Genomic DNA, 72,089 nt, shown 5'->3' with positions numbered 1-72,089 from the left:
TGGCAAGGAGAAGATCAAGTCAATCGGCAAGAAGTGATAATGATGCAGCAACTCTGTCCTCTGTGGCCAAGGAGTTGGACAATTTTTTAACTGACAAATGTGCAAAAGTGGATAGAAAGCCCGCGGATTGCCGACAAAAAGTTTTATGAAACCGTGGAATAAACAGTGAGATATTTTAGTCCTCTGCTACAAATTGAATTTAAATCTAAAATAACTACTCTAGTGACGGAATATGACAGACTGTACACTGACTTGTAGTATTATACAATTCTAATTACTTTGACCATTAGTATTGTTAAATAAAATATGAAAGGAAATCAATAGTTACTTCATTGTTACTGCTAGTCGCTCAAAAGGTGAAACTGGTTTTCTGAAATTTGATTTTTTTTTAAAGGTAGAACGCTTAGCAACTCAAAAACTTGAGAGAGTAATATTCTGAAATATTTAAAGAAGTTGTGCTCATCAAGTAGTAAGTCCGGAAAGTAAAGTAATATTCACCACAGTGTTCCCTTTTTAAATTATTTCATGTATACAAAATCTTCTCTCTTCTTCTTCTTCTTCTTCTTCGCAGTCTATAATTTCTCTGCCTTCGGACAAAGAGCTCGACATTACTACAGGCGCTGTTCCAAGCCAGGTTCACTGACAGATTCCGAAAGAGACGGAAGGTATGTGCGGCAGACGAATTGATGCGAACTGATACGCGGGAAACTGAACTGAACTGAACTGAACTGAGCGGGACGGATGCAATGTGCTCCCTGCTTAAAGCAAAATAAAACTTGTATTTTCATGCCTATTAACATTGAAAATTCCTAAAATATATTTTTAGAACCTATTTTGTTCATATATTAGGGTCTATTTTAGGCACTTGAAATAAAAGGTTTAGCACCTAAAAATGCGAGGTCTAGTGATGATTTCAGGGAGTGGGACGGTGGGAAGGAAAACAACTCCCCTCCGGTTCTACGATATTTCCTGTGGAAGTTATCCGATTTTCTTTGAACTAAACGCTTATTAATCTGAGATATTCATGTTGCTGAGCTCGACTTTGTAAATTATACCGTAATGTATCTTAGAAGTGAAGCATTATTATTATTGATGATTTTTCCTCTTTTGAAATCAGAAATTTATCATTTTGGTTTGTACATTTAATATTGAGTAGCGTTTATATGTTTTGTGATGGAGCGTTTTATTGCGTTTTGAATGATAGTGTAGAATTTGAGTTAATTCTAATGACCCAGGGAATTAAATAATAAACAGCTATTCAGCTTCCCAACACCAGGGAGAACAACAAAAGTATGTAATATTTTAAGAGGAATGTGGGTAAAGAAATCACAGTAGGATGGAAACAGATAAGATGCATGTAGCTAGTCGTAAGAATATAATTATGTATGACTGAGCGAGTTGCCCGTGCGGTTAGAGGCACGCAGCTGTAAGCTTGCATCTGGGAGATGCCACTGTCGGCAGACGTGCTCGATTGGGGTTTAGGTCTGGAGAACAGGCAGGCCACTCCATTCGCCGGATATCTTCTGCTTCACGGTACTCCTCCACGATGGCACCTCGGTGGGGCCGTGCGTTATCATCCATCAGGAGGAAGGTGGGACCCACTGCACCCTTGAAAAGGCGGACATACTGGTGCAAAATGACGTCCCGATATACCTGGGCTGTTACAGTTTCTCTGTCAAAGACAAGCAGGGGTGTACGTGCACCAATCATAATCCCACCCCACACCATTAAACCACTACCTCCATACAGGTCACTTTCAAGGATATTACGGGGTTGGTATCTGGTTCCTGGTTCACGCCAGATGAGAACCCGGCGAGAATCACTGTTCAGACTATACCTGGACTCGTCCGTGAACATGAACATAACCTGGGACCACTGTTCCAATGACCACGTACTGTGTTCTTGACACCAGGCTTTACGGGCTCTCCTGTGAACAGGGGTCAGTGGAATGCACCTTGCAGGTCTCCGGGCGAATAAACCATATCTGTTCAGTCGTCTGTAGACTGTGTGTCTGGAGACAAGTGTTCCAGTGGCTGTGGCAAGGTCCCGAGCATGGCTACCTGCAATACTCCGTGGCCGTCTGCGGGCACTGATGGTGAGATATCGGTCTTCTTGTGGTGTTGTACACTGCGGACGTACTGTAGCGCCTGGACACGTTTCCTGTCTGCTGGAATCGTTGCCATAATCTTGAGATCACACTTTGTGGAACACGGAGGGCCCGTGCTACGACCTGCTGTGTTTGACCAGCCTCCAGTCACCCCATTATTCTACCCCTCATAACGTCATCAATATGTTTTCGTTGAGCCATTTTCACCACACAGTCACCATTAGCAAGTCTTTTTTTTTTTTTTGCTAGGGGCTTTACGTCGCGCCGACACAGATAGGTCTTATGGCGACGATGGGATAGGAAAGGCCTAGGAGTTGGAAGGAAGCGGCCGTGGCCTTAATTAAGGTACAGCCCCAGCATTTGCCTGGTGTGAAAATGGGAAACCACGGAAAACCATTTTCAGGGCTGCCGATAGTGGGATTCGAACCTACTATCTCCCGGATGCAACCTCACAGCCGCGCGCCTCTACGCGCACGGCCAACTCGCCCGGTATTAGCAAGTCTGAAAACATCTGCACACTTACTCGCTGCACCGTACTCTGACATGCACCAACACACCTCTGCGTATTTGGACTGCTACCAGCGCCACCGTGCGACGACAGCAGGTCAAATACACCACATGGTCATACTCCGAGGTGATTTAAAACCGCAAAACGCCCACCATAGCGTTGTTTCACCATGTATCAGCATTTTTTAGTATGAGTGTACATTTTCACCTAACTGAATCCCTCCCTGCCATTTTATATCTTTCAGCAGATGGTCCATGTAAACTACGAACAGCAAAGGTGAAAGACTGCAGCCTTGTCTAACCCCTGTAAGTACCCTGAACCAAGCAGCAGGGAAACCTTTCTGGACAGTAATAAAGAATCCTAGTAAGGGAGGGAAAAAGGAAATGAACAGTGTTTTGAGTAACTCGGGTGAACTCATAATAGATCCCAGGGAATCACTGGAGAGGTGGAGGGAATATTCATCTTCTTAATGGAAAAGGAAATCATCCTGGTGGTGTTGCGAACAGCCAAGCTCATGGGGAGGAGGAAAATGATGTTGGTGAAATTACGCTTGAAGTGGAAAGGATGGTAAATAAACCTCCATTGTCATAAAGCATCAGGAATAGATGAAATTAGACCTGAAATGGTGAAGTATAGTGGGAAGGCAGGGATGAAATGGCTTCATAGAGTAGTAAAATTAGCATGGAGTGTTGTTGGAAAGGTACCTTCAGGTTGCGATCAACAGAATTCTGTAAGAAGGAAGTCAGCTCCCAGACGAAACTATCTTTACATCGGTCTGTCCCTCGATATCTCGCAGAGTATCGCGTATTGTCTCTACTGTATTTGATGTTTGTGAGCAACATGCGTGTATGTGAGGATGGGGCCTTATATATGATAAATTCTAATATTGAAAACGACACACACTCTTAAGTCCCCCAAACCAGAGGAATTAACCAATTAAAGTTAAAATCCCCGACACTGCCTGGAATCGAACCGTGGATCCCTTGGATCTAAGGCCAACACGCTAATCATTTAGCCATGAAACCGAACGTGCGAACAGTAATTGGTTGGAGAACCGCGAATGCTCCATAACTGTTCTAGTTGAGTAGGAAATTCTGTTTAGAGGGATTGTTCTTCGCAAGATAATAGGGCAACTTTAGCAGCAGAAAATGGTGCACTTCATCGCTGAATATTGTTCGAGATTTAAAAAAATATATGTTCATTTCTTTTTGTTTCTTACAAGTTGCGTTACGTCGCACCGATTCAGATAGGTCATATGACGACGATCTGTTCATTTATGTTATACGTCTCTGTGGTAGATATAGAAGTGCCGGTATACTTTTCAAGATTCATTTTGTTTTTAGATCGGCTTTAACACACCTAATTCTTGCACATGAGCATTATCAACAATGCATCAGTGAGAATTTTGTGACTATCGGCTTGTGATGCAAGTTTGCTTTACTTCGCACCGACACAAATAGGACTTAAGGTGACGATGGGATAGGAAAGGGCTAGGTGTGGGAAGGAAGCCATTTTTTACCAGTTGTTTTACGTCGCACCGACACAGATATGTCTTATGGCGACGAGGGGACAGGGAAGGGCTAGGAGTGGGAAGGAAGCGGCCGTGGCCTTAATTAAGGTACAGCCCCAGCATTTGCCTGGTGTGAAAATGGGAAACCATGGAAAACCATTTTCAGGGCTGCCGACAGTGGGGTTCGAACCTACTATCTCCCGAATACTGGATACTGGCCGCACTTAAGCTGGGAAGGAAGCGACCGTGGCATTAATTGAGATACAGACCTAGCATTTGCCTGGTGAGGAAATGGGAAACCATGGAAAACCATCTCCAGGGCTGCCAGCAGTGCGGTTTCAAACCCACTATATCCTGAATGTAAACTGATAGCTACGTGACCTAAGCCGTGCAGCGACGTGTGATACACCAAGTCATCTTAATGTTTATTCCGTAAAAATGAGTGTAGTTGGCTTACCACCGGAATAAAACGTTTAATCAGTGTTTGAAAACGATAATCGACAGAACTAAATGAGGCTTTTCAACTTAATTCTAAATTTCCACATTGAATTTGCACCAAATTATTTTAGGGTTATGTAATATTTTCACTCAAAGCACTGAAAAGGAAAATAAGATACTCCCGCCAAAGAACGGGATCCAGGTGGCCGTGTTCTTAAAGTGATTGGTATATGTTAGAACTTTCAAAAAATAGGCATTTTAAACATTTTTTAAAAATCTCAACCCCTACTACAAGTACGGCAATGTAACTTTCTGAATGAAAAAGACTATGTTTACCATAGAATCACAAAAATAGCAGAACTGGTCGAAGATTATCAAACTCACTAATTACCGAGTGAGTTGGCTTCGCGGTCTGTTCACGTGGCTGCTCACGTAGCTGTGAGCTTGCATTCGGAGATAGTGGTTTGAACTCCACTGTCGGCAGTCCTAAAGATGATTTTCCGAGGTTTTTCATTTTCACACCAAGCACATGTGGGGGATGTACCTTAATAAAGGCCACCCTTTTCCTACCCCATCTTTAACATAAAGCCTGTCTGTGTCGGTGCAACCTAAAATAAATAAATAAATAAATAAATAAATAAATAAATAAATAAATAAATAAATAAATAAATAAATGAATAAATAATAACAGCTCAATAATAATATCAACTCACGGGTTAATTAATCAAAACGGCAGGTGTTTACTTTTCGATAACCGAGCAAGTGGCTGTGCGCTTTGGCGCCCCGTAGTTATCACCTTGCATTCGGGAGATAGTGGGTTCGAACTCCACTGTCGACAGCCCTGAAGATGGTTTTCCGTGGTTTCCCATTTTGCCATCAGGCAAATGCTGGAGCTGTACCTTAAGTAAGGCTACGATCGCGTCGTTCCGGTTCCTAGGCCTATTCCTACCCCATCGTCGCTGTAAGACCTATCTGTGTCGGTTGGATATAAATCAGATTGAGAAAAAATACTTTCATATATTTACCGCTTCCTTCATAGGTGGACCATTTATTAATATTCTTGTATTCTGCGTAGGCTATTTCATTTTGCTGCTTGAAGCCACGGCTAAAAGACTGACCACTTCCAAAATTAATATTTTGAATTTGTGTTAGTCCGCCTCTGTGGTGTAGTGGTTAGTGTCATTAGCTGCCACCCTCCCGAGGCCTGGGTTCGATTCCCGGCTCTGCCATGAAATTTGAAAAGTGGTACGAGGGCTGGAACGGGGTCCACTCAGCCTCGGGAGATCAAATGAGTAGAGGTGGGTTCGATTCCCACCTCAGCCATCCTGGAAGTGGTTTTCCGTGGTTTCCCACTTCTCCTCCAGGCAAATCCCGGGATGGTACCTAACTTAAGGCCACGGCCGCTTCCTTCCCTCTTCCTTGTCTATCCCTTCCAATCTTCCCATCCCCCCAAGGCCCATGTTCAGCATAGCAGGTGAGGCCACCTCGGCGAGGTACTGGTCATTCTCCCCAGTTGTAGCCCCCGACCCAAAGTCTGAAGCTCCAGGACACTGCTCTTGAGGCGGTAGAGGTGGGATCCCTCGCTGAGTCCGAGGGAAAACCAAACCTGAAGGTAAACAGATTAAGAAGAAGAGGAAGAAGATTTTGTGTCAATTTAAGCTACATTTAGGTCAATGTTTTCAATGCCGATAATTTTGTCCAAACAACTGTCAACCATAGGCACATAATACAGTCAATTTTTTGTATACTTTACATCTAAGAAGTTTAGAAGTAAGAAGTGAAACTGACTTGAAAAATGCAGTTTTCGGGATATGGGCATATTTTTCTCAAAGACACTAACACGTACTTTTTAATTTCCCACCATCAAACCTATTTCAAATATTTTACAAAATTGTTTCACCAGTATGTGCTACTGTAGTTGGGCTGTAAACAAATAGGTTGATTTTTTTTTTTTTTTTTTAAGGTAGTAACAAATCCTCTTATAACGGCCCTGAGCATAGCAATACTGACAATCAGGTAGTCTGGACAGGAGGATGGCGTTATGTTAAACATGTCTGTAGACATATGCCTTAAATAAAAATAAAAACTTCTTTAGCTGTCAGCGTAATCTGAAGCTCTTTTCCAGTGTGTTAGAGACAGGCTATATATTTACTGAGCCTTGTCTTCCTGTGAAACATTTATTATCTTCAGGTTGATTGGTACAGTACGGGATTGTTCTGTCGGGAGGGGAGACCCAAGAGTTGGACTCTTTGTACAAAGAAGTCGGCGCATGTGGTACGCGGGTATTTCTGTTCCTGTTTCACGGTGAAGAATGACTTGTCGCGTCGGGACGCGGGTGGCTTCAGCTGCCGGATGTTGAGATGCATGCTCAATTCGCGGGGAGCTTCGCTGCGTTCATTCCGAAGTTCAACATCGCTTTGTTTATATAACTGAGTTGGTGGGGCCTGCTATTTTGTTTGTTAATGTTTTTGCTGTACTAATTGCTTTATGCCAACACAATTGTTTGTATTAACTATTTCCTAACAAAACAATGTTACTTATTACTCTGTATTGATGTACTCCAGTTTTACCTCCCTGATACGAAGTGTTTAACCCTTACAAGCGACGAGATCATCTTTATATAAAAGAGAACCTGGGAATTAATGAAACAACATATGGACGTGTGACAATTTTTACATTATTAGATTCAACGCCAGTTTTGATGTGTTTTTTTTCTTTTCTAATTCGCATTTTAGACCCTTAAAAATGAACTTTTAGGCACATAAAATAGGTTGTACAATTATTAAATAATGTCGTTTAGGCACCTAAAATATAATTTCAGGCAGCTAAAAATAGGATTTTGCGCACTAAAAATGTGTTTATAGCCAAACCAAACCAATCTCCATGGTACTACAGATCTGATGAGCTTTGCAGCCCAAAGGCCTTCAGATTACGACATAACACGTGGTCAGCGTGATAAATCTTTTAGGCCGTTAATTTTTGGCTTTCTAGACCTTGGTCACTATTTAACCGTCAGATAGCTCCTCATTTCTTCTCACATACACTGAATGGACCTCGAACCAGTCCTTAGGTCCAGATAAAATTCCCGATCTTCAGGAATCGAACTCGAAGAAGCAGGCTTGTTAACCCTAGACCGCAGGACTGGCGTTTAACATGTGTTTCTATCAAATCAAATCAAAATCAAAATCTCTTTATTTGCAAATGAGGTGTCTACCTCGGTGGCAAATGGTACACTAAAATACATTATTGTCAAGCACTAAATATTAAATTAACAAGAGAAGAAAATTTTTCTATAATACAATATTATACAATTTACGCTAACAATGTTTTCTATTAAACACACAGCTCATCCTTAATAAATTTATATTGTTTACAAAATTCTACTTATAATATCTCCTGTACTACTTACAAATATAGTCAACTGATATACAGTATGTGGAATTACTTCAAATGATACTATACAACTGGTATAAGATTAATATTTACATTGCATTTATTTACTTATTTACTTTTTTCTTTTACCCGTTCTGGAACCTAAGTAGCATAACGACCTGCTGCGTCTTAACCAGAGCCCCTTTTGCCACCATTTTTCAGAATTCCTGAAGGGTCTTCACAGCTACCGTAGCGGTCCTAGGGCCCTCGAAGTCCCCACTGTACTTCACCCCTACAGGCAGTCCCCTACTTTGGCTGTCCAAACTCCTTAGACTAGGGGATGGAATTAATTTATTCACACACATTTTTTTTAAAATTTGCACTGCACTGGTCGAATGCCCTCTAACACTTCATTTATTTTCTCTGTTGCTGTTTATTCTCTTCTTGAATATCTGTACAGATTTTGGAAAAGGATCAAACACTACCCCTGGTAAACTGTTCCACTCCTTCACACCCTTCCCAATGAATGAAAATTTACCCCAATCGCTTCTGCTAAAATTCCTTCTAATTTTATATTTGTGGTCAGTCCTGCCGATATAATTATTTTCCAACTGAAGCCTCTTACGGATTTCTCCCCATGCTTCTTCTCTTGTATAGGCTCTATATAATCGTATAAGTCTAGTTTTCTCCCTTCTCTTACTTAAAGTTTCCCACCCAAGTTCCTTTAACATTTCTGATACACTACTCTTTCTCCTCCAATCCCTTGTTACAAATCTTGCTGCTTTACTCTGCACACTATCTATTTCTTTTATTAGGTATTCTTGGTGAGGATCCCAAACACTGTTTGTATATTCCAATAATGGACGAACCATACTCGAGTAACTCTACCTCCTAAAGACAGTAAAGCAAACACAAAAAGTAAAAAGTTATTGTGATGATAAACTTTCTTAGTCTTAAATTATACCATATCCTGAACGCTGAAAGGTGTATTAGTCTATAAAGGAGATGCATATCTGTGTGTTAAAATAGTTTACTAAAAACAGCTTTGCCAAATCCGTCCCTCCGTTCTACTGGACCGATTTGCTTCATTTTTGTTTTTTTCTCTCCGGAATTACCTGCCCGTGAATCACGAGACATTGATAGGACTCTATAACTTTGGGTAAGCATAAAATCAAATCATTAAATGATTACTCCAATAATTGCAGGCGAAGGCTTACCCTAATCGGCAATGAATTCTGTACTTAACAGGTTGCTATGCAACTAACACTAATGAAAATCCACAGCCTGTTTCCAGTCATTCGACCGGGTCAAGAATGTAAATTAATTAAGCCCCCATCCAACAGCAAGAACTGGAATTGTGCCGGCTGCTAAAGCCTGCCGCACTCCTCTGGGGCAATGATTAATGTGATATATGTGTGATTTTCATACTTAGTAATGTCATTGCATGCAGCCATGTTTGATTACACCTGTCTAGCCAGAGAGTACACTTCCTCTGATCATGGAAGAATACTGTTCCTTGCTAGATATTCTTTGATTCTCTAACCTTTCCCAGCTTCCAAATATATTCGACAGATGGCAGAGCGTTCGTAATAACTTATATGCTGCTAAGTGAAAACAGTCTATGCGCAAACAGACCCCATCAAAACCTACGCCTTAGACATTATTATCTGGGAACACCTATCGAAGGATAATCTAGCTGCACTAGAAAGAGTGAAGGCCAGGTATCTTAAAAAGTTATCTGCCTTTCTTAGTCTTAAATTAGTCTTAGTCTTAAATTATACCATATCCTGAACGCTGAAAGGTATATTAGTCTATAAAGGAGATGCATATCTATGTGTTAAAATAGTTTACTAAAAACAGCTTTGCCAAATCCGTCCCTCCGTTCTACTGGACCGATTTGCTTCATTTTTGTTTTTTTCTCTCCTTCGAGACTAACCTACGAGTATGTGCTCACAAGACAACCGTTCTATAAGGAAGAACTGCGATTAAAAATACAATTGGCTTCTACGACACAATACCAAGCTTTAAAAACTGCAGGATAAGAAGCGAATAGACTCATCAGGTGAACAGGTCCTGAAGACCATTATTATATTGGTTAATCTCTAGTTTGTTTCTCTAGTTATATTTAATTATTGTGAATTCATCGGTACAATTTCTCTTTGGATGCTGAAATATTAATGTCAATGTTACTCTGAATTAATTATTCTTCCTCTCAATTTACAATATAGTAGGTGAAGGACTGACTGAAAACTGTGTTACAAGTGTCAGAAGGAAGAAATATAATTTTGTCGTATGTGATTTGTGATAAAAAGTGTAATAAAAATGTAGACGAATTATGTACGAAATCAGTTGTAATAAATATGTTCGAAAAACTACCATATTAAGCATACACGAACTTCAAAATAATGAATTTATCACAAATGCTTGTAAATGTGACTTGAACCACTTCTTTTTCATTTTTTACTTTAACTAAACCCTGCAACATTTATAATAGGTGTTGTGATGTACAACCACAATTTTTCTGTTGTGAAACTTCCTATAACCAAACTGTTATGAGGTCTTCGAAACAAATCCATCCTATTATATTCAAAACTTTTAATTTCGTTACTGCACGAAAAAATTAACAGAAAGACACGTTTAGAAAATGTAAATAGGAATTTGTTCGCTCAAGGTGTCTTAGTGGGCAAAATAATGATGATAGTTACTTAACGTCTCTACGATAAAAGAAGAAAGAAAGTAATATCTCTTTCGTTGCAAACCTTTGTATAATTCCAGGTCTTCCGTTGTAATGTTCCCGCTTTTCAATTCCTGATGTTCTTTAAGCAAGGGAGCTTGTGACTTCCACTTCTCATGGAGGATGAAAATGTTTCTCACCAACCTGTCGATCCCCATTCTTTTGATCCTTATGTCCATAAAACGCCAATCTTCTCTTTCGCATTTGCACATTTTTCGCTGAGTTTTTTTAATTTGATGCCAGGTGGAATATCAGTCCATCTACCGAACTTTCTTACCCCCCCCCCCCCTCCTTCAGAATTCTCCTTTAGAACTCCCTTCCTTTTTTTCCCTCTATCTCCGAAATTCTCATCTGGCTCAGGTTTCTACTATGTGTATAAAACCTTAATATATTTTAAATAATAGAGTATCTATTCCTTGTTTATAATTTAAATGTCAAAGCTTCATATTACTAACAAAACGTTACATAGGCCGGGCTGAGTGGCTCAGGCGGTTGAGGCGCGCTGGCTTTCGGACCCCAACTTGGCAGGTTCGATCCCATCTCAGTCGGGTGGTATTTGAGAATGCTCAGATACGTCAGCCTCGTATCGGTAAATTTATTGGTACGTAAAAGAACTCGTGCGGGACAAAATTCCGGCACCTCTGCGTCCCCGAAAATCGAAAAGTAGTTAGTGGAACGTAAAGCCATAAACATAATTACTGTTTATTACTTTACATCTAGTAGGTTTAACATTCTACCTTGACTTCTGTGTCTGTAACCTGATATTATTATTATTATTATTATTATTATTATTATTATTATTATTATTATTATTATTATTATTATTATTATTATTATTATTATTATTACCAAATAGGCAACTAAGGAGCACGATATTCATAATTTTTGTTGCGGGTGGGCCTTGATGGCTGCGCATTCTCTGGCTATGTTGCTCCTTTCTTTCCTTCGTCCAGAGGGCAGCTGTCTTTTTAGTCCAGAGGGCACCTGTCTTTTTAGAGGGTAGTTTGTCCTCGAACCTCTTTTGTTTCAGAAGTGACCGATCTTTGATGTCACTTCCTGTTATTCCCAGTACTTTCAGGTCTTTAACCACTTGTGTTAGCCACGGTTTCGTGATCTTCCTGTTTTCCCAGTCCAGTATGTGAGAAGCGGTTGTTCAGGCTGGTGGGTTTCATCCACGAGACATGTCCATTTCAGACGCCTCTTCCTGGCTACATCCGTGATGTTTTTTGTATAATTATAGATCTCCCGGTTGTGTGGTCTCATGTTGTCGTCCTCTTCTTTGACTGGTCCCAGTATTTCCCTTAATACATCTCTGCTCATGGCCTTCCCTCTTGAGGATCAGAGGCGTTCAGGACCTCAGATTGATTGATTGATTGATTGATTGATTATGTCTGAGTTTGACATTGCGAGAGAGGCACTTCTTGTTGTGTGTGTTCTTAGTCAGTTGGTAAGCCAGCTCTAGCTTGTTAACCCTTGTAAGTGCTACCCCTTCTGAGAGATTGTGTTGCAACCATTCTCCCAGGTATTTGTACCTACTGCCTTTCTCGATTTTGCCTTATTTCAGCTGTAGTTCATCAGGGCCCCTTCCGCTTGTGTCCCAGGTAAATATCATTTTGGAACTTCTGCCCACCTAGTTCCTTTCGCCACTCTCAAATGACCTTCTCCGGTTCGAGTTCCGTTGGTCGAAAATATTTCACCTCCAGAACGTTGGCCGGCAGGGTAGGGGAGGTGGTCGTATACAATTTCTAATCAATAGATTGCGTGCCAAAAGCCTGGATTAAATTCAAAACCACTCCGCAGTGCATATGACGCTGGTGATGATGATTCGTCCGTCGGATGGAGACGTTAAGTCTTGAGCAGACCCCTTGGTGTTATTCGACAGAAGTAGGCTATGTGCCGGAACCGGGTTCGCTCTCTCCCTTCCTACTATGATATATCACGTCATTTATTTTATCTCATTAACTCCTCTGATGACGTTGACGTCAGGAAGGGCATCTGGTTATAAAAACCCGCCACGGCAGATTCATCTCGCCTCATACCCGACCCCGTAGAGAAACGGGACAAGGGTTGGACAGGCAAACTTTATTATTATTATTATTATTATTATTATTATTATTATTATTATTATTATTATTATTATTATTATTATTATACGTGAATGTGAGCATCATTCGAGTTGTTCTATTAGGGGTCGTCCAAGGTCTGCGCGCCCGCTGTGTATCGGCGCTGCCTCATCAGTACTCATACTGTACCATATGGACAGCTTTTGGCTCAGTGGACAGCAGCCAGATGGTGCCTTATCGCGAGTGGCGCACTGCCTAACAGCGTTCACACTGCCTGCGGAAATTAAATTTCCTAATGAAATTGGCTACGTTGTAATAAGCTCATAATATTTGAACATCTATAAGATAGACAAATGTTCTCCTTTCTTTTACAATTACTGTAGAATGTTAATTGAATGTTAAACGAAGTAACTTGCGAACATACCTTGTACCATTGGACCTAATAATAATTTCGTGTGACTATTTCTAGCCGGGTGCAGCCCTTGTAAGACAGACCCTCCGATGAGGGTGGGCGGCATCTGCCGAGTGTAGGTAACTGCGTGTTGTTGTGGTGGAGGATAGTGTTATGTGTGGTCTGTGAGTTGCAGGGATGTTGAGGACAGCACAAACACCCAGTCAGCGAGCCAAGGGAATTAACCATTGAAGGTTCAAATCTCCGACCCGGCCGGGAATCGAACCCGGGACCCTCTGGATCAAAGGCCAGCACGCTAACCATTTAGCCATGTAGCCGGACACCATTGGACCTGATAACCCCTTTTTAAAGTGGTCTAAGGGTTTCATTTTACCAACATTTCTATTCTTCTATTTGTACTTTTCCCCTATTTATTGGAGACTGCTCTTCATGTGGGTTTGGCCCACTGTTACGACCGGTTGCCCTTCCTGACGCCAAATTCATTGATGCTTATTCATGATATGCTTGGTAATGTGATGTGTTGTTGGCAGATGAAGAGAAGTGCAATAAGACGAACACAATACCCAGTACCCGAGCCAGAGGAATTAACCCAACTCAATACTTCGAACTGGCCGAGAATCGACCCCGGGGCCTTCTGAGTCGATGAGCAATACGCTGACCCTTGAACCAAAAGGCCAGACTCGGTTTTACCAAACGATAGAGGAGAACATTTAGATTTGCATGTTGTTGTTGCTTGTTTTTTAAAGGGGCCTAACATCTAAGGTCATCGGCCCACATTTAGTTTTTGGTTTCCACTCAACATTACATTCTCTTGTTTGTATCAGAGTCAGAGGAACACCGAGTACCTACGTGGGACTTCACTGGGGTTTGTTAAGGCTACACACCAGTCTTACTGAAAATTCAACCAGATGTCAACGAGATTCGAACCTCGAACATTAAGTTTTTTAATATATTTTTAATGTCTTACTCATTCTTTCCACCACCTCGAGAATTATTGATTCCAAACTGTCCAAGTAGGTCTCTTTTGAAGGAAAGTTATTTAATACAAAGTATGAAGGGATTTTTTTTTTTTTTTTTTTTTTTTTTTTTTTTTACGTGGAATAAGTCGAGACCGTAGTTTGGCTGCTGACTGTTACAGAAACACGGAAGTCTATAAATTATTTCGATTTCAAAACAATACATGTGACGACAGTGTTCAGCATCTCATTTCAGAGTGGAAGGACCAGTGTATCCGTCATCATAAGTCTGACCTCGGTGTTACATCATTGACGATGCAACAGCGGCGCCATCTTGAGGTACTAACACTAATAATTAGTGTAGCTCTAGACTCCGACTCCGACTCCGGTGTGTTAGCACCTTGTGTGAGGTAACCTTTTAGTCGTCTCAGCGAGTTCTACAAATATACGGTGAAAAGAGAATCAAATAGGGAACATTTGAAAAACTTGTGGTGTGAATAATTGTGAAAAATATTATTTTCAAAAGACATATGGACAATAAATGGCGTCCAAATTATCGAAAACACTTTCGAGAGGGTAGAGGGGCTATTCAGAATCCCAAAATCACGGCTGTCGATCTTCAAAAGGCTTATCAGAAGCGTTCTTTTATTTTTTCAATTTGCTTTACATCGCACCGACACAAATAGGTCTTATGGCGACGATGGGATAGGAAAGGCGTAGGACCTAGGAGTGGGAAGGAAGTGGCCGTAGCCTCAAGTTAGGTACCATCCCAGCATTTGCTTGGAGGAGAAGTAGGAAACCACGGAAAACCACTTCGAAGATGGCTGAGGAGGGAATCGAACCCCCCTCTAGTCAGTTGACCTCCCGAGGCTGAGTGGACCCCATGTCAGCACTCGTGCGAGTTATCAAATTTCTTGGCAGAGCCGGGAATTGAACCCGGGCCTCCGGGGATGGGTCTAATCACACTAACCACTACACTACAGAGGCGGACTAATTATTATTATTATTATTATTATTATTATTATTATTATTATTATTATTATTATTATTGAACATCAGTCATCCCAATTTCAGTCGTTCGAAACGCCAAATATTGCAACTCACATTCCATTTGTTAAAAATCTCGGTTAATTCCATATTTAAAAAAAGGTGTGCAATGAAAGAGTAGTGGACTCATTTATTTATTTATTTATTTATTTATTTATTTATTTATTTATTTATTTATTTATTTATTTATTAATGTCTTTCTCTCTCACCCTGCAGTATGTTGAGAAGGGAACCAATGTTGCGATTTCTTTTTAAAGAATACAGTATCTACCAATAGATCCTGCTTCGAAATTTTCATTAGGAATATTTCGCCACTGCTAAACGGAGGTCTGCGTTCAAAGAACGACAAATCGGCGATTACTTTACGCACTAACGAGCTATGCCAGATCTAATAAGTATTTTATTCTGTATGTATGTAATGGTAACGCTGTTTTAAAGAAAAATTAAAATGAATTCTCTGTGGCTTCTAGGTTCGGTTATGAGAATAATTGAACACTTGGTCATAGTTCCGGTGTTTGACGTTCTACTGTATTATTATTATTATTATTATTATTATTATTATTATTATTATTATTATTGAAAATGAAAACGAAAACCTACAACCTGTTTTCCAGTCTTTGACCGGGTCAGGGATGTAATAAATGAACCATATATAGACTATTATTACAATGGGGTCGCCACTACCAAAGTGATTTATTAATGACTAATAAATGCTATGAAATGATAATGGAGAGTGTTCCTGCCTAAATGAAAGATGACAGGGAAAACAGGAGTACCCGAAAAAAATCTGCTCCGCCTCCGCTTTGTCCAGCACAAATCTTACATGGAGTGACCGGGATTTGAACCGCGGTATCCAGCAGTGAGAGGCCAACGCGCTGCCGTCTGAGCCACGGAGGCTCGCTGTATTATTTATTATTATTATTATTATTATTATTATTATTATTATTATTATTATTATTATTAGCTGAAGTAGCCGTGTTTCGCAACGGGACATAAATAAATTAAGCACGGCTGGCAGGTACGCGTGGAAGGGATAGGCGAGGTGCGGCGCGGAGGCCGTGTTTTATAGCACAAATTTAGGTTTTACTCGCTAAACGTTGGAGGTACACGGAAAGTGATAAGGACCTTTCGTATAAGAAATTAAATTTTAAACCTTGTATATGCCATCAAAAGTTTGCTATTTCTTACGAGTTCTCTTTTTATTTTAAATGGAATTATGAACGTTTGAAACCAAAGGGTGTAGTGAAGTCACTAAAATGGTCGCCATCTTTAAATAGTGCAAAATATCGAAATCAAAAGTAGCCTATATGTTAATCATGTAAATAAGCTATATGCATGCAAACTTTCATGTAAATCGGACCAGTGGTTCTTGCGTGATTAACACACAGGCACACGCCATTTCATATTTATATATATGTATAGATTATTATTATTATTATTATTATTATTATTATTATTATCATCATCATCATAAACATAGACATCAATGTCAAGAACATTTTTTGGAAACTAGATAGATTTTCTTATCTGGAAGAAGTTCGTACAATATGTCGCCGAGCAGTCGGTCAGTGAATCAATGTTCTTTCGCGCTGTAGAGGGACTCATTCGTCTTTCGCCTACTGGAAAAGTAAGTGGGCGTATTCAATCGAAAATTGCTGCTTGCTCATTGTTAATAATCGATAATCTACCTGTCTCTTGTCAGAGTGACTAGGGTATGCCCTTCGCGTTGTCTTTTGTAACATGATATTTGTTTTACTACGTTCAACTTAACAAACTAAGGACCTGTATAGAATGATCTTGTATCCACATTTGCCGGTAGCCTGAAGTTGTTTCGATTTCAACACACACGCTATGATCATTACATAAAGCCCCTTGAATATTTGAAGACCATCTAACTTGAGATATCATACCATCTATTTTATGCCTTCACATGTCACTGTCTTGTGTAGTCATATGGTAAGGCGTTATCGTTCCAAATATCTAGTTATATAGTTTTACTCGTTGACTGATTAGTTCTTTTTTTTTTTTTTTTTTTTTGTACAAATACAGCAAGCATTTGCGGCGCATTGAGCGCGTTAACATGAGGATTGATGTAAACGATCTCTCAATATCCTGATGGATCCCTTCTGGGCTGTGTGGGCGACGGTGTAGAAGGCATCATCGTCTTGATTTCCCTCTACTTCTCTTACCCTCCGCAACAGTCTATTATTCTCCTCGATAACCTATCTTCTTCCATTCGCCTCACGTGACCCCACTACCGAAGCCGATTTATGCGTATAGCTTTATCCGTCGATTTCATTCCTAACTTAGCCTTTTTTTTTGTACAAATACAGCAAGCATTTGCGGCGCATTGAGCGCGTTAACATGGGGATTCTGACTACCCTCCTGTCATTGTTCCCACCTGTTTGTACCTGCAATCATTCTCGCAACTTTCATGCCTGATGCTCTAACTTATGAATAACAGACTGATGTAAAGATAGTTTCGCCTGGGAGCTGACTTCCTTCTTACAGAATACTGTTGATCGCAACTGCGCGCTCAGTGCATTAGCTTTACTGCACCTTGATTCAATCTCACTTACTATACTACCAATCCTGGGAGAGGACACATCCTAAATACTTGAAATTATCTACCTGTTCCAGTGTTGTATCACCAATCTGACATTCAATTCTCTTGGATTTCTTACCTGCTGGCATCAATTTAGTCTTCGAAAGGCTCATTTTCATACCATACTCATAGCACCTATTTTCAGTTTCCAAAATATTAGACTGCAGGCTTTCGCACAGTCCACCATTATGACCAAGTCCTCAGGATAGACCAGACTGCTTACTACATTTCCACCTAACTGAATCCCTTCCTGCCACTTAATACCTTTCAGCAGATGATACATGTGAACTACGAACAACAAAGGTGAAAAATTACAGCCTTGTCTAACCCCTATAAGTACCCTGAACCAAGAAATCATTCTACCATCAATTCTCACTGCAGCCCAATTGTAAACATAAATGCCTTTGGTTGATTTTAATAATATACCCTTAATCCCATAGTCCCCCAGTATGGCGAAAATCTTTTCCCTCGGTACCCTGTCATATGCTTTCTCTAGATGTACGAAACATGAACATAACTGTCTATTCCTCTCGTAGCATTTTTCACTTACCTGGCGCATACTGAAAATCTAATCCTGACAGCCTCTCTGTGGTCTGAAACCACACTGGTTTTCATCCAAATTCCTCTCAACCACTGATCGCACCCTCCCTTCCAAGATGCCAGTGAATACTTTGTCTGGTATTCTAATCAATGAGATACTTCGATAGTTGTTGCAATCCTTCCTACTCCCTTGCTTATAGATAGGCGCAGTCACTGCTTTTGTCCAATCTGAAGGTGCCTTACAAACACTCCATTTTAATCGTATTATTCTATGAAGCCATTTCATCCCTGCCTTCCCACTATACTTCACCGTTTCAGGTCTAATTTCATCTATTCCTGCTGCTTTATGACAATGGAGTTAATTTATCATCCTTTCCACTTCCTCAAGCATAATTTCACCAACATCATGCTCCTCCTCCCCATGAGCTTGGTTGTTCGCGTCGTCACCTGGAAGATTTCCTTTTATGATGAGAAGATTTTCAAAATATTCCTTTCACCTGTCCAGTGGTTTCCTGGGATCTATGAGTTCATCTGAATTACCCAAAACACTATTCATTTCCTTTTTCCCCACCCCTTCCTAAGATTCTTTATTACTGTCCAGAAAGGTTCCCCTGCTGCTTGACCTAGCCTTTCAGAAAACACCGTTATTTAGGATGTGACCTCAAAGCTTGATTTTATAACATCAATAACTATTAACATTCTGTAAGGGCTTTGTGACCTTTTAATTGAGCTGATGACGTACAGTAATGGCCAAATTGCCATACAATTCTTGGTAGGAGCTACATCCAGTATGTAAAAGACGAAGATTTTGCATACCACACAACACTTCTGCCATGCTTAAACAATCCTTTCTATTGCTTTCTTGGCCCTACAAATAAAAATAAACCCGCATTCGTTGTTTGAGTTATTTTAAGACAGAAATAGCCAAACAGCGAATTTGCGAGTCTGTTCTATTTTGGACTCAGAATCTGCTGATGAAGAAGACGAACAGAATATTTTTGACATTTCTAAATATTACTTTGTCCATATAAGTAGACACTTTATCAGAAGTAGCACAGATCTAACGACCACGTATGTGGACAAAATGTACTTGTATACTCGGGTAGAAGAAAGATACCAGCTACTGTAGTTAGAACTAGAACTCTAGAAAGTGATATCACTGTATTTTTCCCCTAGCTTAGGAGTCGGATCAGAAGAGGATTTTAGTTACCTTTGTGGTTAACCTTTGGAAGAGCAAGACTAAGGTCTCAGTACTTTCCAGGGATCGGAATCGACTACCATGGACAACAGTTTATAGAATGGTAGATGGTGAGATTTGAACTTCAACATATCTTAGGTCTATGAACATTAGCCACTCTGATCACACTTAACAGCCTGAAGAATCGCGTTTAGTTCGGGTAATTGCTGGGTAAAATGAATTATATTACATGGCTTAGTCTAAACCAAAAGGCGTCCATCTAATCGAATCAGCCGTTAGACAAGACTATCCAGTATTCGGGAGATAGTGGGTGCGAACCCCACTGTTGGCAGTCCTGAAGATGGTTTTCCGTGGTTTCCCATTTTTACACCAGGTAAATGCTGGGGCTGTACATTAATTAAGGCCACGGACGCTTCCTTCCTACTCCTAGCCCTTTCCTGTCCCATCGTCGTCATAAGTCCTATCTGTGTGGGTGCGACGTAAAGCAATTTGTAAAAAAAAAAAAAAGGAGAGACTGTAAAGCTTTCTGAGTTTAAATTAATCGGTTCGAGCCCGGCTCAGTCTGATGATATGTGAAAGTGCTCAGGTACGTCAGACCTGTGCCAGTAGATTTATTGGTAGGTAAAATAATTAATGTGTGACAAAATTCTGGTACTTCGGTGCTTCTGAAGACGTAAAAGCAGTTACTGGGACGTAAAAATCAAGAATTTTTTTGTTAATTTCAAGTAAACACTGAATGGGTTATGAGATGAGATCTTCTACATGCCGACATCGTGGGACAGCGAGTTACGAATGAACATTTTTCCACCCTGTGCCGGGTACTGAACCTGCGATCTTGGGATCTGGAGTCGGCACTCTATCGCTGAACAACAGAGGGGACTAGAAATGGTTAAATAACCACGTAACCTCGTGACAGAAACTACGCTTTGAAATTAATTGAACGCTTCGATCAATGTCCATGTTTACTTACCATTAAAAGTCAGGATTTTTACGACAGAATAAAGAAAGATGGCAACTTTCAATGTTTGTAAACGGTTTTTGTCCCAGCACTATACCAGCTGAAATAAAAATGAAGGGGACTAGAACTTGATGAATTGCTCTCTAGAGTGAAAATCATTAGTTCGGATCTTGGTCTAGTCTTGAGTTGGTGAATGATTGTGTATATCTGGGTTCCATAATCAGTAACACGGTCAATTGTGATAAAGAAATAAAACGACGGATTGTCCTAGGTCGTGCCGTAATGGTTAAACTTACAAAGATCTGGCAGAACCGGGCATTATTCAAACAGTGAAAATACGATTGGTGGAATCATTGGTGTTTTCTGTTTTCCTGCACGGTTGTGAGACCTGGACTGTGAAGGCAAGTGATATGTGGTGTTGGCGGAGAATGCTCCATATACCATGGACAGAAAGAAGAACTGAACACAAAACGTTTATCTTCCCGCCTTAGTGAAAGTTACCTCCGGTTCCTGGGGCATATTTTGAGGAGTGAAAGAGACAATTTAGAAAAGACCATTCTGCAAGGCAAAATTGAAGGCACCAGACCAAGAGGCAGAACAACAAGTAGATGGTTAGACCAAGCAATGAAGATCACCGGTCTACCTCTTCAAAATTTCTTAAGAAGAGCTAAAGACCGCTCAGAATGGAACAATCTCGTTAAGGATGCAGTTGCCAAGGAAGTGAAGAAATGATGTCACGACGTTCAGCAATGAGTAAATCGTCTGCTGCTGCTGAATTAATACAGCCTACAGAGGCAGTGTATAAAAGAAAATACAAACAATGAATTGAAGACTATAAGATGAAAGAAAGCACATCATTTGGTGAAATTTATTTTATAACCGCGTTCTTCCAGCGTATCTTTTCAGTGACGCCTAGATTTTATGTCAACGGATAGTTGAAATGTTTGGGATGCAACTACCCTTCGGATCGAGTACACAGCGAACTAACGAATTGAAAAATAGACTCTGACATGCTTGATAAACAGAAAGTGTCTTCGTCTGTTCGTAGAAAATTCTGAAATGAAAATTCGTTGTCTTAATAAAGGTTTTCCGAAGACAATGAATTGTGTTATACCCCCCATACTCTCTCCTTTTCCAGAATCATTTCCAATTTGTGTGTGTGTTTCCTTAGAAAGTGCTAATAAAAATTTCACAGCAACAGATGCCAAGGCCTGCTGTTTATGTCTTTTCTGACGGGACATACAGCTCAGAAAACTTCGGATGTTTGTATTCAATTCTAGCACTGGGAATCTTCTAAATGTTAACACTCCCAGCAACTTTCAACCATCACAAGATGCTTCATGTTATGCCACAGACGACATGAAATTAAATTGTGGATTCTGTCATTTGCGACGTGATTGTTGGAAAGTGAGTGCTTATTTCTTTAGGATATCTCTAAATTCAGAGTAAAATTGAAACATTTATTCCCACAAAGTAGGTGGCAATATTTCTTCCTCCGAAGTTTACTAGGAATATATGAGAGGCAAGTAGTATTTACATCATGCCTTTTTAAGGTATGGCACTCTTTCATAATCTGAAAATATTGTGGAAATGAATGCAGGATTTTTCTCTGTCATCCAGTGTTGTCATATTTCGGTAGAATAATTTCTCAGGGCAAAATTTGATTTCTATAAATCTTTCCCCACGATTCTGAAGTTTAAGCGTGTGAACGTGATTTGCGGGATAAGCTGTATACAATATTAGCAGAATCGAAGTAATCTGAATTTTAATATCGAAAACATAAACTCTTCGATTCAGCTTTGACGCAATGAATTGGAACGGACTGACTGTGTGGTAGGATATTAGGGGTATAGTTACCCCCTTGATTTCTACTGTAATTCTGTGTGGGTGGTATTTCCATTCTAATAACGCAACCCATAATTTGGAGTATTTTTTGTTGATAAATGTAACATAATAATAGTTAATTTGCATTATTTAATATGCAATGGTTTTTGGAAGCTTTTTCGTAGCCATCATTGATACATTTTACTTTCTGATATTTTGAAGTCTTCATTATAAAACAGTATGTTTTCATTAGCTATGATTTGCATTTCCTATTTTAAATTCATTTTGAAATATTTTTTATTTTGTATTGCATTATTAATATTCGAGTTTTTCCATACGGGCACCGCACGGTTATCAATTAATTTATATACTCCAGGCAAGCATCTCTTCACTGATGAGATAGATAATACAATATACTCCTTGCGGTGAGAGTTCGCTTTATGAAAAAATAACGTTCCTGTAATAATAACAACAACAACAACAATAATAATAATAATAATAATAATAATAATAATAATAATAATAATAATAATAATAATAATAAACCTGGTAAACATCAGGAACTTACAATGAATTTCTTGACAAATGATACACCAACTTTATCATGAAGGAAGTTGCATTGCTTTTTCCTTGTATCTGGTACCGAAGAGTTACTCAATACCAGTTAACCTATAATATTGCGAATATAATAATCCGCGATGTAGGAGTAGCGTGCAAGCCTCTTACCTGCAGGCCCCGGGTTTGATTCCAGGTCAAGCCAGGCATTTTCACCAGGATCTGAGGGCTGGTTCGAGGTCCACTCAGTCTACGTGATTACAATTGAGGAGCTACCTGACGGTGAGATAATGTCCCCGGTCTGGAAAGCCAAGAATAACGGCCGAGAGGATTCGTCATGCCGACAATAGGACTCATCATAATCTGCAGGCCTTTGGGCTGAGCAGTGGTCGTTTGGTAGATCATGGGGTAGGTCCGTTAAACTGAAAATGATAACACGAAAACGGTACAATTGTAGCGATGGACAGGTATCGTTCGGTTAAAGCTCTGATATATTCTTTTACCAGTTGGTCATTAGAGCGATGAGCTAAGTAGTCTCTCCCATGCTAGAGATCTCAAATTTTCCTTGCTATATGGCCTGTCTGTGTGGAGTGATCTTATTTAACAAACCGATTTGTTTCTCAATAAGTATTATTTTCTAATAGAAAGCGCTTTAGGTGAGCTTATTTTACAATTTTTGAATAGAAACGTTTTTTCCCACTACCATTTTTAAGTTCAGACTGGTGTACTGCGAATGAACTCGTATTAAAGGGATTGATTCTTCCAGAGAAAATGCACACCTTGTTCGAAAAAGATGTAATATTAGAAAATAAGGGATAAAGTAAAACATGTACTGTTTAGTTAAGGGGGTTGAAATGTCACGCTTTCCTCACCGTATCAGTTCGGAAAGCCAAAAACATGGAAATTAATAGTTTTTCCAAAAACTAGATGATGTAAATATAAAAATGTATGAGCTTTTAAAAATGACAACGATATTTTCCTTGCCTTTTTGACTTGACCTGAAAACGTACAGTATGCACGGAAATTTGGCGTTACGTAAATCAGTCTCTATATCACAGGCTGTTTCAGGCAAAATATAATTGATGCATTCGATATTACGATTTTGCTAGGTAGCTCAAAGCGAAAGATGCAACCTCTTCCCGTGGGGGCCCCATGCTTTGAGTGCTCCATTACGCGTACTCAGTAAACTTTGGAGCACCGTAGTAGTGAACGCGTCGAACTGTTTAAAATATTCCGGTTTCGTTTTATTCTTAAATAGACAGGCTAACAAATGTAAGTAAACATTATAGCGAATGCAAGTACATTTTGTGAGTAACTGATTGTGAATGAAAATTAGAACTAACATTATGGAAAATGGATGATTTGACCATGTAAATATCAATTTCGACCGCTCTAAGGGGTACCATCAGAAAGATGTATGTAATCCCGAGAATATGGTACCGCAACGTTTTCCCTGCGGCCCTTAGAAACAAAATTATTTGGGGTCGAAAACGTGAAATTTTTAAATTTGCTTTATATCGACTTCCGAATGAAATTTCGACTGAGTAGAGAAAATTGCACTCGTAATGTAGTTTTAGGACAATTAGGACTAAAGTTACATGATGTATGACTTTTTTGTGGTTTAAAGACGCACTAACACATCGAAGGTTTTCGGCGACGCAGGTATGAGAAAGGGCTAGGATTAGGAAGGTGGCCTTAACTAAGGTACAGCTCCAGCATTTGTCTGGTCTGAAAATGCGAAACCACGGAAAACCATGTTCAGGGCTGCCGACGGTGGGATTCGTACCCACCATTTTCCGAATGCAAGCTCACAGATACGCGACCGTAACCGCGCCGCCATCTCGCTCGATGTGTACGAAAATTTGAAAATGACCAAATATATTGAAGCATAATAATATGCTCGGACTAGGAGACCAACCAGATAGAGATACGTTATATCACTAACATAGTGCCGGGCTGAGTGGCTCCGACGGTTAAGGCGCTGGCCTTCTGAGCCCAGGTTGGCAAGTTCAGTCCGGTGGTATTTGAAGGTACTCGAGTACTTAAGCCCCTTGTCGGTAGATTTACCAATAACATTCTTATTATTAACGTAACTGTGGTGATGAAGTCAGTTAATCGCTCTTTATTTCATTTTATTTATTTATTCATTTATTTATTGACGTGTCAATAACCACTACGACGCCATTCGTCTCTTACAATAATTATCATCATCCACTTGTATAAATAAAATTGTATTGAATTCACTCTCTAACTTGTCTTTCCTTTCACCCGAAGCGAGACTTGGGCCGCATGATGATGTCATGAAGACCCAGCGGGATAGTCCCTTGTCTGTCGCCACCTGTATTTTTTGAGCAAGAATCTCATCGACGATCTTGGGGCTTCATAGCCAGCTCTCCGTTGTTTTTAATGAGGGCGATGTTGCCGATTCATAATGAGCGGAGACATATTATAAGTTTCTACGTTGTTATTTTCTCCTCTGGATTACTTTTGCCGTTTAAACATCGAAATGGAATTTTTAATGTGTGAGGAGGAATATTAATGAAATTGATGGGGCACCTGTATACACCAGCCCAGAGCCTGAAAGCCTTGTCTGCTTGGATTTTACTGATGTTTAGAGGTATTGAAATTTTTGACAACGGGTTCTGAAACTCAGTCGCTCGACCGTGGTCAAAAATCAATGGCTTGGTTCTAAAAGGGCCAATGTCAGAAAAACTGTTTGTGAGCTATGAGCATTTGAAGTTTTGCTTATAGTTTTCCAACTATTTTTTTCAACAACTAACTTTAAATAACTTTACACTTTCTTTGTGGATGTCACCTGATTAAACGCTATTTTTTTCTATCGCATTCTTTGAAAATTGCCAGGTCTATAATCTTTATTGGTAATCTAACATTATTGGCAAGGGCTCATTTAATTAAACGTTAACTGTTTGTTTAGTACTTATCAGAGACATTGGCCCTTTTAACATGTTGCAAGCCAGGATAAAACACGTTTGTATCAGTTAATATCTCAATTTCAATAAAAAATGACATTGGCCCTTTTAGAACCAAGCCACAGAAATAAGACATCAGAAGCTGTCTACCGCTAGTCATATAGGTGCAGTACGTTACATACAGATGGGATAGCTTGCTTGTTGTTTAAAGGGGCCTAACATCTAGGTCATTGGCCCTGTAGGATAGCTAAGAAATAGATCATATGTAAACAATTACCAGTAGTTGCCTGGAATTAAATCGGTGGCTGAATCGTAATGAGAACGGATAAATCCCTCTTTTCATAAAAAAATTTCAGTGAATAAATAAGGTTTGGCGGCACTGACAGCTTCTCGCCTGAGAAATTTCACCATATTTACTCTAATCTGGGAAACAGAGAAATCAAGGAGAAGACAGTCAATGTATAAGCAGGTAACAACTTGTTCACTTGCAAGATCACACGAAATGAACTCCTGGAATCGAGGCGTTGTGGGTAGCTTTTTTTAACATTGGCTTAAACTTATAGAACTGTTCAGGAAAAATTCTTAAACGCACCTAGTTTTGTGATACTGGATGTGAGATGGGTCACGCAGCACTTCTGATTTACTCCGAAGAGTTCAAAGAGCTTCCTAAATACAACACACCCTTTTAAGTTCGAAACAAGCTAGGCAAAAACTTAAATGAAGATCGAAATCCGTCAGTGTGTAATCAAACGAGACAACCTGTGAGAAGAGTATTTCGAAGTCGCTTAAAAGTTACTCCAAGAACGATTCCACGACAGGAGAAAGATACTTTGTTGACGGATTTAATTACAGTGAGGATAATAAAGCACATTATTGAGTAATAGCTATAAAGAATGTTAAAGAAGCTGGAATTGTGGCGAAGGAATAGCCCAACATTTCCAATCCATTCCGTAGTTGACCATTTAATCGAATTTCCGGTTTTGATGTATTTGGATTTATTACTAATATAAAAAGTTACTTCAGTTTCCTATACATTTCTGGGCTCCAATTAAGGCTCCAATGGGTTAAAGACAACTGCACTGTGCTGGTCGAGAACGGTTTGCTAGAGCGATAAGATGGGTGGTGTTGACTATGGATTAATTTCAACTGGAGAGCCCCGTGGAGTAGGGATAGCGTGCCTGCCTCTCACACAGAGACCCTACGTTTGATTCCCAAGGGTTTTAGTTCTAGCCTGAGGGCTGGAACGCGGTGTCATGTCATATCTCATCATACTATACCATACTGTCAGGAGGCCATACTTAAAAAAAAAAAAAAAAAAAAATGACACGACCAAGTAGCAAATATCATCCACCAGAAACTTGCTCTCCAGAATAAACTTCTTCCATCATCCTCTAGCTGTTGGTAATGCAGACCAGGAGTAACTGAAACCTCAAGATACAGATTTGTTTGAGACAGAGATATGTCACGATCAGGAATTACAGATCACAAGTTATCTTCGATGATGAGGTTAGGAATTCTTCTTCTTCTTCTTCTTCTTCTTCTTCTTCTTCTACTTCTTCTTCTTTTTTATGGCCCAGTGGCGCTTCAGCCCTGATGGGCGTTTACTTACAAAACGACCGCTGATGAGCCCGAAAACCTGCAGATTGTTATGTGGGGCATAGTCCCACGATGAATTCTCATCCGCAGTTGTTCACACATAGCCTGTGTGGACTTCGAACCAGTCATGAGATATAGAAAAAGATACCTGATCCGGCACCTCCTGTTAAGGGGCAGGGTCACTAACCGTAGACCGCGAGGCCGGACAGGCCATTGGCCAACAATAGCAACAAACGTACAGTATACATAACTGACTATAGAATCGTTCCTGGGTACATCACTGTGTAACCTACCTTCCAATAGTTTTATCATGTACCCTACTACGGTCATTTCCAGTTCATTAGTCACTCTCAGTCTGTATCCATCCACTTACAGTGTAAATAGCGCTTCCCAGAGTCCGTTACCCTCATTTAGCGCCACATTATGAGGAAGGTCTCCATTTCATCAGACGTCTTTTCAGCATGAGAATCCAGCGACAATACTGTAAAAATGAATCAAGTTCTAGAGTAAATATATACATGCATGTATGTACATCATCTGTGTAATGTCCGGCTCCATGGCTAAATGGTTAACGTGCTGGTCTTTGGTTTAGGGGTTCCCGGGTTCGATTCCCGGCCGGGTTGGGGATGTTAACCTTCATTGGTTAATTCTGATGGCTCGGGGGGGGGGTGTATGTGTGCCGTCTTCATCATTAAATTTCATCATAGAAGACCCGCACCAGGTCTCTTCGAGGTCACACGCCATTATTATTATTATTATTATTATTATTATTATCTGTGTAATTATCTGTGAACTACGCTGGGGAACAATTTTTAATTTATTTTCTGTTGAACTTAATTTTTATGCTGATTTTTACTAAAACAGACCTCCTGATTTTGAATCTGCAATCCGTTTTCTTGTATCACGTCAGGTACTTTTTCTACTGCTCATCTCCTTGCGATAGGCTCGCTGATTTTGAAACGGCGTTTGTTTTTTTATCACATCAAGAATATGGAGATATAAAGAGATATTGAAATACCACACACACAATCGTACCATATGTGTTGACCTTAAAATGTTAGGTGCACTTCTTGGGCAGCAGCATGGATACCCCAAAATCCCTGTTATCTCTGCATATAGGACAGCAGAGCACGTAAAAAGCATTGGGACGAAAGTAATTGGCCTTTCCAATCTGCCCTGAAACCAGGTGATCCAAACATTATACATGAGCCACTTGTTGATAGACAAAAACACTTTGGACTTGAAATTGAGGCTTATAAAGCAGTACGTGAAAGCTTTGAAAACTGAAGGAGACTGTTTCAAGTATCTCCTTGCTGCATTTCCTGGCCTACCATATGAACAAGTAGAGACCGGTGTGTTTGATGGTCCACAGATTCGACAGCGTGTCAGAGATCGGCATTTCTCTGGGACAATGACAGAACTGAAAGGAAATGCTTGGTTATTATTCAAGGCCATTGTCACGAACTTTTTTGGAAATACACGAGCGGAGAATTACACTGAAATCATCCAGAAACTCTTGGACTCATATAAAATTCCTGGATGCAACACCTGTGATGAACAAGGTGAACGATTCCACCAAGATTTGAAGGTCATGTAAACACACTATCAGGGTAGATGGGATTAACAAATGCTGGCTGACTACTGGTGGAGTATTCGGAGGGATTGTCCACAAATTTCACGCTTCAGGAAAAGCTATAAGCGCAATTTTTTGCCAGAAGTGGAATGAATTGGATAAGATTTTATATATAGAAGTGATATATCCTTCGTGTGAACAAAATTGCTCTTCGAATTGAACTTTATTCCTTTACTTTCCGTTCTATGTATACAATTTGAATGATTTTCGATGGTACACTGTATCGTAAAAGCCTGACGTGATAGAAAGGAACGGAGGTCATATAATTGGATTCCCCATCCACAAATTAGTAAAAAGTGAGTCTCAGATCTAAGTCAACAAAAAATCTGTTCCCCAATGTTATTAATGTAGAATAGGTGACTCCAAGTGACGGCCGAGTCTGTTCAGATACTGCTCCTGTTTAATCCGTGAAAACATATTCTTATTATTATTATTATTATTATTATCCTCCTCCTCATCATCATCGTTAATGGGTTCGGCTCCTTGGGCGATCGATCATTGTCGAGGTCTTCTGTTCAGATGGTCTCGGGTTCGTTTCCCGGCAAGGTCGGGGTTTTTAATCGCGTATAGTTAATTTCCCTGACCCGGTGGCTGGGTATTTGTGTTTGTCCAATACTCTCCTCTTGGTACACATACAACACGTACACTACGAACCACCACAGGAACATACATACTTCCATTTACATAGTGTTGGCGTCAGTAAGGGCATTCGGTCGTAAAACAGGACCAATTTCACATGTGCTACATAGTCCGCACTCACTACCCTACCAAGGCATAAGAAAAGTGATGGATTATTATTATTATTATTATTATTATTATTATTATTATTATTATTATTATTATTATTAATGTTATTGGCTTTACTTTTATTACAATTTGCTTTACGTCGCACCGACGCAGATAGGTCTTATGGCGACGATGGTATAGGAAAGGCCTAGGAGTGGGAAGAAAGTGACCGTGGCCTTAATTAAAGTACAGCTCCAGTATTTGCATGGTGTGAAATGGGAAACAACTTCAGGGCTGCCGATAGTCGGGTTCGAATCCCGAACCCACTATCTTCCGGATGCAAGCTCACAGCTGGGCGTCTCTAAGTACACGGCCAACTCGCCCGTTTTATTGTGGCTTTACTCCTAAGTAATTTTTACGTTTTCGGAGATATTGAGGTGCCGGAATTTTGATCTGCAGGAGTTCTTTTATGTGCAAGTGAATCTACTGACATGAGGCTGGCATAGAGTATTTAAGCACCTTCAAATACAGACGAGAAGGTTCAGAAGGCCAGCAATTCTCTCGTCTGAGGCATTCAGCCCAACTATTATTATTATTATTATTATTATTATTATTATTATTATTATTATTATTATTATTATTATTATTATTATTATTATTATTATTATATTCAGGCTCTTAATAATAAACAACTGGACTGTCTTGAACTGCGACTTATTATTAGCAGTATTGTCACTACGTTCGGAAAATTCCGTGATGGTTTACTTGTGTAGTCTGCGATTTCTAAGGGCTATCAGCGTATTGGAGAACCATAAAGTATGATGACAATTTTTAATAGCCCATTGGGGTATGTATATATTTGGTGTGTTGTTAATTTTTGCTTTGTTTTGATCGTGCGGCTTTGTTTTTTGGGGGGGCGTGTTCAGTGCCCATGTCACTGTCGCGTGTGCTCATGCAGTGTGGTTGAAACATTCCTCGACCCCGGAGTGTACTGGCAGTGGTGGGGGGGAGGGGCCTTTAGTGGTCAGCTTCCCACAAGCCTACATACATACACAGCCCGCCAGGAAGGGGGAGGGGGGCGAGTGGGGTGCTTTCAAAAAGACTAGACCAAACCTCTCGGTTGTTTGTCAGTGACAGGTTTTAAACCACCCACCTCAAAAGAGTTTTGCACAAAACACACACACACACAAACCTACAACCACACAGTGTATGGCCTGGACAGTCCGGTGACGCTACAAAGTGACAGCAATCCACCTTGGAAAAGCAGGACATAGCATCAGCGCACAAGCTCTCAGCTGCCGGCCACTCTGCTAGATCGATTCAGACAACAATTTAGCTGGTTAAATGTTAATACGAGGAGTAATTAAGCCCAGTTAAAATGTTTATTGCACATTGTTAAACCGGCTCTATAACCATGGATGTCAAGAGAAGACCAATGCCCAGATCTCTTCAATTCTTTGTTTTCTGACAGAGGAACTGTTTGGATTAGACCATACAGATTTCAATCCTGGGTGAATGAACAATAAACATAACCTAAATTTATCGGTAATAATGATCATTTCGAATCCCCTTGGTAGAAGGGTGGGGGAGGTGGTGGTATACAATTTGTAATCACTAGACTGCTTGCCAAAAATCTGGATTCAATTCCAAACCTCCCCGCAGTGTTCATATGGAGTAGGGTATATGCCACTTTTGATGCTGATTCGTTACCTTCTATGCAACTACTACAACTTACAGCTGTTCTGTTCTGTTCTGTTTGTCATATTTATGCCTTAGTCTACCCCTCTCGTTCTTACCCCTACAATTCCCTCAATACTCAACTGAACAAGTCTCGAGCGCTTCTAGATGTGCACTAACAATCTGTCTCTTCTTCTGGTCAAATTTCACCATATCGTTGTTCTCTCACCAACTTGATTCAGTATCAGTTCATTTGCGATTCGATCTACTAATTTTTTTCAACACTCTTCTGTAAACACCTCATTTTCAAAGTTTCTACACGTATAGTCTGCTGTCGTAAGTTGCTATGGATATTGTATAAGGCGCGATTAAAACGTTTCCGTTTGAGGGCGTTGCTGCAGCTGACATGCAACGAGGCCCGACTCCGTATATAAGTACGGACATGTAGGCAAAGGGATTGGTGTAACAGTCGTGTCGTGCCGAGGTGCATACGTTTAATGCGGCCACGTGAACTATGGCGACGTCATTACCAAATGCGTCCAAACAGGACCAACGTGCTGTTATTCCGTTCGTGACTGCCGAAGGACAAACCTTGGTGGACATCCATCGGAGAGTGAGGACTGTGTATGGAGAGCATATCTGTCGAAAACCACCGTTGTGGATGGTGCATCAAGTTCCGTGAGGGTCGCGTTTTGACACAAGACGCCGGTCGATCTGGGAGGCCACGCAGAACGCACGTCAACTCAAGTGGGAGACACTCGAGCACCCGCCCTATGGTCCTAATCTCTTCCCATGCGATTATCACGCCTTCGGCCCCCTCAAAAAGGCCTCGAAGGGTCGACGCTTCCTGTTGGAAGAGGATGTGCAGCAGGAGGTTACGGACTTCTTCACGCAGCAGGACGCGGTGTTTTACCACACGGGGATCTTCGGTGGGATGAGTGCTTCATTGCTCACGGCAATTTTGTCTGATTGGCATCCCGATTCCGTCGAACGGAAACTTTTTGACCGCCCCTTATAACATTAGGACCGAGCTCGATAGCTGCAGTAGCTTAAGTGCGGCCAGTATCCAGTATTCGGGAGATAGTAGGTTCGAACCCCACTGTCGGCAGCCCTGTAAATGGTTTTCCGTGGTTTCCCATTTTCACACCAGGCAAATGCTTGGGCTGTACCTTAATTAAGGCCACGGCCGCTTCCTTCCCTTTCCTAGCCCTTCCCCGTCCCATTGTGGCCATGTGTCGGTGCGACGTAAAGCAACTAGAAAAAAAAATAACATTAGGAAGCTAAGAAAATTGGTCTACCGTACAAAGAATTGTATATTCGAGAACAGGGATGCACAAATATGACTGAGAACAAGTGCGCATGTTGAGACTCTTGACTGCCGTTCCAAGATCACTTTCCCTTCACTAGTCTGGTCCATTGCTGTCCATTATTCCTTCATTCACATTCATGTCATTCTGCTGCTTGTTCAATGCCGTAATCCTGGCATACCGAAGTGTGTTTCACCAAATTAACTCACGAAGCGTTGACTGAAAGAAAATATTTCTGATACAAGCTTTAAGGTTACAGTTAGTGTGATGTGCTCAAACTCCCTCAAGCTACGTTAGCGAAAAGAACAACGAAGGAGGAAATTGAAATTAAATACAATTTTTCCTAGTCCGCTATTTTTTCCAGTTAGCGTATCAGTATTGAAAATATGATCTTGAGTTCTGCAATTACTTTGGTTTTATTTGTTTAGTGGTAACTGTACTATATTAAGAGGTAGCAATCACGGCTCGTCCAGCATGCAATATTTTTCAAACTTACATTTTTAATTTTTAAGTTGAACATTGAAATGTACCTAAAATTTAGCCTGTCATATCATGTAAAAAAAAGAAGGTGTGGATATCATAGCTTGTACATTGTTTTTATACATTATCATCATACCCGTAAGTTACAACCTCACGCATTACTACAGCTCATACATAGCACTAGTGTCCTCGGCAATTTTCAGAATTCTGGAAGCAGTTGGGACAACGTGGTGCTTAATTTCTAGCTAAGTAGGCCTGTTTTAATAATTGCTTTAAAGATAACTGGCTCCCAACAAACCAGTAAGATTACCCATTACATACAAACAAACTTTACCTCTTTATATGTTATTACGTATAGATTACTTCGTAGAAATGTATGGTGTATTTCGTTTAATTCTAGATTTAAGATAGGAAACCAAGGACTTGAAATAAGGTACTAACATTATTTGGCTAGAATGTATGTGGGAGGGATGGCGAAGAAATATGGAGGCCACCATAGCCTGAGAGACCGAACTGCTCAGTTCTTCCTTGTATGTATGTTTGTTTAGTCCTCAGCCCGAAGGCTGGTTGGATCCTCAACAGTTCCGCCATCAGCTGTCATAGATGGCCTAGGCATCACTGAAGAGTTTCGCGTTCAGTTTTAGCAACCGACCCTCAGCCAGGCATGGTCCGGGAACGGAATCCATGGACCGCAATGTGCGTTCGAAATGTCGATGTTCATGTATCCTGCAGTTCACATGTCGACGCGCAATTTGCTGCGTTCTTCATCGACCCACGTCTTTCTTATGCTTGTATTATTATTTAACTGGAGATTTTAATGTTGGCACCAAATATTAATCGGTTCCAGCAAATACATAAATGGAATGTGTTACAGTTCTGTAGGGGAATGTTTTGTTTGCAATAGCTACCTTGCTTAAGGGGTTCAAAAACGGTAGAATTGAGGGATTTTATTAGAAGTACAATAATAATAATAATAATAATAATAATAATAATAATAATGTTATTTGTTTTACGTCCCACTAAAGTACAATAATGATGATGATAATAATAACTAGTGGGCCCATGCTGTTCCGCAGCATTTGTTATAAATAAGTCATGTAACTCGTCCTGCTATGCTTGCCGTAGGCATATTTTTTTAGCCTGCCCCTTTCAATCGTTTTATGAACATTTAATTACTGGTACATAATAACCGATTCATTCATTATGTAGTTTATAACACTTCTTTCCATACAGTATTCACTGTGCTTTGACCATTCGGGCGTACTTGGAACTTAACATTTCCAAACGATCTTGCCCGAGGTAGTGCAACATACAATTGGCCGTGACCGAATACTGGTTCGGGTAAGTAAACACTCACTTTTCCAAGAGTTTGTCCCTGCGCTTTATTAATGGTCATACAGAAGGCGAGTCAACTTGATATCTTCCCGTCTGTGCGCACGCCGACTGTTTACTGTTAGCAGCATGTAAGTTAATAGGAACGTTCTGCCATCTGTTGAGTATATTCAGAAGCTGCGGAAGGTCGGTGAATAAAAGAGTATCTAGCAGAGGATAGGAAGTGTATACTCTCTGGCTTGACAAGTAGTAATCAAACATGGCTGCATGCAATCACATTACTAAGGATGAAAAATCACATAAAATCATAACATTAATGGAAGTGTTAGTCGCTTAGCAACCCGCTAAGTACAGAATGTATTGCAGGCTAGGGTAAGCCTTCGCTTGCAATTATTGCAGTGGTCGTTTGGAGATTTGATTTTAGAATTTCTCAAAGTTAACTGAACTTAGAGACCTGTACATGTCTGATGATTCACCGGTAGGTAATTCCAGAGAGAATAAAAAGAAAATAGAATGAAGCAATTCGGTCCAATAGAACGGAGAGCTGTTTTAGTGAACTTTTTAATATATAGATAATAATAATAATAATAATAATAATAATAATAATAATAATAATAATCGTACGCCTCAACCATACTGTGTAAGTGTTTTGATCTGTTTCCATCTAGGATGACTCTATATCAATTTCGACTTTCCGTTTTACTCTACCAGATAACAGAGAATTGTATCTCCGTTGGGTGATCTGCTAGAGGATGGCTACCTAGTTGTACTTCCTCTTAAAACAATAATCACCACCACCACAACTTGGATGATCTGCGGCAGCGTTTTAATTCATTTTGTCGAGTGAACACCAAATGTATCACCAGAGATTTTTTACATGGCAACATTTTACTATAATGGACCTTTCCCGCCCTTCAAAAATTCTGCTACTAATCACGGGTTTGAAATCCCGATCTTGGGATTCGGAGTCTGGCACTTGGTTCACAGAGGGAGCTAATATGCCTCAGATAATCAGATATGTTATTGAGGCTACAGGTGGGTGTATAAAGTGCAGACAAGGGCTGTTAGGGATGCACCAGACATACTTCAGTGAGACATGGGTGAATGGTTAATTAACATACCCTAGATTTAATGGTAATACTGAATACTGTAATCATAAAAGCAATACTGACAGTCCTATTTTAAAGTTACATGGAACGACTTGATTAAGAGTATAGAACTGGAATCGGAAATACGTTTTTTTTGTTGTTGCGGATATTATACTAGAGTATATACGGCAGGGATGGTGAGCCTATGACACGCCGCACAGTATACTGACATATTTGAACTTTTTTAACAAGTAATACATAGGTCGAAAATCTTGCAAAATAGCATATTTCAGCATTACGCTTTAATAATGAAGTAAGTCACAATTCATTCTTTTGCCATACTTTTTTGGAAATTTTATTAAGTTAAAGCAAAAATATATCTAATTAATAAAATTTATCTGTTTAAAAATGTAATTTTCAGTGATGTTTGCAAAATAAAACAAAGAAACATTCGGTCGGAAGGATTTATATGTAATACAGTACGAACTTAAACGGGGGTCAAATGAGGGGTTACATGATGATTTTGAAGGTAGGTAACCGATGACAAACTACACAGTAAAAAGTAATAAACAAGATCTTAACTGACACGCTAGGTTTGCAATCCCTGATATAAGGGACGAAGTAAGTTACGAGGTTTCGAAGGACTGCAGAGAGACCTCACAATGTTAAGATGAACAGCAACCGGGGTGAAAAAATAGGGTTGTGACTTTCGCAAAGAGGAAAATCCTCTCAGTTTTAAAAAAAAAATTGTATTGATGGGGTTAAAGTAACTCATGGGGATCACTATAACTATCTAGGTGATAATATAAGGAAAGATCGTCAATGAGGTAATTACTGTACATTAACGTTTTAAATAAGGGTTACAGGTCTCTTCACATTTATATTAGAGTGTTTAGGGAGTGTAGTAAGAATGTAAAGGAGAGGGAATATACTGTAAGTCACTCATAACAAAACAATTATAGTATGGTTCCAGTGTATTGGTCCCTCGCCAGGATTTCTTGATTCGAGGACTGTAAAAAAATCAAGAGAAGAGCAGCACGATTTTTGAGTGTCTTCCGACAAGAGAGCAGTGTTACGAAAATGTTTCAAACTTTGGGCTGGGAAGACATGTGAGAAAGGAGATGAGCTGCTCGACTGAGCAGTATGTTTCTAGCTGTCAGTGGGGGATGGCATGGAATGTCATTAGTAGACGAATAAGAATGAGAGGTGTTTTTTAAAAGGATGAAAGATAAAGTTAGAATTAATGAGGACTAATTGGGGCAAATATTCTAATATAGGAAGAGTAGTTAGGGATTGGAACAAGTTACTACGGAAATGTTCGCTAAATTTCCAACCCTCCTGGGTGACAGCACTGAATGCAGATCACTGGTGATTTACTTATTTTATATTTATTGGAAATTAAATGTTAATAACAAGAACAGAACCTCATTCCTTACAAAGCTACTTCACAAATACGTAGACTACAATAGCCTACATTATGAATATATCACAATATTAGGGTTTTAGTACTTCTGTATCGTTTACAATGGAAAATAAAATATTACATGGTCTGAAATTTTGTTTATCTATATATTAAAAGCGTGCATACTATTAATGTAATTTTTCATTAGCACAAGCGATGAAGCAGTTGTATTCCTGTTCAGAAGCATTCATTTTATCATACTGTGGAAAATTATGTAACTGCGGTAGGTGTACAGCGATGTTGTGACATCTTACCTGATCATCCTAGCAAGTATCATTACAATCGATGCTTTCGATGCACCATGTTTCACTTAAAACTGCAACAACAAATGGCTGATTTTAAATATTGTATGTAAATATTATTTTTAAGGCATTATAACTATTACGATTAAATTTATGATGAAAAACAAAAAACTCTGGCGGAACAGCCACGTAGTGCCATGGCCTACCACGCGACTGCTGCCCACCCTGAAGGCCTGCAGATTATGAGGTGTCATGTGGTCAGCACGAAGAATCCTGTCGGTCGTTATTCTTGACTTTCGAGACCGGGGCCGCCATCTCACCGTCAGATAGCTCCTCAATTGTAATCACGTAGGCTGAGTGGACCTCGAACCGGCCCTCAGATCCAGGGAAAAATCCCTGACCTGGCCGGGAATCGAATCCAGGGCCTCTGGAAATTTATGATGCCTTAATCGATTATCCTAACAAGTTTAATTGAAATCGATTTGGTCCAACCAAACAGTTCCTTGTGAGTGAAGTTTCGTTCTTGTAAAAATGTTTAAATTAATAATGGTTTTTTTCTTATTACTGTAGTTGTAAAATAGAAGTGAGTTGTTATCTGAGAAAACTATAAGCAGTGCTTAAAATCTATATGTTCTTAATTCCTTGGCTGCTCGCTGTTAGGACATTATTTTCATATTTATCTCGGATCAGCATGTCAAACTTAAATCGCAGATCTTCATGCACTGTTTTTCCCGTCAAATCAAGCCTTTGAGCACCCAAAAGAGGAGCGCAAAGACCACTCTGCCCTAATTACCAAGTTCATCTGTCACAGGATACAGTTGCATCCCAGCAGAGAGCAAAGTGGCCGTGGCGACGTCGCCAACAATTCGTTCGTGCTTGATAAAAATAAAAAAAGTCAAGCCATCAACATTCATATAATTTAATAGAATATTCAGTATTTTTAAATGTATCATTGATGAGGATGCGTTTTGTTTCCACATTAAACACTCAAAAGTGCCCAATGTTGTTGTTGTAGTGCCCTGTTTTTACATGCCTCATAATTCTAATTGATTTTAAATTTGCCTGCTGCTTCCTAACTGTAACATCAAGCGTAAAATATGAACGTACCCCTCCCTCCCGATCCTCCCTGGGTACCTCACTGCCGCAAACCTCTCACCACTCATCATTTTTAAAAAATATTAAAAAACTGAGTAACAACACTCAAATTACAGCCCATTCGCTTGTGTCTCACGTCTGTTTTTAAATATTATTATTTATTAATGCGCGTTTCATTCGAACATTAAAACAAAACGAGTACGACAGAGACGGAGAGAATGTTTCATCCCTCATTTGTTTTCTGTATACATGTAGCAGATATTTTTTATTTCAATACGTTTTGTTTCGTTTTTACCAGAGTGGAATATTACTAGATGGATTATAAATATGATAAGTGAGGAGATTGTTTAAACAGCACCGCAGCTGTTTGTTTATTAGTCCATTTCGATCAAAACAATCAATCTTTTGTCTTGTAATCACCGGGAAAATATGTTTTGCGGTAATACTATCCAAGTAAAATAAAATAAAACATATGTGTATATTTATGAAGACTCAATCGTATGGGAGGACTCTCTGTAATGTAAATGCTAATGAATTCACTAATATTTGTCTTCATTTTAAGGGGAATTATTACTACCTACTGTCAGTCGTACTAAGGTATTACGATACCGTGACGTGGTCGGTACAGGAATGGTCAGATAATCCCGGGGACAAATAAACGAATTTATTTTATACTAATATAGAAATAGTTCTACTATGAGCAAAAAACAAAATTTCACATCGCGCTCTGACTGTTATGAGAGCAGAGTTACACAATTCAACAAATATTCTTTCGTATGTTTAGTGACTGCCTTTAGTGGGGAGCGTGATATGGGCTAGAACGAATGTGTTACTTTTATTTACCTGGCTGAGTCTCATCCTTAGTTTTGAGAGTATAAAAGTGACTTCTTAATTTGCTTGTTTACAATTTTCTTGAAGTCGCACCTACACAGATAGGTATTATGGCGACGATGGGATAGGTAAGGAAGCGGCCGTGTCCTTAATTAAGATACAGCCCCAGCATTTGCCTGGTGTGAAAATAGGAAACCACGGAAAACCATGTTCAAGGATGCAGATAGTTGGGTTTGAACCCATGCGAAGGAAGTGAGTGGGTTTCATTTAGGTTCAGCCCCATTATTTTTCCTGGTGTGAAAATGGGAGACCACGGAAAATCATGTTCAGGGATGCTGACAGTGGGGTTCGAACCCACGCAAAGAAAGCGACAGTGGGTTTCATTTAGGTACAGACCCATCATTTTGCCTGGTGTGAAAATGGGAAACCACAGAAAACCATGTTTAGGGCTGCCGACAGTGGGGTTCGAACCCTCTATCTCCCGAATGCAAGCTGAAAGCTACGTGACCCAAAAGACGCAGCCACTCGGTTGGTTTGAAAGTGACTGAGGTAAGAGCGATGCTAACAATACCATTCCTGTTATGAATGTTTCCGAAAATGTCACTCATAGGGTTAGTTGGTGCGCGCATTTCAGTAGACTTGCCAGACCTGATGTGTGATAGCAACGATTCGCTCGGTAAGGAAAGCATCGGGAAACTTCATCACTCCTCTTTTCCTAGTACGCCTCTTCAGTGAGGCCTAAACAACATAATGGCAGCTGATGGGATAAATAATCATAAATGTTTAATGAAATGAACATTCAAAAGGAGTCGAGTTCTATAGGACTACCGGTCATTACTAGACCTCGGATTTTAGGCAAAAACCTATTTTGTTTCTGAGGAGATAACTTAAAATAAAGTTGTATACATGTTTCGTGTATTTGTAAGGTTAAAAACGGCGGTCCTATAGCGCCTAAAAAATCAGTTTACTTTAAAACTTATATTTGCCTATATTCCTATAATTTTGCCAACGGCCGTAGCCGTGTTGAAACACCGGATCCCGTGAGATCTCCGAAGTTAAGCAACATTGGGCGTGGTCAGGAGTTGGATGGGTTGCCACGCGCTGTTGGTGGGGGGCAAGGGAATGGAGGAGCGGAAAGGAACTGGCCACCCTACCGCACGTAAACTCCGGCTCAGGAATACCTCTGCGGAGGTTCGGACCTGCCTTCGGGCAGAACAACCCTTGCCTACCTTACCTATAATTTTTACCTTTATCTCTAAACCGATGAACAATTAATTCTTTTAATTTATTCCGAGAAACTAAAATATTTGCCGACTAGTTTTCAGTAACTTGTGAAGTATATTCTTGAAATACTTCTTTCTTTCTTTCTTTCTTTCTTTCTTTCTTTCTTAATCCGTTTACCCTCCAGGGTTGGATTTTCCCTCGGACTAAGCAAGGGATCTCACCTATACCGCCTCAAGGGCAGTGTCCTAGAGCATAAGACTTTGGGTCGGGGGATAAAACTGGAAAGGAGGACCAGTACCTCACCCAGGCGGCCTCACCTGCTGTGCAGAACAGTGGCCTTGCGGGGCGAAGGGAGGATTGGAAGGGATAGACAAGGAACAGGGAAGGCCATCCCAGCATTTGACTGGAGGAGAATTTGGAAACCACGGAAAAACACTTCGAGGATGGCTGAGGTGGGAATCGAAACCCCCTCTACTCAGTTGACCTCCCAAGGCTGAGTGGACCCCGTTCCATCGCTCGTACCACATTTCAAATTTCGTGGCAGAGCCGGGAATCGAACACGAGCCTCCGGGGGTGGCAGCTAATCATACAAACTACTACACCACAGAGGCAGACCTTGAAATACTTTTCAAACAAAATCTTAACATTTGGGAAGCCATAAGCAACACTCCCTGGAAGTCCTTAAGAACCTCCCGCAGACCAAACTCTTAATTTCATTCTCCGAGATTATTTCAGTGCGTCCGTTTGTTCAGTGTACGCATTTCTCCGAAAGTGTCAGCTTCCAAGTCGTCTTTAATTAAACAGTGGCTACAGGAGCTTCCCCATTCACATCGGATGGTAAAAATATACTTGACGTTTGCAGCAATGAGGTGAGTGAAATATGTTTTATATTTCCCCTTCTTCTTCTTCTACCATATTATTGTTGGATGTCGGCTGTCATCAGGGTGATCTGGTTCTTGTTCTCAACAACTCGGAAAAAAGTGGGGGTACTGAACCCATACCATTCTTGTAATTCCGCAGCCAAGATATTCTCCTTCCCCTACTTCACCTTCTTTCAATTTTATCTTGTATGATAAGCTGAAGGAGTCTGTATTTATCATTTCGAATGATATGGTCAAAGTACTCAGGTTTATTCTTTCTTTTTTTCATGTTGTGAATGACCTCTAGCTCTTTGTTCAGGCTTTGGAGCAGTGTTGCCAACTTATATTTTCAAAAGCCGCTAAATACTACTAAAAATCCGCTAAAATTCCGCCAAGAAATCCAATCTATAATAATAATAATAATAATAATAATAATAATAATAATAATAATAATAATAATAATAATAATAATAATAATAATAATAATAATAATAATAACAATAATAATAACAATAATAATAATGTCTGTACTCACCTGATCTGTGAGTTCCTCTGGGATTAACCCCCTGCCTGCGAGCCGGCGAGCTAAAATTTGTATGCGTGTTACTGCCGGGTGCAAGCTAGGTGAATCCCCTACCTCAAGAGCCACACACAGAACAGGCCAGTTCATTAAACGGTCTTCCTTCATAGCATAAATACGGTATAAATGCTACTCTTTCACAGTTTCATTATCTGTCGTCATTCGTCAACTAAGAGATAAGTACCCTTTCCCTACGCATTACAAATTTATGATACCACGATCTCGTATAACATCAAATCAAAATTACATGTTTTCCTCATGTGACTGCTAGCTCCTGACAAGAAATACGGAATAGCTCAGAGACAGACTGGAGTACATTTTTTTAAAAAAAGTAAAATGAATAAAACGCTAAATTCCGCTATAATAAATTTAGAATTCTGCCAAGAAATCCGCTTTCCGCTAAATGGTATATTTCTCCGCCGACAGTTTTCTAATTCCGCCAAATTTAGCGGAAAATGCGCAAAGTTGGCAACACTGCTTTGGAGTACTTCAGTGTTACGTATTCTATCAACCCATGATATTCTGAGCAAGCGTCGGTAGCACCACAACTCAAAAGATCGAAGTATTTTGGTGGTGTTCTCTGTTAGGGTCATAGACTGGGCACAATGAAGTAAGACAGAAAATACGTAATACTGAAATAAACGGAGGAGGAGATTGATCTTAAAGTCCGTGTTACAGATAACTTTGCTCATTCTCTCGAATCAATTCCTTGCCTCTTCAATCCGGGACCTAATTTCAACAGCATTGTTCCACCTGTGATCTAGTACGCTGCCGAGATACTTAAAACGTTGGACTTACTCCAGTGATATGCCAGCTATTGTCAAGTTAACAGGTTGAATGACATGTTTGCTTATGACTATTACTTTGGTCTTTTGGTTACTTTTCAAAACTCACGAGTTTCAAAAATCACGGGTTAAAATTAGTTAAAAATAGTATCAAAACTCACGGCTACAAACTGGTAGCTAAAGTAAACATTCCAATGAGTCTCAAAATTCACGACTCCGGACAGCAGGTGCTTGCGATGACCGCAGGAGGGAGAGGTGGGCGGTGACTCCCGCTTCCCTTACGACAGGCAGGGAATACTATGGATGTTATTCTGCCACCCCAACCCACAGGGGAAAAATAATGGCTGGTGAATGAAAGAGACCGAGGTGTATTATTATTATTATTATTATTATTATTATTATTATTAAAATATTTTGCTTTTGTCTTAAAGCTAATATACCGATCTCTATAAGCTGCAGTCGCTTAAGTGCGGCCAGTATTCAGTAATCGGGAGATAGTGGGTTCGAGCCCCACTGTCGGCAGCCCTGAAGATGGTTTTCCGTGGTTTCCTATTTTCACCCCAGACAAATGCCGGGGCTGTACCTTAATTAAGGCCACGGCCGCTTCCATCCACACTTCATAGGCCTTTCCTATTCTATCGTCGCCGTAAGACCTATCTGTGTCGGTGCGACGTAAAACAAATAGCAAAAAAGAAAATAGTGATAGCAAAGCTAATATAATGCATCTTTTTTACCTTTCACATAGATTTATAATAATGACGTGTGGCCTCCGGGGAGGTCTGGTGCAGGTCTTTAGAGTTGACGCCGTATAGGTGACCTGCACGTCTGTGAGAATGAGGCTCTACCTAAGATGGAGTATAATGCTGAAGACGGCACGAACACCCAGTCCCCGAGCCATAGGAATTAACTAATGAAAGTTAAAATCTCCGACCTGAGCGGAAATCGAACTCGGAACCCCCTAGACCCTTTGGACCAAAGGCCAGTATGCTGACAATTTATGCATGTAGCCGGATGACATACAATTAAAGTAGGTATATTGCCCACTGCTAGTTAAAGGAAACTGTCAGTTGGTAGTACTGGGGCTTAGTTCCATTATGCGACCAGAAGGCAGTATTTACTTGAATAAAGAATTGTATTTAGAGATATTAAAGGTTAAGACAGTTAATTCACTCATTTAGTTTCAACACTTCGAGATTCATTTGGAAAAAAGGCGTATTTTTCGTAAGAGTTCATATATTTGCTTATTTCAATAGATTGTCTACCCGACACACTTAAAGTTAATTTTTTTTCTATTTACTTTACGTCGCACCCAAACAGATAGGCGACAATGGGACAGGAATGGCCTTGGAATGGGAAGGAGGCGGCCGAGCCGTAAATTAAGGTACAGCCCCAGCATGTACCTGTTGTGAGAATGGGAAAACACGGAAAACCCTCTTCAGGGCTGCCGACAGTGGGGTTCGAACACCTATCTCCCGGATGCGAATTCACAGTTGCGCCCCCCTAACCGCACGGCCAACTCGCCCGGTTAAAAAAAAATCATGACGCATCCGATTATTCTGCGCGATATAACTAAATGATATTTGAAACTCATTCGATTATTTAAATTGATTATTCATTCGATTATTTACATAATCGGATGGAAGTTATTCGATTATTAAAAGTATTCCATTATCCCATCACTAAAAGGGCGAACATTTATCCATTCAAAGAAGAACTGGCCCTGCTCGGGAGTTTTGAGACTGGCCCGGGCAGAGAAACCTGTTCTTACTAATCCTCTTCCCGGAATTCCTGAGTTTTGAGACTCATGAGTTTTGAGACGACACGAGTCTTTTTCGTGTTTAAACGCAGACCTACTGCAGCACTGTGTTCAAGCACACAGTTTAGTAATATCTGCATGTCTTCAGCACTTGTTGCAAGCAGAACAGTAGCATCCGCATATCGCAGATGATTTATTATGATTCCATTAACAACGATGCCCTCCCGTTTTCCTTCCAGTGCTTCAGAACGCGGAGTAAATATTGAAGAGGAGTGGAGATAGAACACAGCCTTGCCTCACCCCTTGCTGTATTTCAAATAGTTATTATCAATTTAGCAAAATAAAAATGGTATCTCAATGTTTTTACAAGTTGCTTTACGTCCCACCGACACAGATAGGTCTTATAGCGACGATGGGCTAGGAGAGGGAAGGAAGTGGTGTAAAGTGCCTGGTGTGAAAATGGGAAACCACGAAAAACCATCTTCTAGGCTGCCGACAGTGGGGGGTCGAATCCACTATCTCCCGATTCCTGGACACTGCCCGCACTTAAGCGACTGCAGCTATCGAGCTCGGTGGTATTTCGGTTGATAAGTGTTTATTAAAATACGTAAAATTTAATATTTCTAGAAGCCATTTTTTCATATTTGGAGGCTTTTAGGCACCTAAAATAACAGTTTTAGCACCTAAAAATCCAAGGTCTAGTAATTACATTATGTTTGAATAAATATGAAGACATACAGTCCTGTTTAAAAATTACTTTACAGAAATGAAAGTTATATATTATTTTATTTCAAATTAGATATTTTCCGTTTTGCAGATGCATCGTTCTATTTCTTTACTCACAGCACGTCCTTAGGCGTTGCCGCTCGATGCTATTCGATGTACTGTATTTCAGCACGACTTCGAGCGCATCCTTAGTCTCAGTGTGCCATCTCTTCGTATCTCCTTCATTAATATAACCTGGAGAACTGCGATAATGATTAGATCACCATTTGGCTCTTCATAGGTGATGTCAGTGATGTTCCCTTCAGCTAGCCACTCCTCTACATCGGCCGGTTGAATGTTCCGCTGAATAATCAACACATCTTGGAGATGACCGCTACATCAGTATCGGGAGCTACAGACTTCAAATACTTAGGAGATTGCTAAGTGAAGAAAATATTTATTGCGTTATTGACAAGTGAGAGAACTTCTGCATATGATGTGTACACGTTAATACGCTAATGATTCTTAAGTTACGTAGTTCGCTCCTGGCTGAATGGTTAACGTACCGGCTTTCAGTTCACGGTACCCCGGTTTCGATCCCTGCTTGGCCGGGGATTTTAACTGTGTATTGTTAATTGCTCAGGCTCGGGGACTGAGCTTTTACGTTCCTCTTAATATACTTTTCTTCATTAATATAGAACACAATACACTACCAACCATCACAGAAGCACGCAATATCAGAAAGCACCAATATTGTCCGGTTGTAAATCTGGGATATATCCATACCAAGTGCCGATACCAATGAACCAATAAACCGAGAAAAAGGGCTGGAATAATAATAATAATAATAATAATAATAATAATAATAATAATAATCACAAGAAGAAGAAAGCAGATTGTTACATAAAGCAAGCTTGTAGTTTAATAGGACTCTTGGTATCGTGTTCATAACATCGGGACCTCCTGTTTTACATGGAATCCACGCCACAAGGACGTGAATTTTAATTTCACATGTCCCACATTCGAAACGCGGCCGCATGAAGTGATAATACCACCTGGCGTTGATTGCCTATACAACGAGGTAATCATCCTCTTTTAAAACTAACCACGAAAAAATGTGATTTAGAGATCGGCTATTAGAATAATGGAGTTATTAGTAAAAGGAAGGGAAGGAAATGAAAGAAGTAAAAATACAGGACTACCTAGTCTTCAAAGTCCAAATGTCGTCAAGGTCAAAATAAAATAAAAATAGAAAAAATGGGAAATCAATGACAGTTGGTCAAGGCATATCTGATAAAATAGAGGAGAGTGAAGAAAGTGCCACAAGTACGTGGAAGGAATGCGAAGTTCAGTTAGGATCACCGCAGTCACCACTCCACGCTTCCAATTTGCGAAATCTTGAGTGGTGGAATATTAGTCTAGAGTCTAGGTTTTACGTCATTCGGTAATCACACCTCCCTTTTAATAATGAAAATCCACAGCCTTTTTCCAGTCATTTGTCCGGTTCAGGAATGGAATGAATGAAGCACCAATCTAGCGGCGAGGATAGGAATTGTTCCTGCTACCGAAGCCTGTCGCACTCCTCTGGGGCAATTGTTAATGACCGACGGATGAAACGACGTTGGAGAGTGTTACTGGAATGAAAGATGACAAGGAAAACCGGACTACCCGGAGAAAAACCTGTTCCGCCTCCGCTTTGTCCAGCAAAAATCTGACATGAATTGACCGGGATTTGAACCACGGAACCCAGCGGTGAGAGGCCGACGCGCAATCTGTCTGTCTGTCTGTTAGGTGATCATCACGGAGGCTGTTTGAATCCTCAGATAGCACCACCAATGTTTATAGGCATACAGTTATATGAAATCCGCAGAAACCGATAGCGGACCAAAGTGAGTCGTACTAGGCAAAATGAAGAGCGAGGTAGTTTGCCGTTGCTTTTCTTACTCAGCCATAAATTGCTACTGAAGTACGATTGACCCTATGAGTAACAAATTTCGCATCACTCGTATGCACCAGCCGTGCTCTGAATGCCATTACTCAGCACCACTCATACCTCATCAGTTTCCATAACACCAATGTCATCACCGGTTATGATAGTCATAAAAATTGGCCGATAAAGAAATATTTAATTTTATGCATTCTAGAAATGCAAGTATTGTACATTCATAAACTGTGAATAGCAGGTGGCCAAAGAGACGATAATTCGGATCCTACTACTACACAGTATGTTCATCCTATTTCAAACAAGAGAATTCCGAAAGACAGTCGTCTTCTGCGACGGCCAATTTTTTTTGCGGTTACATAAGAATGTGTCCTTAACACTTCTTCCTCTTCCTGGCATTTTTCGCATCACTTGAGGTCGGCACTAGTGTGGATTAAGCCCAGTTTTTACGGCCGGATGTCCTTTCTGACGTCAACCCAATGTAGAGGGATTTATTCACTTTGTGCGATGTGTTGTGTATAAATGAACATGCGCATTAAGACGAACGCCCAGCTCTTGATATAGAGGATCTAACCAGACTCGGCCAAAATACCAAGCCCGGCCGGCAATTGAACCTATGGCCCTCTGAACTGTGGTTTATTACGTTAACCATTCAGCCAAGAAACCGTACTGTCGGGTCCCTAACACCCTTTGATAACGTAAACTAGATCCAGCCGACATGTTCAATAGTGATCATTAGCCTGAACTATTTATTTATTTATTTATTTATTTGAAAACTGTCTCCCACTGAAGATAGTCCCATCGGACTCACAAACTTCTTTTTTCAGTGTACACATTTCCATTTATGTAGGTGATGTACTAATATTTGGCACGATTTCTTCAGCACCACTGTGACAATTTCGTCTCTTAAAGATTGTGGTAATCCGAATTTCTTCCCAAACGATTCAAAGAATTTAAGAATAACAGCTTGAGACCCTATTAGAAGTTCTATTACTAGATGTTTCAGGTGATATTTTTTCTTGAAATGTCCAATTGTTGGCTCGTATAAGTTCTTTTCAACATATATTTCTTCTGGCTGATTTCTTCCCGTTTCAAATCAAGTCTATAATGAATCCATTTCTGGTGACCTTTGAATATGACAACATGTCTTTCCGTCGAGTGGAGCCGTTTGTTGCAATTCAGGATACATCCTTCCAACTTCCCATGATTTGTCTTTCATTCCTGCTGCCATTAGCTTCCTTACTTGATGGTGTCGAGCGTTTCTGAGTAATAAACCATGCTCACATTGCCCTTGAACGTGAGCAAGGATTTACCGAAACACTCCAGTATGACTAAGAAAGATATGAGTAATTCAAAGAAATATATATAGCTAGGAATATCTAATTATCTTGACACATGCTCTCTCAGGAGCAATATTCGGTGATACGATCTACTAGCACCAGCATAATGCAGCCAACCTTACTGGGAGTAAAATAATGACAGTAGAACAATGTTCCTCGCTGGTAGGGCGACCCAGACTTAATATTTAATAATAATAATAATAATAATAATAATAATAATAATAATAATAATAATAATAATAATAATAATAATAATAATAATAATCGTATGGCCTCAACTACCGTGTGCAGACATTTCAATTTGACGCCATCTGGCTGTCTGCTTGTCAATTTCGGCCGAATACCCTTCCTGACGCCATGCCTTCGTAAGAAACGTATTCACTATCGCCTGTTTCTGTAATTGTCGTGTTTTGTGTGTAACTGAAGAGATGTATCTTAATACGAATGCAAACACCCAATCGCCGAGACAGATGAATTAAAGGAATTAATTACACGCACTTAAGAAAACCCTGGTTTGATGAGAAGTCGACCCGGGGGCCCTCTAAACCAAGAGCCACTATAACCAAACAGACCGAAACTGTTAATTGCACTATCATCCCCTACAAATTTAGAGAGTCTTGAAGCTTCTTACATTTTGGAAAAAGGCTCCGATATGCTGTAGGTAATTTATGTATGTATGTATGTATGTATGTACGTGTGTATGTGTGTATAACAATCATAATGTTAATAGTTTTACATGCTATTAACTACTTTTTTGCGGTTTTCGGAGACGCCGAGGTAATAATTTCGTGTGGCTATTTCTAGCCGAGTGCAGCCCTTGTAAAGCAGACCCTCCGATGAGGGTGGGCGGCATCTGCCATTTGTAGGATACTGCGTGTTATTGTGGTGGAGGATAGTGTAATGTGTGGTGTGTGAGTTGCAGGGATGTTGGGGACAGCACAAACACCCAGCCCCCAGGCCACTGGAATTAACCAATGAACGTTAAAATCCCGACCCGGCCGGGAATCGAACCCGGGACCCTCTGAACCGAAGGCCAGTACGCTGACCATTCAGCCAACGAGTCGGACGACGCCGAGGTGACGGAATTACTTTGTTCCGCAGAATTTCTTTCGCGTGCCGGTAAATCTCCAACATATGGCTGTCTTACTTGTGTGCCTTCATATAGCACTGGATTGAGCCGGGATCGAACTAATCAAGCTGGACTAAGAACGCCAGCGCTCTACCACCTGAGTTACTTAGCCTGAATGATGATGATGATTATTAATACATTACTTCCGTAGTTCAGAAACTTGCCATTAGGTACATCGACATAATGGTACAGACGAATAGGTCTATATTGTTTTTACAAATGACTTTACGTCGCACCAACACAGATAAGATCTTACGGCGAGGATGAGATAGGAAAGGGCTAGGAGTGGGAAGGAGATGGCCGTGGCCTTAATTAAGATACAGCTCCAGCATTTGTCTGGTGTGAAAATAGGAAACCATCTTCAGGGCTGCCGACATTGGGGTTCGAAGCCACTATCTCCCCAATGCAAGCTCACAGCTGCGCGACCCTAACCGCACAGCTCACTCGCTCGGCAGAGAAAAATAATTGATAATTAATATCAAACACAGCATACTTGCATAACATGTGCAATGTGGATCTCAACCCCGAATACGTCCACAACAGAGCCCTGTGGAAGAGACGTAGCAGAAAAGTAGACCCCGTTTAATGGAAGAAATGATAGGAAAGAAGTAGTATATAAGACGATTTAAATAAAACAATAGATTACTTTCTAACTTCGCACTGAACGTTCGTTGAGGAACTTTCGCGGAATTCTGTAAGTGATGGGAACTACGGATTTTTTGATGTATCCAAAGAGGATAGATTGGCAGCTTTCCTTCTTCAACCATTGTTTCAGGTTATCCACCAGTCTTGTAGTTATTATTATTATTATTATTATTATTATTATTATTATTATTATTATTATTATTATTATTTCAGTTCTGTGTCGAAGATATGGTGGGACAGCAGGAAAGTCACATTGTAAGCGGCAGACAGCTGATGTTTCAATATGAATTTGTGACAGAATGGCAGTCGTCTACCGTGGCATTCATGTTTGATTACAACATGTTTTCGTGAAAACTTTTGGCTGTGCATCCGACATGCAGTAGCAGCGGTGGCAGCAAACCAGATGGGTGTATTCGTTAGGCACTCGAGCCACGTATCAGCACAGTTGACATCAGTTATAGCACATGGACAGTCATTTTAATCGTCAGGACGTGACATTGGAAAGAAAGCGTTATTATTTTCCGGGAGGAAGGGATGGGCCGGCAATGGGACAGCCGACTGCCCGCTCGGCTTTCATAACAAATAAGCATCGATGAATATTCCGGCCGGGTTGTGGACACAAGTTGTCTTTGTTTGGGATAACTTTTGGTTATGGAAATACTGAAAAGAGATAGTGGGTAGAAGGGAGGAGAGATGGAGCAGCAGGGACTGAGGGAATAATATCAAGAGCTGCACGAGAATTATAGGGTAGTTGTGGCAGATGGACACAGGCTACTCAGAGCAATACCGCGGACGGCAAGGACGGCGCGACTGCTGCGAGACATTACGCAGCGTCTTGAGTCTGACGTTCTCAAACAGTGGTCCGCGAAACGTGGCAGGTGCGATTCATACACACAGTATATAGTCACTCTGAGTGGCTTAAACAGTAGAAGCGCAAGCTTTCTAAGCACAATTTTGCGGGTTCTATCCCGGCTGAGTTTGGTGGTATTTGAAGGTGCTCAAATACGCCAGATTTATGAAGGCATGTAAAGGAAATCTCGAGGAACAAGTTTTCGGCACCTCTGTGTTTCCGAAAACCGTAAAAGTAGTAATTGAATTTAAAACCATTATTATTATTATTATTATTATTATTATTATTATTATTATTATTATTATTTACGGAGACCGGCCTCTCGAGCTAAAGTTGACGGGTTCGATGCTGGGTCAGTTCGGCGGTAATTTAAAGTGCTCAAATACTCCAGCCTTATGTCTGTAGATTTACAAGTGCTTGAAACTCCTGTCCCTTACTTAGTAAGCCATCATTTTGACGTGCGAACTATGTAGGGACCGAATATCTCCCAGTATAAGAGGTCTCCTGTACCAAGTGCCAACAGTCTCCGTGGGAGTGGATGAACAGGTATAGGTTAGAGCATGCTATTGTCATGGGGGGCGAGAAATTGTCGCTAAAGGCTGAGGAACCAAATTTTGGTTAACGGCATTAGGATGTAGATGGCAACGGGAAACCACTGCATTCAAGATCATCAAGGATATCCCTATAAATTTAGATGGTAATGGCTCAGTACAATGCAAAATTATTTTCCGGAGCTTCCATTCCCCCAGTCGGATCTCCAGGAAGGAACTCTCCGAACTTAGCGATCAGCGATATTATATTGCATTGTCACGTGGCTTCGTGGATCGCCAACCTCCGTATGGAGACGGCGTCTGAAGAAGAAGAAGACTCCTTGGGACAATATCTTAGCGTATCTGAAAACCGTAAAAGTAGTTAGTGGGACGTAAAGTAAATAACACTGTTACGTTTTCGCGTTATGTCCATGCTCCTTTTAGTTCAGTTTATAGTTATTTCAGTGTAATAATAGACTACCAGATCCCAGCGAATGAAACTATCAGTATTTGATTAGATCTTTCTTCGTGTTAGTATTCATTAGGAATATTTGGCTTGTGGCTTAAAAGCAGTTGCACTTCCTAACGCTATGTGATTTCATCATCATCATCATCATCTGTTTACCCTCCAGGTTCGGCTTTTCCCTCGGACTCAGCGAGGGATCCCACCTCGACCGCCTCGAGGGCAGTGTCCTGGAGCTTCAGACTCTTGGTCGGGGGATACAACTGGGGAGAATGACCAGTACCTCGCCCAGGCGGCCTCACCTGCTATGCTGAACAGGGGCCTTGTGGAGGGATGGGAAGAGTGGAAGGGATAGGCAAGGAAGAGGGAAGGAAGCGGCCGTGGCCTTAAGTTAGGTACCATCCCGGCATTCGCCTGGAGGAGAAGTGGGAAACCACGGAAAACCACTTCCAGGATGGCTGAGGTGGGAATTGAACCCACCTCTACTCAGTTGACCTCCCGAGGCTGAGTGGACCCCGTTCCAGCCCTCGTACCACTTTTCAAATTTCGTGGCAGAGCCGGGAATCGAACCCGGGCCTCCGGGGGTGGCAGCTAATCACACTAACCACTACACCACAGAGGCGGACCTATGTGATTTCAACAGATGAAAACACACACACACACACACACACACACACACACACACACACACACACACACACACACACACACACACACACACACACACACACACAGAGAGAGAGAGAGAGAGAGAGAGAGAGAGAGAGAATAGTTGTTCCTTTGGTTTATTCAAGGGGCTGCCTGGCCGAGGCGGTAAAGGCGTGCTCGGTTCGCCCGGAAGGACGTGGGTTCGAATCCCCGTCAGGAAGTCGTAAAATTTAAGAAACGAGATTTCCACTTCCGGAGGTGCATATGGCCCTGAGGTTCACTCAGCCTACACCAAAAATGAGTACCAGGTTAATTCCTGGGGACAAAGGCGGCCGGGCGTAGAGCTAACCACCCTACCCCATCACGTGCCGCGGTTAACAATGGTGGAAGCCTTTACCTTCCACTCCTCCAAGGCCCTTCATGGCCTGTACGGAGGTGACTGTCTGTCTGTCTGGTCTATTCTCCATGAGACAAATAGTTTGGTCGTCCTTTGTAATTCGAATTGCTGTTACTTATTTTTATAATTTGATTTACGTCGTACTGACACAGATAGTTCTTACGGCGGTGGTGGATAGGAAAGGACGAGGAGTGGGAAGGAAGCGGCCGTGGCCTAATTGAAGGTATTTTATTTGCCTGGTGTGATAATGGAAAACTACGGAAAACCATCTTCAGGGCTGCCGACAGTGAGGTTCGAGTCCATTTTCTCCTGAATATTTCACAGTTGTGCGACTCTAACCGCACGGCTGCTCGCTCGATAAATTGCTGTTACTAATTCTGCTGTTCTTTATTTCAAGTTCATGTTTCTCACCATTCCATACCATTGCATATCTGACGGCTTGCTAGCTGTGAGAATATCATTTAGATCAATACAGTAGTTTTTTAAAGATTCGCTAACTGAATTGTAAACTATTTTTCTCTAGTTTTGGCCATCTTAGGACCACTTAAGATAACCGAGTGCGTACAGTTTGTTTTATTTTCTCTCTTATTTCTTACTTTCTAATAGTTCTTTATTCATTAGCTTTAATTCTTTTCCCTCTTCCATCTAGATGTTATCCTTTTCTTTCTCATGTAAATCCTTAACATTTTGTATCAATCTCCTAAAAGTCGTAATCTCCCGTATTGTCACATTTTAACGCCTTTTCAATTGGTGTATATTTCGACAGACGCCAGACTTTTGCTCTGGAAAAGGGATGTTTAAATGACTTGTATTTCATTTCTGAATTTTATTCTTCTACAAACTCTTGAGGTTGCCGCAAATGATATAAATCAAGACCTTTACAACGGAGCTCCAAAGAACTAAAAAAAAAAAAGAGCTGATCTTGTTACAAGTATACACAGTTGATGCTTTGAAATTAAAATGAATACACGAAAATTAAACTAGTGGCAGTGATCTGACAGAATATTATTATTATTATTATTATTATTATTATTATTATTATTATTATTATTATTATTATTATTATTATTATTATTATTGTCGGGATGAGTAGCTCAGTCAGAAGAGCGTTGATTTTTTGAGGTCAAGTCAGCAGATTCATTCCTGGCTCATTCCAGTAATACTTCAAGGTATTCAAATGTCACCCTCGTCTCCTTACATTTACTGACACGTAAAATAATTCCTGTGGGACAAGATGTCGGATCCTCGGCGTCTCCATAAAAAATTAAGGTAGTTTTTTTAAAATATCATGTGGCTATTTCTAGACTCGTGCAGCCCTTGTAAGACAGACCCTCCAATGAAATGATATGCAAGTTGCCGGAATGTTGGAGAGGTACAAACACCCTGTCCCCGAATCAGATGATAAGCCATTTAAGGCTAAAATCTCCGACCCAGCCGGGAATCAAACCCGGGGCACTCTGAACAGAAGGCGACTACGCTGACCATTCAGTCAATGGGCCGTACATTGCAGTAGTTAGTGGGACGTAAAACTAGTTTTATTATTATTATTATTATTATTATTATTATTATTATTATTATTATTATTATTATTATTATTATTATTATTATTATTATTTATGGCTTCAGTTACCGGTATGCAGACCTTCTGAAACGGTGCTATCTAGGTGGCCTGACTACGTATTTCGACTTTCCAGTTGTACTAGTATTTATAAGCAAAGGCGATATTCTATTGGTCCGTTCCTGTGATTGAATTAAAATAATTTTGTCGGGTGATAGAATGCGCCAGCAGAGATCTATAACATGCCTACAGCAATGACTTGGAGTGCCAAGATTTTTGACCGTCCTTCAGAAACCGACAATCTCGCTCAACGAGGATCGACGCCTTGAACTTAGATCGTGATTCGGGCACTACTAATGACCCAGATTATGGAACAGGTAGACTGGAAATTGATGCTTTTAGTGGGTGGATGCCCCAGTTAAGGATGGTGTTATTCCGTATACCGAAGCGTCTCGTCCTCATGATCAGCAGTTTGGAGATAGTTTCCCTCGCTCAGTGATGAGCCCAATAACCTCGATATCTTCTAGCTTGTAGACTGAGGTTACTCTCTGATTGCACAAACTTGCGCGAAGGCACGAGCTTGGTGGGAAAAGGACGGGAAGGAAGGTAATGCTGTGCTACTGGGAGCGAAATGTAGCCTTAAGACCCCCAAACACAAAGCTGAGCTAAACTAAGCTAAGGTAAGCTATGCTACGCAACCCAACGAAAAAAATCGCTCCAGTGAAGTTATATGGAATGGCATACACAGAGTGCTATGCTAAGCTACACTAACCGAAGCCATGCTAAGCTGAATTTTACAGATCCCCAAGGAGGTGATTTTCATTGCTGGTTTCGCGTATGCGCACAATCACTTTTTCCCCCGGCTTCTAGCAAACAGTTATTTTATGCGTGTGTCTTTCATGAAATAACCTCAATACAGCAGCTGGAGCGATTTTTTAATTGTTTACAATTGTTTACATTTTAAAAACCCTGACCTGGCCGGGAAACGAACCCGGAGCCGCTGGGTGATAGGCGGACGCGATTCCCCGTACACCGCGGGGCCGGACAAGGCAAAAGATAATTTTTTTTGCTAGTTGTTTTTACGTCGCAGCGACACAGATAGGTCTTACGGCGACGATGGGGTAGGAAAGGGCTAGGAGTGGGAAGGAAGCGGCTGTGGCCTTAATTAAGGTACAGCCCCAGCATTTGCCTGGTGTGAAAATGGGAATCCACGGAAAACCATTTTCAGTGCTGCCGACAGTGGGGTTCGAACCTACTATCTCCCGAATACTAGATACCGGCCGCACTTAAGCGACTGCAGCTATCGAGCTCGGTCATCTGAGGATAAAATTGAAGAGATACAAATATATAGGCCTACTTGTCTGTCAAATTATTAGAGATATAACCTCGAAAGACAACCGTTGGCAAGGAAAATATGAAACATTAGTTGTACGTATCATTTATTGCTTTTACATTATATTTTTACCCCACATTTTATAATTTGGGTACTTCATATTAAGTTTTTCTTAAATGAAAGAAGTTCATCAAACTGTTTCTGGTTTAGAAGAAAGTAATTCTTAATTATTCATCATTTCCAGGCAATGCTTGAATCAAATGACGGAATTCATCATGAATTATCCCCCCCCCCCTCTCCAATTTCACGTGTACAGAATATTCTCTTTCTGTTTCTTTCTCTTTCTTCGTCTTCCACGACAGCGGCCAATGAAAAAAAAGTCTCCTCTTCAATCAATCCGCCATATTTAAGCGGCTACTTAGCATAGTTTAACTTAGCCCTTTATTCGTGATAGCTCAACATAGCTTTGCATTGCTTAGCATAGCGTAGCTTAACGTAGCTTTGGCATTTATTAGCATAGCGTAGCTTAACGTAGCTTATCTTAGCTTTCTGTGTGTGCCGGCCTTTACGACACTAACGTAGTCGCCAACTAGCCTGCTGGCAGCAGAAGGAGAAGTATGAACAAGTGCGTTATATTATCAGGATCCTATGTGAACAATTCCGTAGCAACTAGCAAAGTGAACGTTCCTACCTTCCTTCTCACTCACTCTGCAATACATAGACTCGTCCGCATACAGAACTCATTGAGTGCAAAAATAAGGTTTTGTGCCATCAAATGGTACTCGCGGTCTACTTGTCCATGTAATTAAAAAGCTGGCTTCGTCCGACGGGTTTGAATCCGTAACACTGGGAACCGCCGCCTCTGTGGTGTAGTGGTTAGCGTGATTAGCTGCCACCCCCGGAGGCCCGGGTTCGATTCCCGGCTCTGCCACGAAATTTGAAAAGTGGTATGAGGGCTGGAACGGGGTCCACTCAGCCTCGGGAGGTCAACTGAGTAGAGGTGGGTTCGATTCCCACCTCAGCCATCCTGGAAGTGGTTTTCCGTGGTTTCCCACTTCTCTTTCAGGCGAATGCCGTGATGGTACCTCACATAAGGCCACGGCCGCTTCCTTCCCTCTTCCTTGCCTATCCCTTCCAATCTTCCCATCCCTCCACAAGGCCCCTGTTCAGCATAGCAGGTGAGGCCGCCTGGGCGAGGTACTGGTCATTCTCCCCAGTTTTATCCCCGACCAAGAGTCTGAAGCTCCAGGACACTGCCCTTGAGGCGGTAGAGGTGGGATCCCTCGCTGTGTCCGAGGGAAAAGCCGACCCTGGAGGGTAAACAGATGACGATGATGAACACTGGGAACCGAAGGTCGACACTCTACTACTGAGTTACTGACTGAAGACTTCTGGATTCAAATATTTTTGTTTCATACCATGTAGAATTTAATATGTTGTCGTTCTTCAAGATAATGCGAAAAGTGAAACTTTGCGATACTGTAGTTAGTTCCGGCACTCAACTGTTACCAATATAAAGACATACCATCAGAAACCTTTTTCGAAATATGTAAAACAGTTACTTAGATACTTACTAAATGGCTACACTGCTTCCCGTCGGCGATTCAGTACAGCTATCGACTGGTTGTTGAATGATATCGATTCTACCGATCGAGTTGGCGGTGCGGTTAGGGTCGCATAGGTATGAGCTTGCATTTCGGAGATGTGGGATCAAATCCCACCGCCGACAGCCTTGAAGATGGTTTACCGTGGTTTCCCATTTTCACACCAGGAAAATGCTGGGGCTGTATCTCAATTAAGGCCACGGACACTACTTTTCCAATCCTAGCCGTTTCCCAACCTTGCGTCACCAAAAGCCTTCGATGTGTTAGTGAGACTTTAAACCACCATCAAGAGGAAAAGAAAAAAATGTCGATTTTTTCATGGATGACATAGGCTGTTTGAACGATGGACACTGAACTGTGCATCATGTGTTCATCTTAATATTATTTAACTAAAAATAAGTTAAGTGAACGTCTCAAATCATAATATATAACATCTTACGTTCGGCTCTTGTAAAATGTTTGATATTTGAGTCATCACTCCATAGACTGATTTGATGCAGCCCTCCATGCCATCCTATCCTATGCTAACCTTTTAATTTATACGTAACTTCTGCGTAACTACATAACTACGTCTATACTTCCCTCACCAACTGAACAAGTCCTGGGTGTCTTAAAATGTGTCCTGTCATTCTATATATTCTTCTCGTCAAATGTAGCCAAATCAATATCCTGTCACCAGTTCGATTCAGTATCTCTTCATTCGTGACTCGATCTATCCATCTCGCATTCAATATTCTTCTGTAACACCACATTTCTAAAGCTTGTATTCTCTTTCTTTCTGAGCTAGTTATCGGCCATGTTTCACTTCCATACAGTGCCATGCTTCAGACGGAAATCTTCAGGAACATCTAATTCCTATATCAGTGTTCGAAGTGAGCAAATTTCTTTCCTTAATAACGTTCTTCCTTGCTTTCGCTAGTCTGCATTTTATGTCCACCTTATTTCTGCCATCGCTAGTTATTTTACTACCCAAGTAACAATATTATTCTACTTCCTTAAGACTTCATTTTCTAATCTAATATTACCTGCATCACCTGCCTTCGTTCGACTGCACTCCATTACTTTTGTTTTGTACTCCTTACCCAAGACTCCGTCCATACCATTCAGCAACTTCTAGAGATCTTCTGGAGTCTCAGATAAAATAGTAATATCATCAGCAAGTCTCGGGGTTTCGATTTCCTATCCTTGGATTGCGATTCCCTTTCCAAATTCCTCTTTGATCTCCTTCACTGCCTGTTCTATATAAACATAAATAACTGTTAAATTCCAGTCTGACAGTGAACTTTACCTTAGAAGAGAAGTGTCGTACCACATCGAAATCGAATATACGTGTGCGATCTTTGTAATGATAATTTTCAGTAAGGAACAGCTGTAGTTAAGGGTCAGATGGTAAAGTTAGTTTATCCTTGATGCATGGCAGTTTCTAGTATATTCTGAGAACGATGTTAGACATATGTTATTTGTGTGAACATGTCTTCCTTCAGTTTATTTAGTAAATTACATAAAGGGAGAGATGAACCATATGTTCTGAGGAGAAAACAAAACTTCCTGATAGTGCGATTGGTAAGCATGTGTTTCTCCTCTCCTTGTGTGCACTGCAAAATTCTTTCAACTATGTCCACTATTTTTAGTTGTGAATCATGGGCTACACATCGTCTCTCCCTTTGAGCCAAATTCATCACAACGCCCACTTCCAACGATTAGCATTTATATATTTTCTATTCCCACCGAACTCTGTTTTGAATTGATTTCGTGTTTAGGAAAGAAACAAAAAACAAAAAACAAAAAAAAACCAACATAGTGATACAACCCTAATCAGGCTTGGCGAACCAAGTGAACAACTGTTCAGTCCGAAGTTCTGCGACTTACGAGGTGATGCATGGTCAACACAACGCTATTCTTGGCTTTCTAATCTGGGGCCGCTATCTCACCGTCAGATAGCTTCTCAATTGTAGTTGTCCTAGGTTGAATGGAACTCGAACGGGCCCTCAGATCCAGAAATACGGAAATCTAACCCAGGGCTTTCACGTAAGAGGTAGGCATGTTACTCCTACTGTATATCACAGAACTCGCTGAATTCGGATTTACAATTCACATTTTGCCCTGAGGCAGAGAATCCCATTTTATATCGGGTACATTAGATACAACATACATTCAAAACTAAGTGAAAGAGGAATTAAAACTGCAATTACTTACGTGCCATTACAAAAAAATATACTTTCTCTCATTTCTCACTCTCATGGCTTCTACTATCTGCAGTCCGAGGTAAACCGTGTCATTGTTTCTAATACGCTGTGGGAAAAAGTCGCGGCTAGGCTGTTTCGGTTACAGCCGCAAGCGTTTTAAGCGTGAATACGTCTACACTACTGTATGTGGTCTTGGCAAATAAAGTGTTACGATTTATTTAGAGTTTTGTTTCGTTTGTTCAGATACTGGTTTAACACTACTTACAAAGCTTATGCGGTATAAGCCAGTGATATGAGAACGGACACGGACGGCATATTTTCTCCAGTAATGTTTCACACAACGTGGAATCAAGAGAAGTAAATTCGAGAGTGGTTGTGCTCTCGACCACTAGTGACGCCTTTTAACGTTGATGTCATGCTCAACAGACACAGGAACACTGCACTCGCTCACGCCGTGTATGTCTTGTCCGTTCCACTGCTACTTTTAAGACGTACCCTACATTCTCTGCAACGTTGAGAATTGCTTTTAGGCACATCAACCAATGTTTCTGGATGTCCTTTATCATCCTGACATCATTTCATCAATTTTGTCTTGGCTTTATGAGCGAGAGATTTCAACGTTTTGTAAGTCTGTCGCCAAATTTCACTTTCCAAGCGCAACGTTCACTTGCTTCAAATGTCAATATACAAAAGTCTATTACAACTTAAATAAATATTAATTTCAACGACACTTCAGTAATCGAGGTACGTCCCCTCAGCCCGAAGTTAGACCCTGGTGCACCGTTTAATGCTGTTGCTCTTCCGTATAGAGACCTCTTTCCACCACTTCATCATCGTACTCGATAAGAATGGTCTCAGCTTTGGAGAAAAATTCAAAGAGATAAAGGACAGTTTTATGTTTCACATCAACAAGACCTGCCACTAACCCTTGGTTCTCCCAATGGGACTTCGATAGGTGATACCTAATATCTATCATACGTATGCGACTCAATCATGGAAGCTTTGGAGGCCACTTATGTCGCATTGGAATTATTGACTCTCCCTACTGTTCATGCGATAATCAATCAATTGAAGACTTAAATAACATTTTATTTGAGTGTGACCTCTATCGAGAACAATGAGGATCATTTTTTAACAGTTTAGGTGTGTTGGGATTGCAGTTGCCAGTTAAATTCAGTGTTTACTTTCCTCAAACAACCTTCAGGTTTATAATGCCATTGCTTCTTTTCTGAGACAGCCTGATTTACACTTATAAAATCAGTTTTGTTAAGTCTGTTATGATGTGAAATGAAAACCCACAACCTGCTTCTCGTTTCAACCGGGTCAGGAATGGAATAAAGCGGCAAGGATAGGGACTGTGCCGGCTGCCGAAGCTTGTCACGCTCCTCCGGGGCAATGATAGTGAATGACAGGGAAATGATATTGTAGTGTGTTGATGTAATGAAAGATAGCGGGTAAAACCGAAGTGCCCGGCGGAAAACCTGTCCCACCTCCACTTTGTCCAGCACAAATCTCACATGGAGTGACCGGGATTTGAACCACGGAACCCAATGATGAGAGGCCGGCACGCTGCCACCTGAGACACGCAGGCGCTTTGAAATGTTATACGATTGTGTTTTAATTTACATTTGTAAATCATTTTTGTAAGAAATTTGTACTTTTTATTTCATATTATCAGAACGTTGCAAGGAATATTTTTGACAGAAGACTTTAATACATTGAGTGAAATCTAACCAAGGTGTTGCAAAGTTAATATAATGAGTTCACAGTTATCATGAACGGTATTCTGTGAAAATGAAGTGATCTCTCGGACGAAATTATCTTTACATCGGTCAGTTTTCAGACCGACTTTTCTGTACGGGAGTAAACGCCAGGTGGACTCTAGGTATCTTATTCATAAGGTGGATGTAACGGACAGGGGACAGATGGACGATTATAGGCAGGGTCTCGCAATGAGGAGATAAAGGCTAAGTTTGGATAGGACACAATGGATGAAGCTTTACGTACGACCAGTTTCGGCGATGAGGTTATATTAGGCGAATGGAGACGACATTGTTTCTTTTCGTGTATATTTCTATTTTTTCGATTTTGTTATGTCTGTTATTATGTCATTGTGTATGATTGTGGATTGCTGGCTACATGCCCCCCCTTCCGCACCCCCCCCCCCACCACCACCACTACACGAAAAAGCTGCATCTGTTTTTAAAACAACACGATGCTGCAGTCGGCACAATCGTGTTTTCTGATGACGTCATCAACGGATGTGATTGTTGAGTTTTCTTGAGATAATTATGTTCTGTAGAGGGTAGTGTATGCCACTTAGCTGTGGGTTATACAGTTTCTGAGATATACGCGTGTCTAAAAGTGCCGCGTGTCGTTTCCATATTGACACCCATATCCCGGACCGAAGGAATAGACGCGTTCACGTCAAAAATTCCATCTGCCGGATATCCATGTGCGGCCCAGAATCGGATCACTACTGCAGGTGTGGTCCCGAAAGTTTTACACGATTGCCCTTGAGTTATGGTATGATTACGAACAATATTTTGTTGATTCTGTATGCTTCGAATACGTTTGGTTGTGGTCAGTTTTGAGAAATGTGCCTTATTTAGTATCTGAATGAGGAGAGCTGTCCGTGTTTTTATATAAAACTACACTTAAACGATAACAGTAATAGCTATTATTATTATTATTATTATTATTATTATTATTATTATTATTATTATTATTATTATTTCGCTGTTATGCCCAATTTAAAGAGCGCGTTTGAACTTGTTAGCATGGTCTGACGGCTTCTTATGTTTCTTCTTCTCTTCCCTAAATATCTTCATGAATTCGCTGCGGGTTTTTTTTTTACGTTCTTCTGTCCACTGTTTTCCAGTGGTCTTTTTAGCTTTTCCCACGAATCTGTGATTTGAAACCAGAATTCCAAAGACTTAATGATTTTTTTTTATGATAACGTCTGTCGCGTTTGTTTACATCCTGCTTAATTTCTTCTTCTACTACTTATTATTATTATTAACAAATAAATTGCAATTGGGAGATGAAATTAAATGGCGTATGGCTTTTAGTGCTGGGAGTGTCCGAAGACAAGTTCGGCTCGCCAGGTGCAGGTCTTTTTGGTTTAATTCCCGTAGGCGACCTGCGCGTCGTTATGAGGATGAAATGATGATGAAGTCGACACATACACCCAGCCCCAGTGCCAGCGAAATTAACCAATGATGGTTAAAATTTCCGACCCTGTCGGGAATCGAACCCGAGACTACTGTGACCAAAGGCAAGCACGCTAACCATATAGCCATGGAGCCGGACAATTGGGAGATACACCGGTGGCAATGATTACTTACAGTAGTATAACACCGAAGTAAAATTAAAACGTGAATTGTATTTATAACAGTAACAACAAAACTACAACAAAGTTTTACATGAAAACAAATTATTACAAGAATTATTTCGAAACAATCACGATAAGAAAAAAGGAATAACCAATAAGCACTTTAAAACAAGGAGAAAAAGGATCTCGCAGTTAAAAACGATTATGTAATATGTAAAAAAGAAAAAGGACTGTGTAAAATAAAAATTAAAAGCAATCGCGAAGAAATTAGTACGAAATTTGCGGAAAATGACTTAAAATATTAATTTACATATGGCGTATCACTTTTATTTTATCAGTCGGAATGAACAGTATATGACATTGTGCATCAATTTTGATTAAAAAATGAGTTACCGTGTCAGTTACAACTGTATGTTGTTTAACGAAAGTAACACGATTCTCTTTTATTCTGCTCTCTTCAAACTATCAAAATTCACATTTTTTTTTCACTTGACAGCCCTTAGGCAGACCCTCCTATGAGGATGGGTGGCATCTTTCGTGTATAGGAAATTACGTGCTATTGCGGTGGAGGATAGTATTGTGTGAGGGGAGCGAGTTGCAGGAATGTTGGGGTCAGAAGAAAACCCCGTCCGCGAGCCAAGGGAATTAAGATTAAAATACCTGACCGAGCCGGGAATCGATCCCGCGGCTCTATGAACCAAAGCCCAGTATGCCGACCATTCAGCCAAGGAGCCAGACATTTGAAGAATAATGGGGATTTTATGCTTGTACATTCTAATCAGTGCAAACAGACGTGTTCAGATGGCAAGGTTTGAACATTCAAGATCGATTTTGCGCCTATAGAATTATATTACTGTCCGCCTCTGTGGTGTAGTGGTCCTGGTGATTAGCTGCCCCCCACGGAGGCTCGGGTTCGATTCCCGGCTCTGCCACGAATTCTGAAAAGTGCCATGAGGGCTGGAACGGGGTCCATTCAGCCTCGAGAGATCAACTGAGTAGAGGGGGGTTCGATTCCCACCTCAGCCATCCTCGAAGTGGTTTTCCATGATTTCCCACTTCTTCTCCAGGCATGTGCCGGGATGATACCTAACTTAAGGCCACGGCCGCTTCCTTACCCCTTCCTTGTCTATCCCTTCCGATCTTGCCATCCACACAACACCGCTGTGCAGCATAGAAGGCGAGGGCGCCTGGGCGAGGTACTGGTCCTCCACCCCAGCTTATCCTCCCGATCCAAAAGTCTCACGCTCCAGGGCACTGCCCTTGAGGCGGGAAAGGTGGGATCCCTTGCCGAGTCCGAGGTAAAAACCAACCGTGGATTAAGAAAGAAAGTTCTAAGCAAGTTCTAAATCAATTTAACAAGAATGTCTGATATAAGCACTTTGGAATCGGTCACGCTCCTCTGGGCTCTGTCTCTAGGTACAAGCCATGGATGTGTGGTTTCTCGGGTCGCTATAAAACGTAACTGCGTTTTATAACGGCCACATCGATACTAACGGCACCAAGATGAAAGTAGGTGATAGACCTAATTAAGGAAGGAAGATATTACGAGTATAAACGAGCAAACTATGAGAGGGAGAAGTGAGAGAAAGTACTACTTTCCTCCGTGGTTACACAGACCATGTTTGAGGGTTTAGCTGCTTGGAAGGCCAGCTTTTCAATCGTGGAAATGAAAGGTTCGGGATGAAGTCCAGCGTTGAAGACAAATGTGAATGTAATTTGGGTTACAATTACCCTGTTATATGTGAGAGGGTGAAATCGGCGTTGCCTGTGTTTCTGGCTGGCGCCGGCACGCAACAGGCGTCTTACTCCAGCGGCCTGCTCAGTGTCAAGCTCAAACAATGTTGCTATTGAATACCCGACTGGGTCTGGCCTCTGTCAAACAGCTACAGTATGTGGGTGGTGGTGCTGCTGCTGTAACCAGCCCTGGCTGCCTACAGAACTATGTCCCCGACACCCACCACAAAGTTTCTAGCTGCAGACACATCCTTGTATCGTTATCCACTCTATAACTTGAGAACAGAGTTGCAATTTGTACGAGAATTCTCCGCCACATACAAGGGTTTTATCTTTTATAACAAGGTACGAGGTTAGACATTCCTGCACTAAAATTAAGGAGAATGTCTTAAATAAGTGGCAAGATTAGAGTGTTTCCTGAGTGATAATCTTGTGGTCGTCAGCGACAGGATGTACGCTGGAGACCGAACTCCAGGAACGTCAGTTTTATTTCAGTAATACAAGATTCAATTACCTCCATGACGAAAGGCAGTATTAATAATAATTTCATTCTCGTCACACTCATAAAATCAGTGCGATGGATTTCTTTAGCAGAGCTGAGCTTCTTGAAGTGAGAAAACTAGCCTCTAATCAATTTCTGTATTAGGGCCTAAGTCTGCTTCGATGTAAAATTTTGGTAGCAGGATACCTTGAAAAGCGCCCCAGGGACTCCAAACTTGGGAGTGTGTTGGCGACAACGGGGCCTTTAGATGAATCCTGACATTGTTTCTACTTATTTGTTCCAGGTTCCTCGCTTTCATGTATCCCATCGGACCTCCCTTGTTCAACTCTTGTTCCTTTCCGACCCCGACGGTATTAGAGCATTCGAGGCCTAGGGAATCTTTCATTTTCAAGAACTTAGTGGGCCTTGCCTTTCTTTGGCCGATAACTTCATTTTCCATTTTTTCACTGTGATTAATATTAATAGAGGAATGCTGCCTGGTTGTACATTTTCTTAAAACAATTATCACCACCACCAACACCACCTTGAAAAGCCTACCTTGCAGTTGAAGCGAAGGGGAGCTACTCTTTTACAGCTTGGTAGGGAATTTTCTCTTAAATATGCAATAATAGTTCACGACAAGACACTATACGCACTTTTTGTGCATTTCCTCTGAATAAAATAGCCTATAAACATGCCAAGTTGCCTGACATTGCAGAAAATATTTAATGGAACTGCAGAACCAGCTCTATACACCGACGATGGACTCGTCTATATCCAATACGGGTTCCAAACATAGTAGTATCCATCGCGGGTTGGAATGGTGAGAATCATTTCGCATCAATGTAAAATCATGTGATGTTTTGGGCTCCCGTCCCAGGAGAGTCCGTGCTTCTTCATTTGTCCTTGTTAGTGACTTATTCGATTTCTATTATAGCTATAAAAAACAAATACTACTGTTTTCATGTTGTTTCCATAGTCTTTTGTTTTAATTTTAGCCTTACACTTTTTTCTGTCATCTACTCACAAGAATGTTTTGTGATTTCAGGTAAATTAATTTCTTCCCAGACTGGACTGCATGTGTGTGTGAACATTGCGCGCAGACTGAAAAGGTAGGTTGTAGACATTGTTTACATTAGTTGCGCTGTGAATTTGAAAGCACCTACCTAGCGCTGTTCATGGAAATGAGTGTTGCAAATACATGATGGACACACGCTAAAAAATGAAAACAAACCATGGTTGATAATATTTTGTAAGCGGCAGAATGCAGCTTTTAATAAATATCACAGCATTCGATTTACAAGTCAATCCGGTCCCATAAAAAAATGAAGTCCTACAATGTTATTGTTTAAGAGTCCTGCAGTATATGACCAGTGACACTGTAACGTCAACATCATGCAATATTCAGCCGCGGCCCTCGGCAAACATGGCTCATATTTTGTCAATCGCCCGTTGTCGCGTTTTTTATTCTGCTGTTTGTGAGAGTTTTGTTCTAAAGTGTCAGCACCATGAATGTATCTCTTGGTTTTGAACTTAATAGTGGCTGCTCATGAAGTTTTGTTATAGGGTCTCACATATTTGATTATAAAAATGTTGTACATTAATATAACTTTTTTCCCATGTGTATTAACTCGTTTAGAGATAAACATAAAAACAGACCATAAAGATAAAACACGCATTCACATAATGGGGAATTCGATGATATAGCAGCTGAATGTTTGTAGCGAAAATGAATTTGAACCTTGAATACTCTACAATATCTTAAGTCCACCCAGCCTTCATTTCCGTACAGCAAAGTAGGTCTGGAAACAGACCATTGTAAAGATAGTTTCATCCTAGAGCTTACTTATTTCTTGCCGGGCTGAGTAGCTCAGACGGTAAAATTGCGTCACCTCGGCGCCTCCGAAAATAGTAAATAGCGTGACCTAAAACCAAGAATATTATTAGTATTATTTTATATATTTTAATTAGAGAAGTGCCTATGTTCAAGAGGAGGTTAAACCCGTACCTCCCAACCCCTTACGTAGGCTAGTAATCTCAGACATCTACAGAACGGCACACACATAGAATTTATAAAGTAATTGCACAAATTGGCGTGTTTCATCCCAGCCCGATCCAGTGGTATTTGAATGCGCTTAAATATGTCTACCTCCTGTCGAAAGATTTACCGGCATGTAAAGGAACTCTTGCGGGATAATATTCCGGCACCTCGGTGTCTCCGAAAACTGTAAAAAAGTAGTTAGTGAGATGTAAAACAAATAACATTATTTATTTATTTATTTATTTTATTTATTTATTTATTTATTATCACTTCTTTCCTGAATTCATATTTAGACAACACACTTCACTACCACCCACCACAATAACACGCAATGGTAATTACACCCTCCATATAGGGTTGGCGGCAGGAAGGGCATCTGGCCGTAAAACAGGGCCAAATCCACATGTGCGGCACAGTTCGCACCCACGACCCCACAGATGTGGGAAAAGCGGTGGAAGAAGAAGAAGAGATCACTTATTTCCTGAAGAACACCATTGATCGCGACTGCGAGCTCACGACATTAGCTTTCCTACATCTTGGTTCGATTTAATTCATTGTTCTGTCATCCTGGGAGAACACATATCCTAAGTGCTTTAAATTAATGAGGAATGAGGACATTAAAGAGCTAAGTCAGGAATGAACATAAATCTTAACTTTGGTGATTGCAGACATTGCTGTATTAAACCCAAACCTGACTGTACGAGATTTTTTTTATTTTTTTTTAATTTTATTTTTTTATCCCAGGGTAGAAAGTTTTTATGTGTATGAATACGAAGTAATTGAGAGTGGCTGGCGCACTTTATGTGTGGCATCTGTTGCGATCCTAACAGGTTAGCAGTCGTCATCCTGCTGTGACCCACATAAGAAATGTCATCTTGGTTGTCCATACGATTGAGCTGTGTGTTTCCAATAGGAGGCGAGTAGCTAATGCGAGAGGGACGAGCTCATTACGTTTAATGTGTCCCCCAGCTGGACCACCAAGCACGGCCTCTCTGGAATGCCCAGTATCGACCACGCACCTCAAGTGGTTCGCCGAGGAACCCCGCTCCCACGTTGCCACGTATATGGGACAATTAACTCGCCTCTTTTATATTTCCAGGATAATAATAATAATAATAATAATAATAATAATAATAATAATCATAATAATAATAATCATAATAATAATAATAATAATAATGGTTCATGTTTGTGGGTTACTGTAGTCACGTCCTAGTTCGTGAACCATGGGCAACGGCTGAGTGGCCTAGTAAGTGGTCCTGAGAGTCGGGATACTAGTTGCTATGGAATGGGAGTGGGCATCTCGGACATATTCTGAGTCGTGGCCCTCCTTGTGCTCAGGCGGCTAGGACTACACAATTCACCGGTGGTCCATAACCCGTTAGAGGAAAGATCCTCACTTGGACTGTGCAAGTAGGGCAGCATCCTGCTTCATGAATTTACCGAGCTCAGAACACTTTAAGCAAGCCTCGGACCTATGGGAGTAATGGAGTCCCACTCCCATTTGACAGGCGAGGGACTCCTTGGAAACAACTTGGCGAACGAAATGGAATTCGATGGGGAGCTATCAATATTAAGGGGCTTATGGAAGAAAGAAGGTAGAACTTGCTGAGTCAGCAAAGAGGATGCATCTGGATGTGCTAGGAGTAAGTGATATTCGGGTAAGGGGAGATGAGGAAGAGATAGGAGATTATAAAGTGTACTTGACGGGTGTTAGAAAGGGAAGGGCAGAGTCTGGGGTAGGGCTCTTTATCAGGAATACAATTGCACGCAACATAGTTTCTGTTAGGCACGTAAGTGAGCGAATGATGTGGGTAGATTTGTCAGTGGGAGGAATTAGGACAAGAATTGTGTCCGTGTATTCACCATGTGAGGGTGCAGATGAGGATGAAGTTGACAAGTTTTATGAAGCATTGAGTGACATCGTGGTCAGGGTCAACAGCAAGGATAGAATAGTGCTAATGGGCGATTTCAATGCGAGAGTTGGGAATAGAACTGAAGGATACGAAAGGGTGATTGGTAAATGCGGGGAAGATATGGAAGCTAATGGGAATGGGAAGCGTTTGCTGGACTTCTGTGCTAGTATGGGTTTAGCTGTTACGAATACATTCTTCAAGCATAAGGCTATTCATCGCTACACATGGGAGGCTAGGGGTACCAGATCCATAATAGACTATATCTTAACAGACTTTGAATTCAGGAAATATTTTAGGAATGTACGAGTTTTTCGGGGATTTTTCGATGACACAGACCATTATCTGATCTGTAGTGAACTAAGTATCTCTAGGCCTAGGGTAGAGAAAGTGAAATCTGTCTGCAAACGAATAAGGGTAGAAAATCTCCAGGACGAGGAAATTAGACAGAAGTACATGGATATGATTAGTGAGAAGTTTCGAACGGTAGACAGTAAGCAGGTTCAGGATATAGAAAGTGAATGGGTGGCATACAGGGATGCTGTAGTAGAAACAGCAAGGGAATGGCTAGGAACAACTGTGTGTAAAGATGGGAAAAGGCGAACATCTTGGTGGAATGATGAAGTGAGAGCAGCCTGTAAACGTAAAAAGAAGGCTTATCAGAAATGGCTCCAAACAAGGGCCGAGGCAGACAGGGATTTGTACCTAGATGAAAGAAACAGAGCGAAACAAATAGTTGTTGCATCCAAAAAGAAGTCATGGGAAGATTTTGGTAATAACCTGGAAAGGCTAGGTCAAGCAGCAGGGAAACCTTTCTGGACAGTAATAAAGAATCTTAGGAAGGGAGGGAAAAAGGAAATGAACAGTGTTTTGAGTAATTCAGGTGAACTCATAACAGATCCCAGGGAATCACTGGAGAGGTGGAGGGAATATTTTGAACATCTTCTCAATGTAAAAGGAAATCATCATGGTGTTGCAAACAGTCAAGCTCATGGGGAGGAGGAAAATGATGTTGGTGAAATTATGCTTGAGGAAGTGGAAAGGATAGTAAATATAAACTCCATTGTCATAAGGCAGCAGGAATAGATGAAATTAGACCTGAAATGGTGTATAGTGGGAAGGCAGGGGTGAAATGGCTTCATAGAGTAGTCAAATTAGCGTGGAGTGTTGGTAAGGTACCTTCAGATTGGACAAAAGCAGTAATTGCACCTATCTATAAGCAAGGGAACAGGAAGGATTGCAACAACTATCGAGGTATCTCATTGATTAGTATACCAGGCAAAGTATTCACAGGCATCTTGGAAGGGAGGGTGCGATCAGTCGTTGAGAGGAAGTTGGATGAAAACCAGTGTGGTTTCAGATCACAGAGAGGCTGTCCGGATCAGATTTTCAGTATGCGCCAGGTAATTGAAAAATGCTACGAGAGGAATAGGCAGTTGTGTTTGTTTCATAGATCTAGAGAAAGCATATGACAGGGTACCGAGGGAAAAGATGTTCGCTATACTGGGGGACTATGGAATTAAAGGTAGATTATTAAAATCAATCGAAGGCATTTATGTTGACAGTTGGGCTTCAGTGAGAATTGATGGTAGAATGAGTTCTTGGTTCAGGGTACTTACAGGAGTTAGACAAGGCTGTAATCTTTCACCTTTGCTGTTTGTAGTTTACATGGATCATATGCTGAAAGGTATAAAATGGCAGGGAGGGATTCAGTTACGTGGAAATGTAGTAAGCAGCCTGGCCTATGCTGACGACTTGGTCTTAATGGCAGACTGTGCCGAAAGCCTGCAGTCTAACATCTTGGAACTTGAAAATACGTGCAATGAGTATGGTATGAAAATTAGCCTCTCGAAGACTAAATTGATGTCAGTAGGTAAGAAATCCAACAGAATTGAATGTCAGATTGGTGATACAAAGCTAGAACAGGTCTATAATTTCAAGTTTTTAGGTTGTGTGTTTTTCCAGGATGGTAATATAGTAAGTGAGATTGAATCAAGGTGTAGTGAAGCTAATGCAGTGAGCTCGCAGTTGCGATCAGCAGTATTCTGTAAGAAGGAAGTCAGCTCCCAGACGAAACTATCTTTACATCGGTCTGTTTTCAGACCAACTTTGCTTTATGGGAGCGAAAGCTGGGTGGACTCAGGATATCTTATTCATAAGTTAGAAGTAACAGACATGAAAGTAGCAAGAATGATTGCTGGTACAAACAGGTGGGAACAATGCAGGAGGGAACTCGGAATGAGGAGATAAAGGCTAATTTAGGAATGAACTCGATGGATGAAGCTGTACGCATAAACCGGCTTCGGTGGTGGGGTCATGTGAGGCGAATGGAGGAGGATAAGTTACCTAGGAGAATAATGGACTCTTATGGAGGGTAAGAGAAGTAGAGGGAGACCAAGACGACGATGGTTAGACTCTGTTTCTAACGATTTAAAGATAAGAGGCATAGAACTAAACGAGGCCACAACACTAGTTGCAAATCGAGGATTGTGGCGACGTTTAGTAAATTCTCAGAGGACCGAGCTCGATAGCTGCAGTCGCTTAAGTGCGGTCAGTATCCAGTATTCGGGAGATAGTAGGTTCGAACCCCACTGTCGGCAGCCCTGAAAATGGTTTTCCGTGGTTTCCCATTTTCACACCAGGCAAATGCTGGGGCTGTACCTTAATTAAGGCCACGGCCGCTTCCTTCCTATTCCTAGCCCTTCCCTGTCCCATCGTCGCCATAAGACCTATCTGTGTCGGTGCGACGTAAAGCAACTAGCAAAAAAAAAATTCTCAGAGGCTTGCAGACTGAACGCTGAAAGGCATAACAGTCTATAATGATA

At 40.8% G+C, this 72,089-nt stretch overlaps 1 pseudogene; it reads right to left on the bottom strand.

Annotated features, from left to right (window-relative positions):
* Positions 1–33,824: 33,824 nt before the first annotated feature.
* On the bottom strand, positions 33,825–33,953 carry LOC136867530 (5.8S ribosomal RNA; annotated as a pseudogene).
* Positions 33,954–72,089: the final 38,136 nt, after the last annotated feature.

Source organism: Anabrus simplex, chromosome 3 (assembly GCF_040414725.1).
Source record: "Anabrus simplex isolate iqAnaSimp1 chromosome 3, ASM4041472v1, whole genome shotgun sequence".
NCBI classification, from domain to species: Eukaryota; Metazoa; Arthropoda; class Insecta; order Orthoptera; family Tettigoniidae; genus Anabrus; species Anabrus simplex.
Note: the sequence above shows the minus strand (reverse complement) of the source record. Positions and strands in the feature narration are given on the sequence as shown.